This window comes from Olea europaea, chromosome 12 (assembly GCF_002742605.1).
Source record: "Olea europaea var. sylvestris chromosome 12, O_europaea_v1, whole genome shotgun sequence".
Classification (NCBI taxonomy): Eukaryota; Viridiplantae; Streptophyta; class Magnoliopsida; order Lamiales; family Oleaceae; genus Olea; species Olea europaea.
The window spans coordinates 28,577,541-28,641,976 of NC_036248.1; the positions used below are offsets into that span (position 1 = coordinate 28,577,541).

The following is a 64,436-nucleotide window of genomic DNA, read 5'->3' on the forward strand; positions in this document are numbered from 1 at the left end:
CAAGGAAGACTCTCTCTTCTCTAGTTCTTCTCCTATGTCTTGAGTGAGGTCATCATTTCCCAAGTATTCTCTTTAACGAAAAATGTCTTTCTTTTTCTCACTAGTTGCATGAGTTTGGACGAGTCTAGGGTCCATTCTTAGGGTGACCACCAAGAAGAGTCAGTGCCTTCTACTCCCACCTCTTCGTTAAGTTTGCGTTGTTAAAGCATCCTCGCCCCAATTCCAATTTCTATAGTTAACCTAGGGGATTTAGGTCATTTGGGAGGTATGGATCCAAACCCGAGGGATAATGAGAGTGAAGAAATAGTGTCCCAAGCTGACGGTAGAGGAAATAGCCATGGAAAATGGAGAGTTGACTTGTATAGGTCAGTTGTAACGGGAGATATGCTAGTGACCTGGAGGGCTAAGTATAGTATTCATAGTTTAGTAGAGATAGTAGTGCTTGACCCTAGGGACAGAGCTAGTACGCAATTTTAAATACCAACCTTAGGCTCCCATTTCCCAAGGGCATTCATAAATTCCTCTCTCACTCTCTCTAGAGAATAGCTCCTACCCACTTAAGTCCTAATGGGTGGCGAGCGTCAGTTGCCACTCTTATCTTGTGGCATAAATTAGGAAATCTCGAGCTTACTATTGAGTAATTCAATTCCCTGTTCAATTTTAAGGAGGATAGAAGGAGCTTGGGCTAGTGATACGCCAGTGTTAGACCTAGGATAGGAGGTTCTTTAGTGCTCGACACTCCATCACCGATTAAAAAATGGAAAGAATAGTTTTTCTATGTACTGGGGGACTGGCAATTTCACCATGCTGAGATGAATAGGGACAATGTAGTCCTTACTTTTTATCATGCACTATGTAAGTGGAGGTCATTCTTATGTTTATCAAACTTGCAAATAACTTTCCTCTAACCCTTCAACTATTGCTATTACAATTTATAAGAAGGTGACTTTGACTCTAACAACTCAAAGAAAGGCTAGGGCGATTAGAGTTTTGGCTAAAAGAGAAAGATCCTGCAAGTCTATTATTTCCGACTCCAACCTCCACGAGCTTCCTCCTCTCTAACCACTTTTAGTGAGGATTAATTCTTCCTGGTCCATTTATAACTACCATTTTGACATTAACACTAGGAACACTTCTCTACCAATCTTCGCAGATCATGATCTAAACATGCTAGGCTACAAGGCAACTGCTACTAACAAAGGAAAGAAAAGGGCAACAGCTCTAATTAAGGTCGTAAGCTGCCTCTATCAAGGTCGAGGTTGATGAGGAGGTCGTCCCACTAAAGTGAAATCGTTCCGAGAAACCTCCAGCCAAGACACCTATTGTAGCCCTATCTTCGGAAAGCTCGTCCCTGGAAGTTTTCCTGCAGAGGCCATTGTCTGCATCCTCTTCATTCCCTACTGCTCCAGCGGCCAGTTTTTTTGAGGTCACAAGAAAGATGCCCAAATGTTTTAGTGGCCTAGTGTATACGTTTTAGCAGGTTCCCGTGCTAACTTCTTCTTGGACTTCCTTCCTGCATTTTTTCCTTTAAGGGAGACCACTTTAGCACTCTCTCCTCCACTTCGAGACTCAATAAATCTCATCTTTAGGAGTTGGAATGAGAGGGAACAACATTTCCTGGCTAAGATGCTAGTTGGGGAGGCCATTGTCTTAGCTCAACTCCATAGATACCGTTCAATCTTGTACATGTCATCGATGGCTGATAAGGTAACTTTTCGAACTCGAACTTGAACTTGAACTTGCATGCTTTCTAATATTTTGGGCCTCTTCCAGTGCATGACTTTGGGTATCGTTTGTGCTACACCAAGTAAAGGCCGATCTAGATAAGATGCTCAAAGCTAAGAATCGAGCATTGAGTCTCTATGAGAGTATGGAGGTGGAGATGGCAAAGTTTGCCGAGAAGGAAAAAGAATATGAAGATCGCCTAAGTAATAGAGGTGTCGAATTAGAGGCGAAGTCGGCCTAAGTACTAAGCTTGGTAGACAATAGTAAAGCATTGCAGATATGGAGGAAAAGGCCAATCAACGAGCTATGGTGGAAAGGAAGAAAGCCAAAGACGAGAGAGCCTGGGTTGATGAAGAGTGGACTCGAGCTGATGAAGTAGAGAAGAGGCTGAGGGGACAATTAAGAGGGTAAAGGAGGTTGAGGCAAAAGCGGTCAAGGCTGTTGACCTTTAAAGACCTTTCTTCGAGTTCGACACTCTAGCTAAGGATGCATATGTTGTAGCACTGGAAGAGTTTGTTAAGGACATTGGCAGGGAAAGGCCAGATTTTGATGTTGCCTTCTTGTTTGAGTCTTTGGAAAAACAGAAGAAAGAACTGCAAAGGCTGTCGAAGGCAACGGGAGTTTGTATCTTCCCTACTGATGAAGATGTGGAAGACAACACCCCTATCCCCCAAGACCCCTAAGCCCCTTAACTTTACCTTCTTTATGAATATTGCACTCAAAACCTCATATTTTGATATTCTGCTAACCTGTGAACTTTTGTTGAATGAACTCACCTTTTGAGTATTATTTTAGTTTTTGTACTAGTGTAAATTGATGGGTTTATGCCTTGCTAGTGGGTTATGCCTTAATAATTTGAGGGAGAGTGATCTAAGTGTTGCAGGATTTGTAACCTTAGATCAGCCTGCTGTTAGAGCAGGGCTTCGAAGGTTCCCTTGATAGGAAAGTCATCAAAGTATTGCAATACATACAACCTTAGATTGCCCTGCTGTTAGAGCAGGGCTTTGAAGGTTTCCTTGATTGGAAGTCATCAAAATGTTGCAGCACATGCAACCTTTGATAGCCCTACTGCTAGAATAGAGCTTCAAAATTTCCCTTGATAGGAAAGTCGTCTAAGTGTTGCAGCACATGCAACCTTAGATCGACCTGCTATTAGAGTAGGGCTTCAAAGACTCCTTTGATAGAAAAGTCATCTAATCGTTGCCGCACGTGCAATCTTAGATTGACCTGCTGTTAGAGCATGGCTTCAAAGGTTCCCTTGATAGGAAAGTCATCAAAGTGTTGTAGCTCATGCAACTTTAGATCAGCTTGCTATAAGAGCAGGCTTCGAATGTTCACTTGATAGAAAAGTTGTCAAAGTGTTGCGGTACATGCAACTTTAGATCAGCCTGTTGTAGCACATCAACCTTAGATTGGCATGCTATTAGAGCAGGGCTTCGAAGGTTCCCTTGATAGGAAAGTCATCTAAGTGTTGCAGAATATGTAACCTTAGAGTAGGGCTTCGAAGACTCATTTGATAGGAAAGTCATCTAAGTGTTGCGGCACATGCAACCTTAGACCCTGCTTCGAAGGTTCCCTTGATAGAAAATTCGTCTAAGTGTTGTAACGCATGCAACCTTAGATTGGTCCCCTGTTAGAACGGGATAATCATAAAGAGCCCTTTGTTATTAATAATGTGGTTGGCATAGAAGGGTTTGCATAGTACAGTGAGCCTTCTTTTTACAAATAATATTGCCTAAGATGCTCCGCATTCCAAGGACGGAGCATGGGTCTTCCTTCCTTCCATATCTTCCAGTTCATAGGCTCCCCTGGGTAGGATTTTGGTCACCTTATGGGATCTCTCTCAATTGGAAATTAGGGATCCTGATTCGATCTCCTTGGTGGCAAGATAAACTCTTCGTAGAACAAAGGATCCTAACTTGAACGCTCATCTCCACACTTTTAAGTATAATACTTGGTGTTGCATTGTTTATACACTGCGTTTCTAAGCTCGACCTCATTTCTTCTTTCCTCCACTAGATCCAATTCTACTCGAGCGGCCCTTTCATTTCTAGTTTCATTACAAGTTTCTGTGCAGAATGATGGAATCCCAATCTCTAGTGGGATCACAGCCTCTACACTGAAGGCTAAAGAAAATGGGGTTTTTCCCATGCTTGTTCTTGATGTAGTGCAGTAAGACCACAACACGATGAGAAGCTCTTCAACCCACTCTCCCTTAAGAATGTCAAGTTTTACGTTCAACATGTGTTTGATGATCTTGTTATGGCCTCGACTTGGCCATTTGCTTGTGGGTGGTTTGGTGTAAAGAAATTTTTCTAGTGCTGAATTCTTCACAAAAGTTTGTGAGACAGGCATTGTCGAACTATTTTCCGTTATCAATAACGATGGAATGGGGTATATCAAACCTGCATATGATGAATTTCCATATGAAATTAATGGTTTTCTATTCGGTAATCTTGACAAGTGGTTCTACTCAGCCCACTTAGTGAAGTAGTCAATTGCAATGATGACAAACTTATGTTAGACGAAATCACCTTTCCCTATAGGCATGGGACCAATTAGGTCCACCCCCATTTCACAAAGGGCCAGGGAGTGACCACAAACTTAAGCTCTTGCAAGGGAGCTTTGATAATGGGAGCGAGGCGTTGGCACTTGTCGCACTTTTTCACAAATATAAGTACTTCTCATCTCATTGTGGGCTAGAAGTACCCTTGACATATGATTTTGTGGGCTAAGGTTTGCTCGCCAGAGTGGTTTCCACACATGCCTTCGTGTATCTCTTATAGAGCGTATGATGCTTCTTCTTCATTCAAACATCTTAGCAAAGGGGTCGAATACCCTCATTTGTAAAGAGTGTCATAGATTAAGATGTACCTTGCTACAGGGTCCTCAAGGCATACCCCTATGTTTAGATAGGAGGTGATTTTGTCTAACCAAGTGGGTTTTGGGTATATTACAATTGACGTGGTTTCTGTCCTTTCGATGGCAAGGTGTGCAATCCTTCCTACAGGGATTATAACGACCCAAATTTTGAAGATATGATTCATTACCAAAATTTTCATTTAAATTATATATATTCAAAGCATAATTGAATAGTACAACGACACGTGTAAAGTTAAGTGTAATTTAATTTTTCCCCTATTCTATGCAAAGACACAAGGCATATCATGGGTCCCCTATAATTAATTCAGTTCTGTACCAAATCATGTCACCAGCAATCTCAAGATTCTAAGACAATATATTCTCTCTTCCTTCAGCGTGTAGGATACATCCCCAAAAGTCAGAATACAAGTAATTTAACATCACTAAGGTAGGTGTCATTAATTAGACATGCATGTAAACTAAAAATCATTATCCAAAGTTGCTCTATGTTCCAAAATCCGATTAACGTAATTATTTGTGCTAAAACTTGAATAGCAAGGAAAACACAATATACCCAAACCAAGTTAAAATTCCATGTCATCATTTAAAATTACATGTCCGAACAAATTTGTCCTAGATTTCAAATTAAATGAACAAATTCAATAATTTAATAAACTAAGATTACAGCTAAAATTTAGAATTTAAGGCACATTACACTGAATTATTTTATTTAGTCCCATAAATTTTGGCCCAACGATTAAATCTCATTGCATGTCAACAAACAATCTGATCTAACCTGTAAAGTGTATGAAAAATGATGAGTACATAGGAATACTAAGTAGGATATAAAAATTAATGATTTGATCCCGAATAAAAAATTTTAATATATGTAGCAGAATATCATACTGTCAACATATTATTAGAAACCAGTAAGAACTTATATCATATCATATCATATCATTTGTACCGGAATGGCCATATCATTAATATCATATCATTTACTTTCATGAGTATAATAATTCATCAACATAAGAAAAATAAGTAAACATGATGGAATAAACTGCACCTCATTATCCTACTTTGTTAACTTACTTTAATCTAGTAAGACAAAACAAAAATTCACGTTCCAATAATTTATCTTTCTGCCTCTGCTTATGTGTCGTGCATGTATATTTTTGTGTCCTCTCTATGATGTCATGCATCTATATGCATAGGCTATAATAACCTAATCCTCAATAGTTGGCATGTAGTGGGAAACGTGGAGAGCTTTGCTAGTGTAGTAATTGGATAAACGTAGAGAAAATCTAAATTGAAACAATTTTTAAACTAAGTCTTATCAATATAGGATTTCTACACGTGTCGTCTAATCTTATCACTCAAAATCAACTCACTTTCCGTGCACGTCGCGACAATCCATTTACTTTCCAGTTTCTAATTTAATTGAAATAATTAGTTTTTACCAATTTCTTCAAACTACAATATCTTGGAGCTGACTAATGCAAATCAACTTTTTCTCGAGTCTAAATTAGGTAATTAATTACGATCTACCCAACGAGCCAATATTCATATACTTATTATTGCTCCGTCATTATCTAGATTTTAACCTAAATAAAATTGAAATTTACTTTATATATACTCTTCAATCCCTAACCTTTCAAAACATTAAAATATAGCATACAAAAATTAAAATATATTCTACGAAAATTTTTGGGACATTACAGGGATACTGTCAAACTCTTCCACTCATTCGCTTGTGGCCAATCGGGCTAAAGCATTGGCATAGCCATTTTGGGATTGTAGAATCTGCTTGACTTAAATGGTCTGGAAGTTTTCGAATTCTTGCCTGATAATTTGAAGGTATTTGTTCATCATATCTTCCTTAGCTCAATAGGTTTCATTGATCTGGTTGACCACTAACTGTGAGTCGCTATACACCATGAGGTAGGTTATTACTAATTCCTTGGGCATTCTTACTTTAGCGATTAGTACTTCATACTCAGCTTCATTATTGGAAGTCTTGAAGTCGAAAAGTGGGGCCTCACAAAACAAATGTCGATCGGGGTTGATGAACTACCCCAGCTCCAGATCGATGTTTAGTGGAGGAGCTGTGCATGTAGAGTTCCCAAGAAGTGTTGTGTAGCAACTCTTCCACTGGTTTGGTGCTAAATTTCGCCACAAAGTCGATAAGAGCTTGTCCTTTTATGGAGGTTCGTGATCGATACCTTATGTTAAACTGTCCAAGCTCCACTGCCCATTTCACCATCCGAACTGAGGTGTCGATTTCCTGTAAGACTTATCTTAATGGTTAATTAGTCAAAACCTCAATAGGATGCTCCAAAAAGTAAGGCCGTAACTTCCTAGCTGCCATGAATAAGGCATACGCTAACTTCTCCAGTAAAGAATATCAGAGCTTGGCTTCATGGAGAGCTTTGCTGGTATAGTATATGGGATGTTGTATTCTTTCTTCTTCACTGGTCAGGACAGTGCTGATTACATGTTTTGACATTGCAAGATATAATATTAAGGTTTCCCCTATCTTAGGTTTGGATAGGACAAGTGGCTGAGCTAATTGTTTATGTAGCTCGTCAAACACGGTTTGAGATTCGATGGCCTATGCGAACTTCTTCTCCCATAACACATCAAAGAACAGTTTGCACCAATTCGTGAATTTCGATACGAAGCGACTAATGGCAGCTATTCTTCCAATTAGGCTTTAGACCTTTTTTGGTTTTGTTGGAGCCTTCATTTCGATGATGGCTTGTGTCTTTTTGGGATTTGCTTTGATCCCCCCAATAATTCACTATGTAGCCCCAAGAATTTTCCAAACTCACGTCAAATGCACACCTCTTCGTGTTCAGCTTCATCCTATATATTCTCTAGATTTCAAACATCTCATTGAGGAGTTGTCGATGGTCCTTGGCATCTGTGCTTTTAACCAACATGTCATCGACATATAATTCCATAGTCTTGCCAATTTGTTGGGCAAACATAGAGTTTACAAGGCATTGGTACGTAGTTCCGACATTCTTTAGCCCAAAGGGTATCATTTTGTAACAATAAAGATCTTAGTCAGTGATAAACGAGGTATGTTCCCAATCTAGTTTATACATGGGTATTTGATTGTATCCCCGAGTATTCATCTATGAAGCTGAGTAACTCATGTCTGACCGCGGCGTCGACCATCTGATCTATCCTTGGCACAGGAAACCTGTCTTTCGAACACGCCTTGTTGAGTTCTATGAAGTCTATGCACACTCTCCAGTCCCCATTATTTTTTTTTCACAAGAACAAGGTTAGTAATCCACTGGGATATTTAGCTTCCTAGATGAACCTATTGCGGAGCAACTTTTGCATCTCTCTGTTCAAGGCCTCGTACCTTTCTAGATTTAAAGGACAGTGTCTTTGCTGCTTCGGTTGAATTGAGAGATTGATGTTTAGTTTGTGACAAGCAATTCTAGGATCGATTCCTTTCATATCTTTGTAACTCCAGGTGAAGACATCAAGATTCTGTCAGAGTAACTCTATTATCTGACCTCAGATCCACTTTGAGTTCCTTTGTTAGGTCTTCTTCATAAATTGGCACACTATACAGTTCTTTCACAGGCTTTCCACCTTTAATTATCGAGAGTGGGTCCAACAGGCTGAGCTTGGATTCGAGCGAGTACACCATATACACATACCTGGGAAAATATGGGTATTTTAGCTGATGGGATGAATTTTCATCTACCATCTTTTAGCAAATTTCTTATTTCCCTTGATTCACCTACTCCATTAGACGTAGGAAATTTCAGTGAGTAATGGTACAGAGACACAGTGGCCCTGAGGCTAAGCAGTAGGGATGGTCTCATGATAGCATCGTAAGGTGAGATTGAATCAAACACCACAAACTCGACGTTTAACTTAGTCCGTCGTGGTGCTTTACCAGCTTCAACTGTGAATTTGATCAATCCTTTTGCCCTAGTCAAGGTTCAATTTAGTTTGAGAACCATGTTCGGATAAGATTGTAGGAAGTGACTAGGAATACCCATTCATTGAAACGTGCTGGCATAGAGTATAATAAGGGCGCTTCCGATGTCGACCAATAACTTGGGCATGGTGACTCTGGCTATAGATAGTGAGATATCCAAGACCTTGGGATAAGGATTCAGATCTGCTTCCTTATCATCGAAGGACACATAATCATCCATGAGCTTCCAGCGATGTTTCTAGGATATGTTGATCTCGGTTAGGTAGGCTACGATGAGCCACTCTAGTCTCGCTTCTCTGGCCCGCACATTCTGTTCACTTCCCAATATGTGGATTTGAAGTTTGGTTAGATCAATGTTGCATGCCCCTGGTTTCTGATTGATCTTCGCGTATAACTTTGAACCCATAAAGGAAGGAAAACATCATATAGTACAGGTAGATTAACGTGGGCGCTTTAAGCTCTTGTAGTATGGGCCTTCCAAGTATGGTGTTATAATTGAAGGGCAATTTGACTATTATAAAGTTGTTCAAGATTCTTCGTTGGTAGGGGAACTCGCCTAGTTCCAAAAGCAAAACGATTTGACCTCAAGCTTCAATAGGGTCCTAGAAAACCCCTGTGATTTCCTATGATATGGTTGGAGATAGCGTTTTGAGATTTCCATCTGTCTCGAAGTCCGTGAGTGCGGTATGTTGACTGAACTTCTATTGTCCATGAGTGTTCGATGTACTTATATTCCTACAATCGACATGGTCACTACCAGGGCATTACACTGGTCTTGTAGGATCCCTTGAGAATCTTTTTTGGAGAACCAGAAGCGCTCAAGGTCTGGTACTGTATCAGGGTTGAATGTTGGATACCCTACGTCGGAGTTCTACCATATGTAGGCATTGCGGGCTAGTCTTCATCTTTTCCTTCTAGACCTTTCAATATACTGGTTTCCATCCATCATTCTGATCTCAGCTCAGGAAGTAAGATTATGATCTGGAACAACTGGCTGAGCTCACTGGCCTAGTCCTTGTTAATGAGGTGGTTGAGGATGGTGTTGGTCCATCTCTCCAGGTTTGGCTACAAATTCTTGTAGATGGCCTCATCGAATCAAAGATTCGACTTCTTCTTTTACGTCTCTGCAATCATCCGTATTATATCCTACTGACCTACGATATCGACAGTATTTACCATGGTTTTTTCCTGTCAGATCTTTTTCAGGATCGTGGGTCGACGAAACATTTTCTTGTCTCCTATCTGTAGAAAGACTTTTTCGAAAGTGGTGTTTAGTGGGTGATACTTATGGAATTTGTATGGGTAAGGATTAGAGCGATCTCTATCCCCTTTGTCCTTCATTTTTTTGGACGCGAGACCTTTGTCTGATTTCTTATCCTTGGCCTGGCTTGTAGGATGAGGTTCAGTCCTGGCTTTGTCTTGATCCGATGTCACCTCCTCCGTGCTTATATTTTTTTAGCTCGGCTAAGGAATTCACGGTACGTTTGAGGTCCATCTTCGTAGACGGACCAACAGAATCTCGTCCTAAGCCTTAATCCAGAAAGGACCGCCATGACGGTGGTGTCATTGAAGATCTTTTCGACCTCCATGGACTATTTGTTGAATTTGCTGAGATAGCTTTTAAGGGATTCACTTCTCCATAGCTTGATGCTTACCAGTAGCTCTTTGGGCATGGTTCTAGCTTTGGAGCCCATGAATTGGGCCAGAAATGCTGTAGCTAAGTCATTCCAATTTTTTACAGACCTTTGGTGCAATCTTCTGAACTATCGTTGAGCCTTGTCTCCCAAGGTTAAGGAGAAAGCACAGCACATGATGGCATCACTTGTTCCATGCAGCTCCATCCATGTGGTATATTTGTCTATATGGCTAAGGGGATCTCATTTATCTTCATACGCGATCAACTGTAGTATCTTCAACTTTTTGGGTAAGCTTCGGCAAGAATGTCTTTCGTGAAGGGGGAGTGATACTTGGCGAGTTATTCCTCCACCATTCCTTTACTTCTGGCTTCCAAATCGACAATACGTCTTTTGAAAGTGCCTACTTTTGGCTTTGCTTGTACAAGTGAACATTTCAGGTTAGGTTTAACATGCGTTCTTTGGGGGCGTTAGAGAGAGCTGAGAGCCTAATCTGTTGAACACACTGCCAGCCTTTCTGGTGACCAGCTCCATTGCTGGAGAAAGGCTTCTGACCTCGTCAGTTCGACTTTTGGAGAATTCTCCCTTTGAAAAGTGGAGAGATCTCCTCATGGGAAGTCTCTTGGCCCTCCCCTAGTTGGGGATTCCACCTCGATATCAGGTAGGGAAACGTGAGTCTAATTTTGTTTCTGCCTACTAACTGCATTTGTTAACCTCTCAATGGCTTTCCTCATAGCAGTTATTTGAGGTTGCATGTTTCAATTTGGTCTGGCTTTTTTCGGAAACTGTGTGGGGTGCTAGTTTCATTGGGATGGATGTGAGACTTGTTCCCCAAGGTGGAACCGAGACTCATGACTTTTTTGTTGTTGTCATTTTTAGGAAAAATGAAGTTGTTTTTGCACAATGAGGACCCTTCCTCCAAACTATTGACACATAAAATTGTTGAGTGTGGTTTTGAGCCAACTTTAAAAGAAAGTGTGCATTTTTATTAATAATGAACGTTACAAGTACATTTTCTTGTAGTTGAGGGAGAAAATCGTCCTCCGAGACCTGTCCCTTGGAGGGGACCGTCCTTTTCCTTTTATAGATGAGGAGAGGCTGTATTTTCCTAGAATTATGTCTTGTCAATCTAATCAACCACAGTGCCTAACTTGATTTTTGTGCCGCTGATCTTTTCCTTGATTGGTTAACGAGGTCAGCTCCCATCAAATCATAATAATGGCCCCTTTTATTAGGAATTTTTGATCTGTTTTAGGATAAATAGTTATAGTAGATAATTGGTAGGTTTGGACGATATTGACGTCACTTCTTTCAAGTCTGTTAAGGAATTTGCAATCATTATGCCTATTGATATCATGACGGTCACAAGACCAAGCCGATCTCACATACCCGGCCTTTCATGTAGACAAGATAGGCCCTAAATATATTTAAGTGAGATTGGAGATCGGTCGTCAACATTTGTAATTTGATAGTTTAATATTTTAATATATTTAGAGTAAATCTATATTCATTATTTGATTCATTTATGAAATTAATTAAAAAACATTTGATTTACTAATGTTTATTACATCTTTCCCTTTCAATATAAGATAATGATTGCGACAAATTTGCATTAAAAAATATGCATATTAAACTTCTTGCATATGTATTAATTACTTTATAAGATAAAATAATAATTGGGATCTATTTGCATAAAAAAATATTTTTAATTCTGATTAGGACACTTTGGGAATTTCGACATATAAAATATCATATTTCGTCCCTCTAAATACATAGTGAATGTTTGGCGAAGTTAAAATTATAATTTAAATTGGAAAAATATATTTTTATCCACGTATTTCCCAAAACCCATAATTACTATCTATTTATATAATATCACAACTTATAATCACTTAAATTTTAATCTAAACAATCCCAAATCTTATTTAAGTGTTTAAGCATTCGCTTTTTGAGAATTACTTCTCAAATGTCATCTTATTAAGCCCTTGTTTGAAAGTTATTATTTGAAAATAACTTTTCTTTTATACTCATTTTTAATCACATACTTCAAAAGAATCATTTTCACTTTTTTATATATTTTTTTTCTACTTTTTAATCACATTTATTTTTTTTAAATCACTTTTCAAAAAATAACTTCTACATAAGCGCTAATGCTTGAGGTTCCACATAAAAGATTAACCTTAAGTTCAGGTGTAAAAGGTTAACCTATAAGTTATTTATGCATTTTATATTTATTCGACATGAAATTTATCCGTTATGAAACTTATATTCTTATATTTATATAAAACCACTAAGTAAAAATTTAAAAAATAAAAAAAGTAAAATTAATTTAAAAACTAGTCTATTCACCCATAAAATTGGCAAAAAAAAAAAAAATTCATTTCATTTAATTATTTTTCTATTGTTAAAAATTATTAGTTAGACGAAATGCTTTTAGAATCATGATATATGTACAATATTGACAATGTTGGTTGACAACATCCTACTTTGTATAATCATATTCATCTATTTAAAAATAATAATAAATAAATAAATATATANATAAATATATATATATATATATATATATATATATATATATATCAAAGAATTGAATTATGACAACACCATTATGAACCATTATTATCAATCATATTTGTATATTTAGTTTTATTCATGCTTTTGAGGAATACTTGCTCCCAATAATTATTTGTCCTTTTCATTATTCTCAATTGTCCAAGATTACTTGACTCATTCTGGGCCATGTTGGTCCCACCGTAACATGCAGTGACTCCCACATGGTCCCACTTGGACATGCTTATTTCCATTTGTGGGTCCCACTTGGACATGTTATTTCCATTTGTGGGTCCAAAAGTTTGCATATCCATACCTATAATAGTTCACCTCTTTTTCCTTCTGTTTCGTTTCATTTAAAATTTGTGTCGTTACTCTTCTTGAGTAAAAAAATTAAATATTTCATGAAATTCATAATTTTTATCAATTTTTTAATCATAGCCCCCGTTTGAGCCCAATTATTTCTCATTACATTAAATTAAATTTTTCTTTCTCCTACTTTTAACCACACAATCTTCAATAAAATAATATTACACGTAAATCAAAAATTTTTCAACCACTCATTTTTCAAAAAAATACTATTCATCTCCTTATAATCTACAAATAATGGGGCTCAAACGGGGGGCATAGTTTTTATCAACTTTAATCAAATTAAAAAAAAAAAAAAAAAAAAAAAATTAATTTTTCGAAAAACCAAACGAGCGCTAAAACGAAGCAAGTAGTCTTCCCATTTTATAGTAATTGTACGATTATGTCCAAATTGTGAAGCAAAATTCAACTTCACAAAATAATAAACATTCAAACGTCACAGTTTAAAGGCTTGTTTGGAAGGGATTTTGAAAATTGATTTTTTGACCGTTAAAAGAAAAGTGGGGTCCATATGTTAGAGTAGAAGTCAAAAATTACGATTGGAATAGTGAAATAACGGTCAAAAAATCAATTTTTTGGGATAAAAAATCCTTCCCAAACATGCTGTAAAAGTTGAAAATCGACAACACAATCTTTTCATTGAGCATGTCGAATCCACTTTTTCTAAATGTTCCTTGGTTCATTTAACATTGATAATGGCACCAAAATTTTAAAATTTCATTTTAAATTGAGAATTGAGATTTCACAAGATTATTCTCATCATGACTCGCTCAAGTGCTTCCACTCATCAATGTGGCCTTTTTTTTTTTTTAGGGAGTTTGCATTGAAAATTTCAAATCTTTCAAAACAATACAGATAACACTCAAACCTTTAAATTGTAAAAGATAACCTTTGAATTTCTCAAAAATTGTACTGTAGAAGAGCTTTTGGATGGTTTCTGTTCAAAAATTCATTGTTTGACAAAAAAATCCAACGATAGGTTACCCTCAAAAGTTCTTTATTTCCCGATTTCGAGCTCGAAATTAAGGAATCGTCATTCTTTTCATGATATTATATTTTTGCCCCTTCTTTTTTACTAATCCCTCGTCCACACATTATATTAAATTCAATTAAAAGCACTGCCACCCTAATGGGACAACAATAGAGAAAAAAAAAAAAATTCTGCCAATAAAATTAAGGTAACAGAATAGAGTTAGACAACCTAATTGGAGGCCAATGCTTTCAAATTTCAGGTAGAATTTTATTTTTATTTTTTTGAAATACTTTTGACGTGTAAAAATGTTGGTAGGTGGAATGTCCACAAGTGTGACTTTAAGAAGCGTGTGAAACGTATATGATTAAGAATTTTATTATTTGAGAAGGAATATGTGACACATGGCATTAGATTTTTAACCTAAAAATGTTTAGTATGCTCAAAGAAATTTTTGAAAAAGTTACCTTAGGTCGATTTCTTCTAAGAATTATTATTGTAAAAATACTTTTAAATTTTATTTAAACACATTTAAAAGTAATTTATTGATTTCAAAATCAGCTTTCAACTTTTCAAAAGCTTTTCAAACAAGTCTTTAAACTCTTACGATAAAGTCTTCCTCTCTTAGTTGTCATTTGCTCTACAGCTTGTTTAGAAGTGATTTTTTTACCGTTATTTTCACTATTTCAACCGTCATATTTGACTTCTTCTCTTATAAGTGGACTCCACTTTTTTTCCTAACGATCAAAAAATCAATTATTAAAATCACTTCTAAACAGGTATGTTTGATGTAGATTTTTTTTTTTAAATAAATGTTTTGAAAAGTGATTTTTTTTTGGGAGAATGTGTAGTTAAAAAAATTTAAAAAAAATTATTTGTTCATATATAAAATTATTTTATTGAAAGAATGTACGATTAAAAATGAATTTTGAGTATTTTTTTTTTAAGAATTTATATCAAACATAGACATGATTTCAACAACGATAAAATTGTAATACACATATTCATTGTAATAAAAATTAAACAAATATTATTTTACATGTCGATACCATCACCAACAAGGTTATTTATATTGAGAAGAAGGGCTAAAACATCATTGCATTCCCCCATTATTGTTTTCGTACAAAAAAATTGATCAACCAATGAGAAAAGGCCACACCATTCTATTATGATTTGAACAGTTAAATACAACGAAATACAAAGAAAAGATTGAATGAGTGACAATTACGTTCGTTCTCTAGTATGATAACATATCACGTTATGTTTATTGTATCGTTTAATTTTGTCTATATCATATAAAACGATCACTAAAAATTTAAGCCAATAATAGAAGAAAAAATCATTAATATTTAATATAGTGAATAGGGAAAACATGGGCCAAGAAATCCGACAACATTGGCAAAGAGACCTACAAATATTTTCAGTAAAAATGATACAACATAATCATGTGACTTTTAGTATCTAATAATTATTCATTTACTTAACAATTTATGTCTCTATTCACGAAAATATATTTTGATTTAAAATCATCACAAATGTATTGCTCATTAACAAGTAAAAAAAAGTGAATTCGAGTACAACTGCCGCCCCACTAAAATTGATTTAATTCGATTTTAATTATTGTGACTTTTTAATCGAAACAATAATAAAGCGATGTGTTTGTTTGTGACTAAATTATAACTAAAATAATTTACTTATGTAATTATGAGTGAATTAACTAAGTTAAATATAAATTATCCTAAAAGCAAATTCCCATGCAATAATCCTTTTTAATTTTAGTACTATACTTTGACAACACTGTTGAATTTTGAAGAATCAATGTTCCCATTTTATTCAACAACCTTTTTCAAGTAATGTCAAACATACTCTCATATATGATCGATTATATTACTATGACAAATGCGAATATATAACAATGCATGAACTTTTACAAATACTTAAAAATTTCCATAGAATATAGCGGTATATTTCTATTCACTGTCGAACCCTATGGTAATTTACACCATGTCGAGCCTATTTTCCTTCTTTTGAATTCATAAAATAAGTCACCAAATTCATACAAATACCGTGCAAAATAATTGTAGAGAAAAGATAATCATGTACACCATTCAAAATTCAAAAACATATTTCAATGTCAAATATGTAAAACTGGGGATGGGATTAAAACTAATAAAATAATCAAAAGTTTTCATGGTGGCAACCCAACCTAATTGACTAGAGATCCCAAGATCTAGGTTCAATGGGACAACCGAACTGTGAAAAACTTAGTATGCACTGGGAAGATTTTACTTCTACCCATTCCTATGATGAGCCAGTGCCCAGCTGCCGCGAAATAGGTTAAGATACGCTTTTAATGATTTCTATATCTTAATTTGTTCAAGTGGAGTATAGCAGAATACTCTTTATGGAAATCACCTATGTGAGTGAGAAGGGGCCGCTTCTAAGAGAATTAGGTGAAGATGAATTCTCTAAAAACCACTCATGAACCAGGAGGTGTCCAAGGCCAAAATGGACACAAACGTGAGAACCAACTGTATTTGAAGAAAAACTGTGTGACTTCTATTGTCTAGGTTTCCATAAACGACTGACTGTTCAAAGCAACTTCTACTGATTGGCTAAGGAATTCCGATAGATTTTACTAGGAAAAGTTCAAAGTCATTGACTACTTATCCCGATGCAGTCTTCTTCAATTTTTTCTTTGAAAAACATATCAGATATTATCATTTGGAATAAAAGCCAACATATTTCATTCATGTGGGGGATTGTTGGAAAAAATGGTTAATGGGTCAACTTTGAGCCCAAATTTCAGTGGGACCCACCTTTTAAATAATACGGGACCTAGTATATTCACGTTCTACTCCGCGAGATGATTAACGTGATATATTTATTTATCGAAAACCATTTAAAATTGAATGAAATATTAAGTGTTAAAGTAACCCACATAAACTAAGGATTATGGAAGATCCTGTTGATTAATCATTACATTCAGGTGCGCGCGTGTGGGTTTATGACCGAACCCAATAGGATATAGGTCTTCCCCCTTCCAAATACTATTGGTTCCCCTTGGGGCCCAAACCCAATTCCAAACTTCTACCTTATAAACCAAACCAAAGTTTCCTAACTTTCCTATGTGGGATAAGTGTTTGGCAAATCAAATTCTTCCATAATCCTTAGTTTATGTGGGTTACTTTAACACTTAATATTTCATTCAATTTTAAATGGTTTTCGATAAATAAATATATCACGTTAATCATCTCGCGGAGTAGAACGTGAATATGCTAGGTCCCGTATTATTTAAAAGGTGGGTCCCACTGAAATTTGGGCTCAAAGTTGACCTATTAACCATTTTGCAAGTGTCAAACCTAAGCCTAAGTGTGATGTGCCTTTAAAGCACCCAAGTAACCACTTCATTGCTTTCCAACATTCAAGTCTTGGATTGGCCATAAATCTGCATAGTATACTTATAGCATGGGATACATTTGCTACACTCCATGGTGTATATTCATGAAAATATCTTTTGAATTAAAACCATCGCAAGTATACAATTTGTTAACAAGTAATAAAGTAGAATTGAGTTCAAATATCGTCCCACAAAGATTAATTTAGTTCGATTTTAATTATGATGACCTTAACCGAAACAAGAATAATAAGTTACGTTTGTTTGTAATGAAAGTATAACTAAAATAAACTAGTTATACAATTATGAGTGAATAAACTAAATTAAATGCAAATTAATGTGTTTTGATGAATGACCAGTGCACTAAGATCCCGAGTTGTTATGCAATAATTCTTTTTAACCTTAGTTCTTAACTTTGACAATGCGATTGAATTTTGAAGAATCAATGTTCATATTTTATTCAATAATATCTGTCGAATAATGTAAAATCTACTCTTATATATGACTCGACTATATTGCTATGACCAATGTGAACACACAAGAGTGTGAATTTTTATGAACACTTAAAGATTCACATATAATATTACGGTATATTCTTATTCCCTATCGGATGCTATGACATTTTACACCATATTGAGCCTATTTTCCCTTTTTTCGAATACGTAAAATAAGCAATCAAATTCATACAACTACCATGCATTATAATTGTGGAGAAAAAATGATCATGTAAGCCATTCAAAATTTAAAAGCATGTTTTCAATGTCAAATATGTAAAACTAAAGATTAAAAACTCATATTACAAAGTTCTTCGTTCTCCGAGCACAAAGAAATCTAGTTTAGCATGTTGTGAAGAAAGCATTAGATATAAAAGTTGTTCATCACCCGAAAATTCTTGAATTCAATATTGATGTTCTTGATCCGTGATGCGTTCTTTGCCTCCTTTTGCAATTAAGTCTCCCCCAACGCTGTATCTATAGTACTCTTCAAAAAGTCCCAAAAATCCATAGAATTCGTGCAAAATCGGTCCAAGAAGAAGCTTCCTTGTTGGATTGAAATTATAAAAAAAACTAACTTTTCCACCCGATCTGCCTAGGCATTCTTTTCAGCCTCTGTTATTGGTTTTCATGGCTCAGCCAATATAACTGGACAGTCACTCAGTTATGTCGACTTTCAAATCTTACATTTTAATCCCTAAATTCAATTCTTGATTCTTTTAAATCCCTTTTCTTGAAATTTCAACCCTTGGACTTCTATTTGCATCCAATTGAACCCGTAACATCTTTAATCTTCATTCCGTGGTCCCAATCAACTATTGAAATGTTGTAATTTAGCCCTCAAACTTTGGATTTCACTATTTTTCTATAAACAAGTCCGTCAATGAAATAAACAAAATTTAAATCAAATTAAGTAAAAATCAACACTTTTATGATATAATGACTTAGTTACATAGTCTGAATAATTGCACAAAATGCAATTATCAGTCCCTTGTAGGGAAGCGTGTTTATAGTAGGACTCGGCCACGGTTCAACTCTTCTTTAACATGAGTCGTGTGTATGGATAATTTGGGCTCATATTTTTGGGCCTTGTCGGGTGTTTATAAGATTTAATTTGTACCTCTTATAAATAGTTAGCTGCTCGTAGATTTTTATTTTTTTACAACCAAAAAAAGGTGCTAATAAGAAAGAAAATGAAATTACGTTATGAGTTTAACGTTTCATGTTTATTCTTTTTCAAGCTGGTCTGTCTAATTTCATCCAAGACTCAGCCCAGATACAAGTGGACTGAACAATACAATATTGGGTTTCTAACACCCCAGTTTCAATTGAAAACTCCTGCAGAAATTTCAGTTATATTTTTATTTTTGGCTCATAAAATAAAAATAAAGAAGCTGTTTGACAAAGTTTTTAAAATAAAAGTTGATAAGTTGTGAGTCTCGTGAATCTATGGTTAAAATTGATATTTGACTGGCTGAAAAGTTGACAAATTTTTTGCGAAGTTTTATCACACAAGCTTAGAAAATAGTTTTCTTTCGATTATTCATTGCTTTGATCAATTATGTTTTAGGTTTTCGTACTTCCTTTTGTTTAATATTAGTACTAAGCCATGATTGAGCCCCTTTTTTTAATAATAGATTTTTGTTAAAATAATAAATTTTTTGATTCTTTTGAAAAGTTTATGGTTAAAAATTAAGAGGGTGTATTCAATTGAAACTTTTGAAAATTTTGATGGATTTTTTTTAAGTGATGACTTTTGTGGATTTCGTGGATTCTTTTATGTATTTATATAGAATTAGTAGAAGTTTTCATAGATTTCTATGGATTTTCATTTTAAAAATTTTATACACTTTTGTGGAATTCAAAAGACTTTTGAAAACTTTCATTTGAAATAGAATTCATATGGATTTGGTGTAAAATTCTCATATACGAGGTTTTAGTCCCCACAATTTCCCTTTTCCTTCCTCTTCTTCTTTCCATATAATAAAAAAAAAAAATTTGAAACAATAAAAAATTTAAGATCTTAATTAAATAAATAATAATAAAAATTATACATATATACGATTCTATATTATTAGTATATTATACTTTTAAAAATAAATAAAAATCATTATATTTAAAATTTAATTATATATTTTTCACAAAAAAAAATGAATGAAAAAAAAAGTTACAAGAATCCAATTTAATTTTTTCATGAAAAATAGAGATAAATGATAAAAGAGAAAAATAAAGATAAATGGAATATAATCAATAAAAAATAAATTTTAATCATACATGTCCATAGAAAATTAAAGAAAAGAAAGATTGAAAAAAAAATTATGTGTAAATCTTCCAAAATCTCGTGATTAATATGAGTACTTTCTGCTTAAAAGTTAGTACTTTAGAAACTTCTATAAAAATCTCTAGAAGTCATTAAATTTGAATACCTCAAGATTTATAGAGATTTCTAAAAAATTTTAATTGAATACACCGTAACTTTTAGAGAGTATCAAAAAGTCTTAATTGAATACCCCTAAAACTTTTTAAATTTCAAAAAGTCATTAAAAATCTCAATTGAATACACCCTGTTCACGAAATATTTCTTTTAACTTAAAATTATCACAACTGTACAATTCGTTAACAAGTAATAAAGTGGAATGTTAAGTTTTGAGTATCGTTCCACAGAGACTGAGTGTTCGATTCTAACTATCTTAGCCTTAATCGAAACAAATTTTTCAAAACAGGAATTTATTCTCAGAAAAATCCTAATTTGGTAAAACCCTAATTATTCAAACTTGATGATTGGAATGAACTCAATATGCAAAATAATGTTTTTAAAGAATTAAAATGCAAATTATATGTTTAGAACGCAAATTGGTTGTATTCAATGAAAATTAAAAGGACTAGGATCGCAAATTCCCATGCAATGATCACTCTTAACCCTAATTTCACAAAATGACAACACGATTGAATTATTGACGAATCAATGCTCATAATTCTATTTAACTCTCTCTCGAGATGTATTGAATCTGTTTTTATACACCACCGCCCTATATCTCTATGACAAATGCATATATAAGAATGCATGTGGTTTTATGAACATCTAAAGATTCATGCAAGGTATAGTGGTATATTTCTATCCCCTATCGGACCCTACGACGCTTTATACCTTGTCAAATTTATTTCTCTTCTCTTGAAGAGATGAAATAAACCACCAAACATCACATAATTACGTGCACTTAATTATGGAAGAACATTATAGTTTATAAATCATTCAAATACGTCTTTATTGTCAAATTGCAAACTAGAAATTAGAGAAATCACATCATATAATACATCGATCTCCTAGTACACGAAAACCTAGCCTATCATGGAGAAAATTACAGAATACACGATAAATTGTAGAAAAGCATCACCGGGTTATGAATTTGCTTGAAATCTTGATGATGATCTTCGTGTAAATCATTGTTGCTTTGGCTCAAAATCCTCTCCAAGATGTGTTTTCTTCCTCCCAATACGTTCTGCCTCGAAATATGATGGCTCTAGGATTTTATATTGCGTCCAAATCATGTTCCAATAGAATTATAACGCAAAACAGAAACTGCAGAATCGTCCCGAATTTTTACACCATGCAATTGCATGGTTATCAACCATGCGGCTGCATGGTTGAACCTATTTTAGGGTTTTAATTCTCGGGTGGGGGTTGTGCGGCCACATGGTGAAATGATCTTCCAATTTGTGCAATTTTAGTCCCCAAACTCAATCTTCTTGTTTATTGATCTCTTTTCTTCGACTATTTTGTTCCATCATTTCATATTGACCTCCAATTGGTACTTGGCACTATCAATTCTTTGACTGCTCCTTTGGCTCATCTTTTGGATATTTGCACTTTGGTCCTCGAACTATCACTTTGATTCATTTTGATCCTTTTTGCTTCCTTTTCTCGTGAATTCCATCAACTCCATCAGAAAACCCTATAATCCAAGACTCAAGCGAATTTAGGTCACATTTCATACATTTTGCTCGTATTTTAGTCATATTTGTGAGTTATATAAGTGTATAAAAATGCACTTATCAACTCCTCCAAACTTGAACTGTTGTTTGTCCTTAAACAAGATAGTGACTTAAATCTCAACAATCATGGCTCAATAACTTCCTGTATCTCAAGATTGGAATTCAGTGATTAACACAATAAACAATTTCAATAGTGCTAGAATAGAATTTACCTTTACTTGTCGGATGCAAGACTCATCGTGTGTGTGTGATCTCATACCAACATAGCAGGCTCATGATTGGTTCAATCCCGACCCCAAAATGGTCAAATATATTCTCACTTCCCTCGAGAGATACGCAACCCCTACAAACTTATTCTTTTCACTCAATTATTCCGGGTTGTATTTTTTAAGTTAAGGATTTAGGTAACTGTAGTCCTTACCCTTTCTTTGTCTGGATAGATCTCACCATCACAGGATCGCATGTCAACAAATGAAAGCTCTCCTAGATTTGATTGCTTTAACACCTAAGATTAAACTAAGTTACTTATCTCGCCTTAAAGGTGTATTTTTATCAACCAAATGTCCAAGGGCTTCTTCCATACTATCATACTCTGTATTTTTCATTATTATTATTTTTTATGTCATTTTCTCATTTGTTTTCTATATAACCCATGTAGTGAGTTTTAGGCCTGTGACTCCCAAACCAGTTGTCTTTAAGGCACCAAGTTTTAAACCCTTGTGGGCTTATTTACTCGAGTTATAAAGGTTCGATCAGATGAATTTTTATTAACATTTTTCCCTCTTGCTTTCTTTATGACCCCTGTAATGACCTTTAGGCCGACGTCTCCCAAACCAGTTAGTTTTAGAGCACTAGATTTCGAGATATCCTTAAAGGCTACTTGCTCGAGTCATAAAGGCTTGGAAATGTGTCATATTTTCGTAACCTAAAATTATGCCCTTTTTTATTTTTCTAGACATTTGGTCTCTAGAATCAACGCCCCTCCCCAATTGAAGACTTTCGCCTAGTTTTCATCTCACTTGTCTAGGCAATCCACACAGCGTAATTTAAGCACGGAGCCCCCACTTATCTCAATGTTTCCCTATAATTGTTAAACCATCTCCAATTTATTCAACAATTTTTGGTTTATGGATCTACATTGCTTTATGGCTTAATCTAATCGAGGTTTTCTGGTTTCTCCTACTTTATTCAAACCCAATCACTCACGTGATATGTATGGCATGAGTGGCGTGTATATGGAAGTCAAGTACTACCTCAACAAGTATCAGTTAATCAAATTCTACACTATATTCACAGTTCCTAACACATACCTATTCCAATAATCACATCATTGCCGGCAAGGCTATCAAACCCATATAAGCATGCAATGAATTTAATACAACATATTGATCCAATAATCACTCATCAAGCACACAATATGCAACTAGTAACAAAGTATTGATGGACTGTGATTGTTTCAAAAAGGATTACATTACACGCTGATAATTTAATTTCCAAAACCTGTCACCATTCAAAATACGCCACCACCCCCAAACTTATACAGTATATTGTCCTCAATGTGAAAAATAAAAGTGTCAAAAAGGCATAATTTGAAGGACAAGTGCAAATTAGAGTTAGCAAATAAGTTAAATAAAACTCTCCTAATCACTGTGGTGGTGGTGACTGATAGTTGGGTCCTGCGGTGTTGTTGCCAGGTGGATGTGAGAAATGAGCTATGATCTGCATCAGTAGATCCGACTGCTGGACTTGCTCTGCTTGCATGTCTCTCATCATGCTACTATGTGCTCTAACTTTGCCCTCCATGCTACTCATTCGGTCCCAAGTGTCGTTTACTCTTATCTGTATTCCATCATCTCTACCCACATATATGCTCATCCACTCGTTCATAGTTTCTATCTCCCGTCTAGCTAATCACCTCCTGATATGTAATCTGCGCCATGGTTTGAGTGGTACTGATATCACGTCGGGCTGTCTGCATGTCGGTCGTCAAAGCCCCTAGAGCTTGCTGGATCCCTTCTATATCGCGTCTAGTTCTTGTGAGAGTCGTAAACATCTGACATAGTAACTGTGTATCAGCTCCCATAGGTGGTGGTGGTGGTGTCTGGGCATCTCATCATCGTCGGGTCCCTGGTCCTGTGCAACCTGCTGCTGTCTTCGTCACTCTCTCTCTTGTTCGTCTCAATATCTTATTCGAGCTCACTCCCGAGCCTTAAATGTAGTACACTTTATTAGAGGGCTGGGTTTTTTAGGCACCTCCTATGGTAAAATTGTAACACCTGCAGCCCGACATATGCCGCTGATGAGGCTAGGGAAGACCAAAGTGGTATGTCGATCTTGACAAGTGCCCAAGGTTTGGATTTGATTGTAGATAAGGGCGGCGATGTCTATTTTGCAACCCCAAATAGGATGATAAATGAAGCCTGCTGTTTGATCAAGAAATGTGGTTTTGTGTGATGTGGGCTCGATGTTGTGGCACATGAAGAGCCATAGAATGGCTATGGATAGTGTGAGCTCTATCTGATGCCATTCAACAATCGCTAGGGGCCATGCATTATCTTGTCCTAGCAAAACCTCAGCTATTTCATTCCAGTTTAATTCGGTGGGGATGGGAACCACATTTTCCATGTTTAGTTGATAATAATCGTGGATAACATCCAGGGAGAACATAATCCATTTTCCTCACACCCATGCCTGTTGTATATGCTCTGAACCTAGAGTGTCAATTTCACTGTTGAAATTTGCAAAGAACTCTCGGACTAGATTCTCATAAACTGGGTGAGGTCTCTCTACCACTTTATACCAACCACAAATCTGGACCACATTCACCAATTCAAATTTCGGGAAATCTTCAAGTTTAACTGGTCTTTCAGGGTTCATTGTCTAGTGGCGTATTATGTTCTCATAACGGGCAATGGTTTCAGCACTGAAGAACCTCTGTAATTTCCCTTCGAGTTCCCTAGTTCTCATAGTTCTGGAATATGAGCCAACTTTTTCCTTGCCCTTTGAAGTTCTTTTCAGCGGCATCCTACAAAAAATAAGATTTTCAATGTCAAAACCATAGAATGCAATGAAAAAGTATGTCGAAAACATGAAAGTCGACTTTAGATGCACGAATTCCCCAAACTTACTCCTAGATGCATGTGTAACACATTAATGTGCAATATTAAAGACATGATGTTCAAGACAGTGGAAATATTGTACCAATAGGAAAAATAAAAAAATTAGGCCCAAACATGTGCATTATGAAAATTTGACCCATGACCGAGTGCGCATTTTGGATCCCGGGCATCATCGAAAAATATCAAAATTTTCCAGGCCATCTCCATGCATATGAAAGTATTCAATGTAGTCTATCACATACTCAAATTTTAAATTGATTGGATGTCATTTGGTGAGATAAATGAATGGGCCAAGTAAGTGACGTAGGGTGCCGTGACTTGGCCATGTAGTGCCTACATTATGCAAGTTGGGGTTTTATGTTTTTCATGGCCTTTCATGTGATATCTCATTATCCAATTGCTATTCACATCAATTGTATAACATTACAAAAGAAAAGTTTACAAAATTGCATAAAGCTCGTCACTTAGGCATTTCATTGAACACGTTGTGTGCACTATCTTAAATTCCATTCTATGAATGATTGGCAAAGTGTAATCACCCACAATGCATAAACACAAATCAATGTCATAATCCAAGCCTACTTACACCCTTTCAGCTCTATTTCCAATTGTAAATTGTAAGTACCTACAAATCGAAATCTAAAGGAGGAGAAGAGATAAAGTTCATACCTTGATTTTGAGATGAATGTGTGGATGTATGAAGGAATGAAGGATGATTGATGATTTTTTTTTTTGGGATGTGTATGTGTAATTTGGGGATTTCGCGCCTAGGGTTTGAGAGATGAGTGAAAGGAGAATGGGGAATAATTACCAAGTTATAGGTTAAAAACCCGTAACTGGCTTTGCCATACGGCCGCAATAATCCATGCAGTTGCATGGTATAGAGATTACCCAAAAAAAAAAATTCGGTAGGTGTCCATGCGGTTGCATGGACACTTTGTCTATGCGACCGCATAGACAAATATATATTTTTTAACTAATGATTATGAAAATGTACCACATACCTAATTCTCAAAAACATGACTAAAATCACTTTTTCCCAAATTCTTTGATTTTCAACTGGTAAATTTGATCTAGCATCTTCTATGCCTGAAAAGTTTTGAAAATATATTACGCAATGTGGGATATGTGCCGGCCTATGGACTTAGTACCAAAACCAATTTTTGAATTGAATTCAAACCACACCCTGGACAATTTTATGAAAAATGACTATGTGCCTCAAAATGCGTGAGTGTCATACCCAATCACCCAACAACAACTTCAATTTGTCTTAACTCGTGCTTAATGCCTAGGGACTTGTGTGAACGAGGCTTAGACTCTATTGGCATGCAAGGATGATCGATGACCTAACTAAAAATGCAAGCATGAAATTAAAATTTCTTAAGCTAATGCAAACAAAGATAAAATAAATCAAAGGATACAGTGGGTTGCTTCCCACTCAGTGCTGGTTTAGAGTCGATAGCTCGACTCTCCCACTTCTGCTTCAATTAGGCATTTCAAGTTGAACGGTGGACTTTTGTTTGGAGAAGTCTCTGCCCCAGTAGTGTTTTAGCCTTTACCCATTAACTGTGAATGTTCCCTTTATTTCATGGTTGACCTGTATAGCTCCATATGGCGGAACTTTAGTGATAGTGTAAGGGCTCGACTACATTGATCTTAATTTTCCAGGGAAGAGTTTGAGTCTCGAGTTATATAACAGGACTTTCTACCCCACTTCGAACTCTCGTCTCTAAATATGTAGATCATGCCACTTTTTTGTACATTCTTTGATAAGCTTTGAGTTTTCATATGCTTCCATTCTGAATTCATCTAACTCATTGGGCTGCAATAAACACTTTCAACCAATGGCCTTCAAATCCATGTTCAACTGTTTCATAGCCCAATATACTCGATGTTCTATTTTCAGTGGGAGGTGGCGCACTTTTCCAAAAATTAGGCGAAATGGAGACATGCCTATAGGTGTCTTAAGTGATGTCCTATATGCCCATAATGCATCGTTCAACTTTTTGTACCAGTCTTTTCGAGAGGAATTCACTATGACCTCTAATATTCTCTTCAGCTGCCGATTGGACACTTCGACTTGCCCCCAGGTTTGTAGATGATATGGGGTTGCTACACGGTGTTTAACCCCATATTTACTCAATAATTGCTCGAATTGGCGATTGCAAAAGTGTTTGCCCCCCGTCACTGATTATTGCCCACGGTGTGCCATATCTAGTAAAAATGTATTTCTTCAAGAACCCAATTACCATTTTTACATCGTTCATTGGCAATGCAACTGCTTCCACCCATTTTAACACATAATCAACTGCTACCAGGATGTACTGATTTGAAAACAATGAGTGAAACGGTCCTATAAAATCGATTTTCCAGACGTCAAATATCTCGACCTCCAATATGCTGTTTAATGACATCTCATTCCTTCTTGAGATGTTAACAGTGCGTTGACATCTATCACATCTCTTAACAAACTTAAAGGCGTCTCTAAACAATGTAGGTCAATAGAATCAAGATCTTAGCAGCAGTCTTTGAAGCTCTTAGGTGCCCCGCATAGGCAGATGAATGACAATACTCAAGAATTTCAGGTACTTCATCTTCAAGTATACACCTTCTCACAATTTGATCAGCCCCTCGCCTATAAAGAATAGGATGTTCCCAAAAATTATATTTCAGTTCGGCAAAGAACTTCTTCTTCTGGTGACTCGAGTAATCTAGCGGTGGGATTGACTTAGCCAAATAATTGACGATATCTACATACCATGGGAATTTTTCTGCACTGAACATCTGCTCATCTGAAAAAATTTCGTTGATTTCCACTAAAACTTTTGGTTCTTCTTGTTCTAATCTCGATAGGTGATCTGCCACCACATTTTCACTACCCTTCTTGATCTTAATTCAATGTCGAATTGCAGCAGTAATATCCAATGGATTAATCTCTGCTTTGCATCATTCTTTGTCATTAGATACTTCAATGCAGCATGATCTGTGTAGACTATGACCTTAGACCCCACGAGACATGATCTGAAGTTGTTGCGTAGTTGATCTGGGCATCATTTAGTTTTCGATTTGCGTAATAGATCACATGGAAGATCTTGTTCTTTCGCCGTCCTAATATTGCACCTACGGCATGATCACTGACATCATACATTAACTTAAAAGGCAATTCCTAATTAGGTGCTACAATTACCGGTGCTAACGTGAGTTTCTCCTTCAAAGTGTTGAAAGTTGTCAGACATTCCTCATTAAATTCAAAGGGTACGTCTTTCATTAATAGGTTATAGAAGGACTTGGTGATTTTTGAAAAATCATTTATGAATCTTCTGTAAAATCCAGTATGTCCTAAGAAGCTACGAATCCCTTTAACTGATGTTGGTGGCGGTAACTTTTCAATAACCTGAATCTTTGCTTTGTCCACCTAAATCCCTTTTGCTGAGACCCGATGCCCAAGTAGGATCCTTTCTTGCACCATGAAGTGGTATTTTTTCCAGTTTAATACTAAATTGGTTTTCCTGCATCTTTGTAATACCAGATTCAAGTGTTCCAAACATTCATCAAATGCAGACTTGAAGACCGAGAAGTCGTCCATAAATATCTCTATAAATTTCTCTACCATGTTTGAGAAAATCACCATCATACAATGTTGAAAAGTGGCAGGGGCATTGCAAAAGTCGAAAGGCATCATGCGCTATGCGAAAGTTCCCTGAGGGCACGTGAATGTGGTTTTCTCTTAATCGTCTAGTGCCACTGGTATTTGATTGTAACCTGAATACTCGTCGAGAAAGCAGTAATGTGAGTGGCCTGCCAATCTCTCCAGCATTTGATCTATAAACGAAAGGGGAAAGTGATCTTTCCTTTTTGTTGCATTGAGTTTGCGGTAATCGATGCAAACTGTCCATCGTGTGACTGTTTTGGTCGGTATCAACTCATTCTTCTCATTGGTTACTACCATTATTCCTCCTTTCTTTAGCACCACCTGAACTGGACTAGTCCATGTACTATCTGATATCGAATAGATGATTCCAGTATCTAGAAGTTTGATTACCTCTGCTCTGACCACTTCTTTCATATTTGTGTTCAACCTTTGCTGACTTTCTATGGTTGGCCAAAAATTCTCTTCCATGAGAATCTTATGCATGCACAGTGAAGGCTGATCCCTTTGATATCTACTATGGTCCATCCAATTACTGTCTTATTCTCCCGGAGTACTCTAAGCAGTTTATCCTCTTCCAATTCGCTGACTGTATTCGAAATGATCACTGGAAGTGTACACGACTTCCCCAAGTATGCATATATGAGATGAGGCAGTAACTGCTTGAATTATAATTTCGATGGCTGCTGAATGGACGGTAGTGGTTTTGTGGATCCTATCCCAAGCTCTTCAAAATATCTTTTGCGTGTGTACGATGGGTTAGTGTCCAAAAATCTTGCACATGTTTTCATCTCCACTTAATCGAATTGCGTTGACTGCGAATGTGTAATGCAAGCTTCATATGCATCTGATGAGTTATGTAGCAAGAATGAAACTTGGACCACCTTGTCAATCACATCGATCTGGAAACAGCTATCTGTCTCTGTAGGTAGTTTCATTTCCTTGAAGACATTAAAAGAGATCTACTCTTCTCCCAGTCTCAAAATCAACTGTCCGTTCTGAACGTCGATTAAGGCTCTTCCTTTGCCAAAAATGGTCTGCCCAGTATCAATGGAATGTCTTTGTCCTCTTCCATGTCAAAAATTAGGAAATCCGCAGGGAATTGAATTTTTCTACCTTGACAAGCACATTTTCAATTATTCCCCTGGGATGTTTTAATGACCTGTCAATAAGCTGCATCGTTACAGTAGTCACCTTAGCCTCTCCCAAGCTAAGCTTCTTGAAAATAGATAAGGCATTAAATTTATACTTGCACCAAGATCACACAAAGCTTTATCAAAATAAACTTCACCAATCGTGCAAGGAACAGTAAAACTCCCTAGATCTTTCAATTTTAGTGGGAGCTTTTTTTGAATTCTGGCGCTGCATTCCTCTGTTAGCATTACTATCTCGTGATTCCCTAGCTTGTGTTTATTTGATAGTATGTCCTTCAGGAACTTTGCGTAGCTAGGCTTCTGGAACAGTGCATCGGTGAGTAGGATATTGATATGGAGTTTCTTGAATACTTCGAGAAATTTCTTGTATTGTTGCTCCAACTTCTGCTTCTTTAGCCTTTGTGGAAATAGTATGGGAGGCTCATGAGGGTTAACGGTAGCTTTACCCTGCGTTTTGCTTGGTTTTTCAATTGGGGTGGATTCCTCTATCAGCTCATCATGCTATATTGGTTCTTCTATTGTTCAAAATTATGTTTCTTGATGTATACCTAACCTTTTTACATGGATTTTCGATAGCTGCTTTCCACTTCGAGTTGTAATTGCCTTAGCATGCTCATTCGAGTTTATTTTCGTGTTACTTGGTAGACTGTCTGGTGCTCTACCAGTCAAAGCAACTGTTATCTATCCCATTTTAATCTCTAAATTTTTTATTGTTGCATTTTGTTCTTGAAGAGTGGCTTTGATTTTCCTCATGAATTGATTGTTACCTTCCATATACTGATTAGTCTTCTCCATGAATTTACCAAACATCTCTTTCAATTGAGGCTTTTTCTCTGGCTACTGATATTGACCCTGCGGTTTATTCTGGTTTTGATTACTGCAAGAGAATTTTGGGTGCCTTTTCCAACTTGAATTGTATGTTTTCCCCATATGTATTGTTTTGCTGCCGCTGTCCCTATTGAGCAAAATCTGTCTACTCTACTCCTTGTACCAAGATTAGACATCCTGTTGTTACATGTTCAGCCCCACGTTCTTCACAACTGACCTTCTTCGACTGTGTTGCGGTGGCTGATTGTGTTATGTTCTCTACCTTGTGAAATAATGAATCAATTTTTTCTAACAAGGCAGAGTAAACGTCCACTTCATAAACCCCCAGTGTTTTCTTCTGCACTGCTTGTTCTGATATCCACATAGCTGAAGTGGTAGCCATAGTCTCAAAAAGTTTCAGTACCTCATCAATTGTCTTTGTGGACAGCGATCCATTCGAAGACGAATGAACCATGCTTTTGAAGGTTGGGAGTAATCCCACATAGAAGTATTGGATTTGAAGTCCCTTGCTAATTCCATGGAGTGGACACTTTCGTAGCATATTCTTGAACCTATTCCAGGCTTCATCAAAATTCTCCGAGTCGCCTTGGTGAAAAACAGAGATGTCGTGCCTGAGCTTTGCAATCTTAGCAGGTGCGAAGAACTTAGTGCAGAATTTCTGGGCTAGATCGTTCCATGTAGTGATGCTTGCGATTGGTTGCAAATCTAGCTATTCAATTGCCTTGTCGCGTAGTGTATGTGGGAACAACCTTAATCTTATTGCATCGTCTGAGATTCCTTGATATCTAAAGTGTTGCCACATCTCCAGAAAACAAGAAACATGCGTATATGTGGATTCTCTTCAGTCCTTCTATAGAATTGATGGCCGTTTTGAAATAATTGTATCACATTAGTCTTCAGTTGGAAGTTTGGCTGTCCAAATGGTGGATATACGATACTTGATTGGTTTTGAATTATCTGAGGGATCATGAAATCTCCCATGAGCATATTTCTTTCATCCGCTGCTCCTTCTTCTTTGCCCCAAAAAATTGGATTATTCTGTACGTTAGCCATTTGTTGTTGTGCCTCTTTGTTTTCTCGCTGCCTTCGATGTAGAGTTCATTCGATTTCTAGATCAGCTGGGATCAATTCTCCTTCAGCAGACCTTAACATGCAAATCTACAAGAAAGAGTCAAAAGAAGTGCTTAGATGTTAAAATGAAATATTAAATAGAACAAATCAAAATGAAATTGAATAAAATGAAATAAAACACAACAAAATAATAGAAAATGCAAAGATGAATGTTCAAATTAGTGCTAATATAAATAAAATTAAACGAATACTCAATCCCCGACAACGGCGCCACAAACTTGTTCACGAAATATTTCTTTCGACTTAAAATTATCGCAAGTGTACCGTTAACAAGTAATAAAGTGGAATGGTAAGTTTCGAGTATTGTCCCACATAGACTGAGTATTTCAATTCTAACTATCTTAGCCTTAACCGAAACAAATTTTTTAAAACAGGAATTTATTCTCAGAAAAACCCTAATTTAGTAAAACCCTAATTATTCAAACTTGATGATTGAAATGAACTCAATATGCAAAACAATATTTTAAAGAATTAAAATGCAAATTATATGTTTAGAAAGCAAAAAAATTGGTTGTATTTCGTGAAAATTAAAAGCACTAGGATCACGAATTCTCATGCAATGATCACTCTTAACCCTAATTTCACAAAATGACAACACAATTGAATTATTGACGAATCAATGCTCCTAATTCTATTCAACACTCTCTCTCGAGATGTATTGAACTTATTCTTGTACACCACCGGCCTATATCTCTATGACAAATGCATATATAAGAATATATTGTGGTTTTATGAACATCTAAAGATTCATGCAAAGCATAGGGGTATATCTCTATCCCCTATCGGACCCTACGATGATTTATACATTGTCAAATTGATTTCTCTTCTCTCGAACAGATGAAATAAACCACCAAACATCACATAATTACGTGCACTTAATTATGGAAGAAAATTATTGTTTATAAATCATTCAAATACGTGTTTATCGTCAAATTGTAAACTAGAAATTAAAGAAATCACATCATATGGTACATCGATCTCCTAGTACATGAAAATCTAGCCTATCATGGAGAAAATTATAGAATACGCGATAAATTGTAGAAAAAGTATCACCGGGTTATGAATTTGCTTGATATCTTGATGATCTTTGTGTAAATCTTTGTTACTTTGGCTCAAAATCCTCTCCAAGATGTGTTTTCTTCCTCCCAATACATTCTGCCTTGAAAAATGACGGCTCTAGGTTTTTATATTGCATCCAAATCGTGTTCTAATAGAGTTATAACACAAAACGAAAACTGCAGAATCGTCCCGAATTTTTACACCATGCGGCCGCATGGTTGAACGTATTTTAGGTTTTTAATTCTCGGGTGGGGGTTGTGTGGCCGCATGGTTATAACACCATGCGGTCGCATTGTGAAATGACCTTCCAATTTGTGTCGTTTTAGTCCCCAAACTCGATCTTCTTGTTTATTGACTTCAACTATTTTGTTTCATCATCTCATATTGACCTCCAATTGGTACTTAGCACTATCAATTCTTCGATTGCTCCTTTGGCTCATCTTTTGGATATTTGCACTTTGGTCCCTGAACTATCACTTTGATTCGTGTTGGTCCTTTTTGTTTCTTTTTCTCGTGAATTTCATCAACTCGATCAGAAAACCCTAAAATCTAAGACTCAAGCGAATTTAGGTCACATTTCAAACATTTTGCTCGTATTTTAGTCTTGTTTGTGAGTTATATAAATGCATAAAAACGCACTTATCACACCCCCATAATTTTTTTTTTATTTATGTGCAAATGATTTTATTGAAAAAATGTATAGTTGAAAATGAGTTTGATGAAAAATTGGATGTACTAAATATTGTCAATATAATTGACATGATTGAAAAGAACTAGACATGATTAAGCCCTTGTTTGGTCTCCATTATTTTCAAAATATATTTTTCTCTATCTTTTTTTCAATCACACATTTTTCAATAAAATAATATTACACGTTAATCTAAAATTTTTCTCATTTTTTAACTACACATTTTCCATCAAAATACTATTCCAAAATGCATTTTGACGAATAATGGAGCTCAACAATGCTCTAAAGAAGAGTCGTGCGACACGGTTATTTGTTGTCCAATATAATGTATTGGAGTATAACAATTAACTTTTAGGGTAAACTAAAATTTAAAGTTAGAAAATTCAAAAAATAAAAAGATAAAAAATTACAATTGTATTACACATTGGTTTTTGTGGTGGCTTTAATCTTTTCAGGATCAGTTGTATAAAAAAATTACTTTGGACCAATTTTATAAAAAATAATAATAATAAAATAAAACAAAAAATAAAAATAAAAAAATATGCCCCGGTTGAAATAAGTAAGTAGTATTAAAAATCCATATATTACTTGAATGACCTTTAAAAAATTGTCATATGTCAAACTTTTGATGAATATTTGAATTCGACCGGCATGTGATAGATGTGTTGGAGATAACACTCTAGTATATAATCACGTCCTCTCAGTATTTGGTTACTAGTTATGATCATCCAAAGCATGCAATGGAAGAAGAAGACAGTTTGAATACTTCTAGGGTCTCTCTCTTTGTTCAAGAATTTTTATTTTGTCAAGGAAAATTTGAATGCATTCATATTTTTGCAAGTGGATAATAGGATACAATGGCCTTCAAAAAACACAATCACCACTCATTCTAATCAATCAAAGCAAGAATACAAAATCAAAAATCCAAACTCCCTTTCACAAATTCAATCAAATGAATGAAAAAATGAAAACCAAGAAAATGGGATTCTGTCTTCTCATCCTCTACATTCCAATGCAAAGAATCCACATGAATAATTCTCAAGATATTCTCTTCTCTCTCTTCTCTCTCACTCTAAACTCACCTTTTTGTATTAAGTCATGAATTTTTGCTGTTTATCTTCCACAAGAAACACTAGTCTTTATCTCCTAAAGCATAGGTCTTCTGTGTTTTGCAATGAAAGCCGGTTTCCCAAAAAAGAGTTACTTATTTTGAAGCCTCAACAGCCACCGATTTCGCTTGTGAGATTAGAGAAGGATGGATTTATGCGCCCTTTTGCAGTCTTATCGTCTTTTGCTGAAGCCGAAGGCGAAGAAGGCAAAAGGGTTCTTGAAGTGAAGGAGCATCAAGAAAATGCAAAACCTGATGATGATGAATTGCCAGGAATGGCCAAGGCTTTTGACATTTCTTCTAATACGGCTTCTGCTATAAGTATATGCATAGCATTTGCTGCTCTCACTTTCCCACTTTTTATGAACTCTTTAGGACAAGGATTGCTCTTTAAGACTAAACTCTTGTCGTATGCTACCCTTTTGTTCGGCTTCTACATGGCCTGGAATATTGGAGCTAATGATGTTGCAAATGCAATGGGAACATCAGTTGGTTCGGGGGCTCTGTCGCTTAGGCAGGCTGTTCTGATAGCTGCAATACTTGAGTTCTCGGGGGCCTTGTTAATGGGAACAAATGTCACCAGTACAATGCAGAAGGGCATTCTTGTTGCTAATGTTTTTCAAGGAAAGGATACTCTGCTTTTTGCTGGATTGCTCTCTTCTTTAGCTGCTGCTGGTACTTGGTTACAGGTTCACTTTAAATTACTTCTGTTTCTTGAAAACGCTGTTGAGAAATAAATCCCACATTAAATAAAGATAGAAATATAACCAACAAATAAGGGCTTGTGTTACTCCTTTTAACGAGGTTTATATTTTTATATGGGAGTGCATTAAACTCCAAAGAGCAATTAGTTCTGATTTAGACTGAAACGAGCATACGGATTTCAAGATTGGTGCCTCAAACGAGCCACTATCTTGTAGGGACACGTTAAGATGGAGTCCCAAGTCTTAGTAAACACAACATTCTTCACAATCATGTTCACAGAATTGCACCAAAGAAAACAGCTCAATTTGGAAAACTTTAAGCACCAGGGAAACGACTAGGAAATTCTTAGCCATATCATTGCATAATGTGTCTAATTGGTCGAACTGTGAAGGTATTCTTACCTTCACAGCCACTATATTGTAGGGACACGTTAAGATGGAGTCCCAAGTCTTAGTAAACACAACATTCCTCACAATCATGTTCACAGAATTGCACCAAAGAAAACAGCTCAATTTGGAAAACTTTAAGCACCATGGAAACGATTAGGAAATTCTTAGCCATATCATTGCATAATGTGTCTAATTGGTCGAACTGTGAAGGTATTCTTACCCATGCATACGTTTCAATCATATATTTGGTTATGTCAGAATCATGAACTTATTTCATTGATCAGAGAATCTCTGTTCAATACCAAGTCTGCATCAGCAACTATGATCACTTGCAAATTTCACATACTATTTTTCACCGAATGGTAAGTCCTCATTTTGTCTATCAGGTTGCGTCATACTTTGGTTGGCCTGTTTCGACTACACATTGTATTGTTGGATCCATGGTGGGATTCGGACTTGTCTATGGAGGACCTGGTGCTGTCTTTTGGAGTTCATTGGCAAGGGTAACTTCATCATGGGTAGTCTCACCTTTGATTGGAGCAATGGTGTCATTTCTTGTCTACAAGTGCATTCGTAGGGTGTGTTCTTATGCTTACTCTGAAACCTTAAATCATATCAATTGATTTGATGATGTCAGTCCTAAAGTCTGACCTTCTTCGCTACTTCTAGTTCGTGTACAGTGCTCCTAACCCGGGACAAGCAGCTGCTGCAGCCGCACCAATTGCCGTATTTCTAGGTGTCACTGGAATCTCTTTTTCCGCGTTCCCTCCCAGCAAGATCGTCCCTATAGCTCTCGCCCAGGCATTAGCCTTCGGCACGGCCGGTGCTATTCTAGTCAGCAGAATCATCCGAAAGCAACTAGGTCACTTGCTAGTTAAGGCTAATTCAAGCGAAGAACCCGAGCCCCTAGTAAAGTTGCCACATTCGAAAAGTATCGGGCTTCTGTCCGATGTATCTGGGCCAAAAGGTACCCAACTGGAAATAGTTTACGGAGTATTCGGCTACATGCAAGTCCTTTCGGCCTGCTTCATGGCATTTGCACATGGGGGAAACGACGTGTCCAATGCAATAGGCCCTTTAGCCGCAGCTTTATCAATCCTTCAAGGCGGAATGAGTGGGGCCGATATTGTTATTCCTCACGACGTCCTAGCTTGGGGAGGATTCGGGATTGTCGCCGGGCTTTTGACGTGGGGATACAGAGTTATTGCAACAATTGGAAAGAAGATCACAGAATTGACACCAACAAGAGGATTTGCAGCAGAATTTGCTGCTGCATCTGTGGTACTCTATGCTTCAAAACTCGGACTTCCCATCTCGGCCACACACACGTTAGTCGGGGCCGTAATGGGGGTCGGGTTTGCTCGGGGACTAAACAGCGTAAGAGCAGAAACAGTACGAGAGATCGTCACTTCTTGGGTTGTGACAATTCCAGCTGGTGCTATCTTTGCTGTTATTTACACATGGATCTTAACCAAGATCTTATCATACATACTGTGAATGTACATTGAAGATCATACTGCAAACTTCTGGACATCTTCGATTAGTCGGGTCGCTAATGTTTTATAAACTATAGTGATTCTGTAAGTATCAGAATTAATCACAAATTTGTGACTCATTGAATTTTCAAGTTCTGTGCTTCTTGTCTATTTGGCCTGTATTATCGTAACTAAACTATTAGAAACATTAGCAACTCCAAATGTCGTATCGACAGTTAGAAGCACCAAAACATGGTACTAATATTTAACCACAAACTCAAGAAATTTTCAAATACGAAGGCATATGCGAAATCAAAATTTCATTCGACAGATCCGGGAACATTCAGAATCTGCAAAAGATAAAACGAAAGTCTTGAATAAACAAAAGATGTTCGCTCGACCACACGATGAACATGTTTTAAGCGAACTATATGTTGTGCACTAAATTAGAACACGAGCATGGTCACAATAATTGTATGTTCAACATAAATACTGAAAATTGGATCAGAATTGGAGATCATCTATCTCAATGTATATTTTTATCAAAATTGTACTCTTGGTCCATTAACTCCAAATAAATTATTAAATGATACCTAACTAAAATAAATAATAAACTTAATCAAGCCTTGCATGTGCTTTATACGTAGGACGGCATCAGATTTCAAATAGATAGAGATATGATTCTACACTACATACGATATTCTACTTCAATTCTCATTATCCCTTAGCTTGCTTGGACAAGGAGCATGCCCGAGGGGGGCATCTATGCTCACTGCACACTTGTACGTGATCTGTGTTGAAGAAGTTAAAAGTTTACGTAGTTGACTTTAAATTGAGATGGAATAAGCAAGTTATATTACAGTTGGAGAATAAATGAAAAGTAAAATAGGTCAAAAGAAACAAGCTAAGCAAGGTATCAAAAGTTTTCTTCAGAATTTCTTCCACAGTACACAGATACTTCAACTAGAGTGGTATTCGACACGTGTCAAATACTGACACTCATCAAGCACTTTACCATATGTTTATTTTTCTTTCTTTATCAGAAGTATTATATATTTAATATTTTTAACTTGAAAAATTATATTAAACTAAATTTATATTATATAAATGAAGAATTTTAAGGAATTTGATCAACATATTGTGTCAATATTTTTCTGAAAATTTGCATATAGGTGTGTCTAACACGTTTTTGTGTCCGTGCATCATAGTACATGATAAAACCGATTGTCCTTTCAAGGCTAAACATGTCATTCAGGGATCACCTCCATCAATAAAATCACAAATAAAATGCCTAGGATTCTTGATCTGGTCTTTAAGAGAGACCAATGTCAATAAAATCCACATAACCAAACTAAGAGAAACTCACTTTGCAATGCCTGAAAATAATAAAAACTTCTCACAAGTTACAACTACAGTAATAAACCCCGTGGTTGAGGATTAAGCTTCCGTTAGGTCAAATTGGAGTTTAAATATAAACGAGAATACCCTCAAAACAATCATTGTGTTAATCCCACTGCAACAGAAAAAGTGTTGGCAGTATACTCAAATTTTGAATCGATATATAAAAAGTTTGAAGTATGATTGAGCACTAACAACTGTGTACAAATATAGTGGGACCCTAATTGTTCTTAGTTCTCACATTGAATCATGATTGAATAAATCAAAATCTTGTATGACCAAAGATTCTGACAGTGAAAGGTTCGATCCTGCAAATTTTTTGCAATTTGGTAATTTTTGGGCAAAATCTAAGAGCACAAGGAAAATATATTTGGAGGAGAAATATTTGGGGAAAATCAAGATCAAGCTATCAAGAATCCAAATCCAAAAGGGTTTTATCTTCACGCTTGTATTTTCTTTATTATTGTTTCCTATTTGCAATATATTGTATGAAATATTATCCTTTTTATTACTTGTATAAAATGGGGTCGTTATTTATATTGGAATTTTTTGTTCAATTTTAATCTAGCTTTAATTAATTTTAATGTTTGCTAGTTAATATTAAAATGCTTGTTTCCTTATGTTTCTACTATTATACTTATTGCATTTTTATTTATGTAGCTAATGAATGATTATGTTTAGTGATTTGTATATCGTTCAAGAAAAAATTATGTATTTTAAACCAAATAATAGAAACCTGAGGTTTGTGGAGTGGATAAAGATATACCCCAAACCCTTGGTGTCCGAATGAGCTATTTTCATAAAGATTTAATGTGGTTGTTTGATTTTAATCGACATAGAAATATAGTAGGTTAAACCAATTAATTAAGGTTATTTTCGCTCGAGAGAGGTAATTAACTAAAATTGAAAGATCAGGTCTAACATAGTAAATGAGTAATTTGTTAATTGGTTTGCGAATAAATTAATTAGGCGACGATTAAAAGAAACCATGAATCACAACCACATTTTTATATTTTCTTATTTTGCAGATTTTAGTTATTTACCAAAATCAAACATTTATTGTGTGTGTGTTTTTTTTTTATTGTTAGAATTAAATTGATTAGAGTTGGATAATCGAAAGTATACATTTCTCGAGGGATTGACAACCCAGATTCAAAATGTCCACTTTATTACTTGAACGTGACCCATGCACTTGCGTCATGCACTTTTAGCGAACAAGTTCCTGACGCTATTGCCGGGGAATATTTTTACGTTCATTACCACTTTTGTTAATTTTAATTTTAACAATTTTTTTATTTATTTTTAATTGTTCTTATTTTTGTATACTTTGGCCGACCCTCATATTTTTAATCTATCTTGTGTTGTTATTCTCTCCTTGTACTTTCAATTATATTTGCGTTATTCCGATCTTGGTAAATTAAAAAGATTTGCAATGTCTAATCTCTACATTGACTATGAATTTATTTTTGGAGGCCCAAGATGTAAAATTTTTCAAACGATGCATTGTACAGGACAAAGCTTGTTTTTGTGCACCGATATCTTAATGTCAAAACTTCTTTGGTTTAGACAATATTTGAAATGCCGAAAACAAGCACCGGACAATTTCGATGAAAGTTACATGCTCGCGGGAGACTATGTACCTAATGATTACGACGAGGACAACAAATTTTCGAGAGATGGTCCTTCATCTTTGAATGAGAAAGTACTTGCGAAGTATTACAATGAACTTGCCAAGTTGGATGAAGAGGATATGCTTGTAGGAGATTACAAATATTAGGATGGATTTCAAAAGTGGGAGTATAATCCACTCGACGGAGTTAATAGGAAAGACTTGTTATTGCCCGTGGAGCCAGATGACGGACTGGTCATTCAATCCAAAAATGAGTCAATTATTGAAGAAGAACTTGAAGAAAATGAAAAATCAATCACAGTGGAGCTAAACAAAGATGTGGCAATCAATGAGGAGAAAAACGACTTACATTCTTTTGACTTGGTTGATTGACAAGTTGATTTTGTGTTTAAACTCGATGAGGAGGTAAAAATCTTCATAGTTGATTTGAGTTGGATAAAAGAGGCAAGTCCTATTATATGAAAAAGAGCCATGTTGAGTTTTGGAGATCCAATGAAGAGTGGATCAAAGCCAAATGAAGGAAAATGGACAAGGCATCTAAAGCCTTCTTTTGGTGCCCGTAATTCAATTGCCACTCCAGCTAAAGACTATAAAAAAGCGCTTGTTGGGAGGTAACCCAACTTTTTAGCTTTTAAGCTTTTTATTTACTTTTATGCATTTTCATAGTTTTATTTGATTAGTCATCTTTTTTATAGGTACTTTTTGAAGTCCGATATATTCATGGTTCCTCACAAGTTTTGGGGTAAATTGGTGTACAAGAAGGTCATTAGCCCAAGTTCATCAAGAGCATCAAAAATCTAATTTGAGCATTGGTACCTCTTCACAAATATACAACCGAGGAAGTTTCGTTATTCCTTCTTTTTATCTTGTTCTTTACATATTGAAGACAATGTGTGATTTAAGTTTGGGTGTGATTGTGTTTAAATTGGTGATGTTGTATTGACATATTTGATAGCCTTATCGGTTTAGGATTGCTTGATGTTTGGAATTGTTATTGATTCATGAGCTATGCATGACCAAATAAGCTATTTGTGCCTAATTTTTTTCAATAGCTTATCCATTTTAAGATTTTGAATTATTTTGAGTACAATAGTCATGATTAATTGTTATCTAGATGTGGACATTTTTTGATTAACGGAGAGATTTTTGAATTTGTTGAACAAGGTTGTGAGTTATTTGAAAATTTATATCAACATATGCTCTCTTCTTGTTCACTTTACCAAATTGTGAGATAAGTTTGGGGGTTCGAGCCGATGAAGGATATTATTTAGAAGTATGTTGATTTCATGCATGTTGAAAATATTTGTGTGGAGTGTCTTTTGCCAAGTATGAGCTAGGTAATTACCATATGCTAGGGATCTAAGCCCCATTAATTTTGTTGTGCTTAAAAGAATGATATTGCACTTGTTGAATCTTAGGCCTCACTTTATAGCCTTTTTTACTCGAGTTATTAAGTTCATAGGAATACCTCGAAACCCGATACCCTTCGGCTTAAACAACCGGGAGTTATCGACCTAAAACTTGCTACAAGAGTAAAAAAGAAAGTTTAATGGAGTGAGGTAAAACATGAGATTTGGCTTTAAGGGGGGGGGGAATTGTTGTTGTGCAATTGTATTTGATATTAGGGTTTAGATAATCAGTGGATTTGAATTACTTAGTATAAGCTTGAATGTGGAAGCACTCATTAGTGAAGAATCATCATATGACTAGATGTTGAGATTGTTGGTTAGACCCAACCAAACTAGAGCGAAAAAAAAATGTTTTTGCACACTTATTTAATATCTAAATATGCTAATTATAGATTAAACGAATGAAATTCTACTCACAATTAGGTAATATTTATTTTTGTAGGCCAAAAAATCATCTATTGAATGAGAATAAGGCCAAAAAAAAAAAGGAAAAGGAACCAAAAACATACAAATTTGTGAAGTTGGGGACCAAAGTGCGCAAGTGTCAAAAGTTAAGGACGTTGGGGTTGCAATTTATGGAGGGTAAAATTGATATAAAAGTCAAAATCCGAGGAAGAAAATGTACAAGATGAAAGTTGAGCACAAATATTTGAAGAAATGTAACTGCAAAAAATGGAAAACAGAAAGTGGCGCTGTGGCGCCACTGTAGCATCACCGCGATGCCACAGCACTAGCTCAATTACAAAGCTGTGGGGCTACAGATCCACAGTTTCGAGAAAGGGCCTGTTTGGCTATTTTGTATCAATTTTAGACCATTTGAGCATTTTAAAAGGTAAATTCAACCATTTTCTCCTCATTCTCATCTTGAAAAAAATTAATAAATAAATAAAACAACCCTAGCCTTATTCTCTTTCTTTTTCACTTTCCTTTTCCTTTTTCTTTCTTCTTCTTTTTTTGGTAAATTTTGGACAAAATCTAAGAGCACAAGGAGAATACATTTGGAGGAGAAATATTTGGAGAAAATCAAGATCAGGCTATCAAGAATCCAAATCCAAAAGGGTTTTATCTTCACTCTTGTATTTTCTTCATGACTGGTTCCTATTTGCAATGTATTGTATGGAATATTCTGATTTTTATCATTTGTATAAAATGATCTAGTTATTTATGTTGGGATTTATGGATCAAGTTCAATCTAGCTTTAGTTAATTTCAATATTTGCTATTTAATATTAAAATGGTTGTTTCCTTGTGCTTCTACTATTGTACTTATTGCATTTTCATTTAAGTAGCCAATGAATGATTATGTTTAGTAATTTGTACATCATTCGAAAGAAGATTGTGCATTCTAGACCAAGTAGTAAAAATCCTAGATTTGTGTATGGAATAGAGATATACCCCTAACTCTTGATGACCCATGAACTATTTTCACAAAGATTTTATGTAGTTATTTGGTTTCAATCGACATAAAGATATAGTATTCTAAATCATTCAATTAGGATTAATTTTGTTCAAGAGAGGTAATTAACTAAAATTGGAAGATCGGATTTAATATCGTAAATCAGTAATTTGTTAATTGGCTTGCAGAGAATTAATTAGTCGACGGTCAAATGAAACCATGAATCTCAACTACGTTTGCTTCTGAAATTCTTCGAATTTTTATATTTTGTAGATTTTTAGTTATTTTCCAAAATCAAAAATTTATTGTGTGTTTCTTTTTATTGTTGGAATTAAATTAGTTACGGTTGTGTTATCGAAAATGTACATTTCTTGAGGGATCAACAACCCGGACTCAAAAAGTCCACTTTATTACTTGAACACGACTCTTGCACTTATGGTATGCACTTTTAGCTAACAGTAACTACCAAAAACAATCGCTTATTTGGTGGCAACTCATTTTTCTTACTGTTTATTTGTTTATTATGCTTTCTAAATGATAGAGTGTGTTATTTTTATTGCTTTTGTCCGTTAGGTAATAGCTTGGGTATCTTGATTCCCATATTGACCTATAGGCTGTGACGTATTTGAACTTAATATGAATTGTTCCGTATTATTAATGATTGATTTCTCTTTATTTGGTAAGAACATAACAACTCAAACACACACAAACCAAAAATGGAGAAGGAAAATGACGCACTCAAGTGGTTCATCTAGCTCCAATGACTTTGTTCCAAATCAGCCCACAATATTAGACATATATCTGGTGAGTACCTTATTCCCTTCTTTGCCATTTTATTATTTATTGATGATATTTTCAAATATTGATGAAAATGTCTAGTTTAAGTTTACGATGGGAAAAGTATTTGAGTTTTTATTGCTTTTATTTGATCGTGTGAAATTTTATTACTATAGTAGATATAAAAATAAAAATAAAAATAAAAAAAGGTATAAAAAATTGAAATTTTTTAAAAGTTTCAAAAAGATATTCTTCTAGTTTGCTTGCTTGTGTGAGTTAGTTAAAATTTTCAGCAATTATTACTATGTTTGAAGCTATGTGTTAGTTTATAAATTGCCAACAAGTTACATGCTTAAATTAATTGATACTTATCTATGTTGAATTTGATAATATTCATGCACGTTTATTAACTTTTGCATGTAAAGTAGTGAGTTTATTCATGTTTTGAATATGTTGAAATAGTGGTACTTAAATGCAAAGCCATTTAAACCATTATATTATACATCCTTGCTCATTTTGAGAATAATTTGGGATGATTGAATTATCGTAGGAAGATATTGAGATTGATGAGAATTTCGTGTGTGTGAATTCTTGTCTGAATTGCCTTAAATCATTAAAATGAAAATTGGGTGAGAATCTTAAGTTGAAGATCAGTTCTTAAGAATAAGTGTTTAATGAAAGACATTGCACTAATCATTGCACAAAAAAAAGGATAAAAGCTACCATGATTCATGAGTGAAAGCTACCCTATAAAAGTAACCAATGAGGGCACCTGTTGAAAATTTTAAAAAGAAACTCAAAAGGGGATCAAGCTATTGCATGAAACAGAATATGCACAATATATTTTAAAAAATGTTGGTGAATTAAACAGAAGAAGCACTACATGCATTGGTTAAACCTTAAATACTTATTTGAGAGACTTATACTTTTGGCAAGAATTATTAGTCTAGTTGATTCTTAGGGGTTGAAGCAATCAAAATATAGAAGGATTTTTGTTTATTAATATATTGAATTGCAATTAGTGAGATCTATTTAAAGTAGAGAGGATAAGAACTAGTATAAAAATTCAACCTTAGATTACACCTTGAGAAAGAGAATTAAAAGAATAAGTTTGGAGATGTGTATTTTACAAGTGAAGGAATGATAAATTTGATTATTAAGGATCGAAAATTGAATCAACTTGTAAATTTAAGATATTTTACTTAATTCTTCATTCACACACAACAATTTTATATTAAATTGGTGGAAATTGATTTATGAGGGAAATTGATTCATACACATACATTTAATGTGGAGTATTGCATGAAATGGAAAAAAAGCTACCATAATTCATGAGTAAAAGATACCCTATAAAGTAGCCAATGAGGGCACCTCTTGAAAATTTCAAAAAGAAACTCAAAAAGGGATCAAGTTATTGCATGAAACAAAATACGCACTGTAAACTTCAAAAACCAGATGTATTAAACAGAAGAGACTATACGGACACATACTTCGAGAAATGGTTCATGCGTGTTTGTTGCCTCGCGCTTTCACTACTATTTGTATGTTTTCCAAAAATACACATAGAAAGGGCACTACATGCATTGATTAAGCTTTAAATAATTTTTTGAGAGACATAGACTTTTAGCAAGAATTATTAGTCTAGTTGATTCTTAGAGATTGAAGCAATCAAAATATAGGAGAATTCTTGTCTATTAATATGTTGAGTTACAATTAGTGAGATCAATTTAAACTAGGGAGGGTAAGAATTAGTATAAAAATTAAACTTTAGATTATACTTTGAAAAAGATACTTAAAAGAATAAGTTTGGAGATGTACAAGTAAAGAAATGATATAATTGATCATTGAGGGTCAAGAATTGAATCAACTTGTAATTTTGTGATGTTTTACTTAATTCTTCATACAAACACGTCAATTTTACAGTGAAAAAGTGGAAACTGATTTATGTAATGTAATTTTGAAGTAGTTCACAGATTTATCGAAATGATTCCAATCATGAGACAAACAACAGGTTATCTAACAAAAAATTGTTCCATGTTTGCTTGTTAAGATATGCTATAGTTTTGTTTGAGGAGGACAATTTTCAAGTTTGAAAGTGTTTTATAGGTATATTTAATATATTTATTTAAGCCTTTAAATATAAAATTCACTTATCTAGAACTTTAAATATAGAAATTTAATAGTAATTTTGATTAGTTATAGCTTAATCTTGTATGTTTATTATTTTTTAGGTAAAATTGAATGATCGAAAGTGAAATTGGAATTAAAAAATGAAAAATCGTCAAAAAAGGATAATTTTCAACGTTCGGGGACCAAATTATAAGTTTTCAATAGTTAATTCAGACCACATATTGATAAATGAAAATTTTGAAGAGTCAATTAGATGAGAATAGTAGACAAACGAGTGAAATTGTTTATAACAAATGATCAATTCATACCCTGGAAGAAGTTCACAAATTGACCCCAAACTTGACTATGCCATACGCGCACTAGTGCATGCGCAAGGCACATTCCTGCATAACCCAAAGGCAAAGCAGCTAAACCATGCGCATGTTGGCTTAAAATTTGCTCAAACGTGCAGTTTCCTTCTACAACTTAAATGATTTTTGGCAACATCTTTGGATGCAATTTTTTACCTAAATTCAATGGCTATAAGTACATAATAGTAGGCTAAACATTGGGGGGATCTTTCTCACCTCTCATATCAATTCAAATCATAAAATTTTTCAAGAATGAGGGTCAATTCATTATAAGTTGGAGAGTATAACAAATCTAACAAGGATTGAATCAAGAAACATCAATAACTTGAAGATTCAAAACTTGGGATTGAAGACCAAGAACAAAAAATGGATTTCACACATCCTTCTTGTATTTATAAATTCTAGGTGATGATTTTTCAATTCCTTTGTTGTTTTATCTTTAGAAATGTATTGTGCTAAATTTCTTTTGGATTGGGACAAAAATAATTGGTTATTGAAATTCAAAAACAAAGTAGTTTAGTTAATTTATATATTTTATTGATCTTGTATGCTTTGTTGAATTATTCAATTATTTGATCATCAATTAGGTAAATAGTTGTTTGCTGTATTGTTGGGAGGTTCACAATATGTTTAAAACTTTGAAATTTCAACACACGCGGCAATAAATATTAGGAATAACATGTATCACATATATATTCATATAGATATTCGAGTAATTAAATGCGTTACTTTGCATATGAATTCGAAATATGATTATAATTGGATCGTGATTGGAATATGTTCAACTTAACGTGGAAGAGATAGTTACATAAAATTGGATAATTAATTGTCATGAATACATGAATCACACTAAATTACATTGGCTGAGAATTAGAAGTAAGATAATATATGGTAGATTTGAAATTTTAACACGTTCATTCATCTATTTATAAGTAAAAACACTTTTAGTTAATTAGTAGATTAATCTAGGAATAAACAACGAAATCATTTTTGTGTTACATACATTTGAATTTGAGAACTGATTAATACAATCTAATTTAAAATTTATTTCTCATGGGACAATACTCTTTCTAACTAAATTATTAATTTTCAACGATTTTGCATGAGTTTCGCACAAACAATGCATATATATTTTTCTCACAAAACCCCAAAGTTAGAATATTCTAATTTTATTTATTTATTTATTTTTATGCTTCTTGTGTAAGGGGCAACTCTTTTGGGGAAGTTTTCTGATAAGACTAAATTTTTAAAAACAACAAGTTGCCTTGGACAACTATTTGTTTTTAGAACTACCAAAATTGTGATGGTACACAATAAAATTAAAATAGTGTGGTACGTGCATTCAAGCCCTTGTTTGAGGCCCATTTTTTGTTAAAATATATTTTAGAATAGTGATTCTCTGGAATACTAGTCAAAGTGGAACGTGCATTGCACGCTATTCTAAAATATTTTATAAGTTATGTAAAAGTAATATTTAGTACCAATTTGTTAGAGAATTTGGTGAGTCTTGTTTTTAGAACTACCAAAATTGTGATGGTACACAATAAAATTAAAATAGTGTGGTACGTGCATTCAAGCCCTTGTTTGAGGCCCTTTTTTGTTAAAATATATTTTAGAATAGTGATTCTTTGGAATACTAGTCAAAGTGGAACGTGCATTGTACGCTATTCTAAAATATTTTATAAGTTATGTAAAAGTAATATTTAGTACCAATTTGTTAGAGAATTTGGTGAGTCTCGGACGAATTAAAGAAAATAAAATTTATCATAGAAATTTAAAAGAAGAAAATTGAACTCAAATTGTACCATCAAAACTCAATATCTAAGATTCAATTTTTTTTTTCTAATGATGAAATATAGAAAATAAAATTTATCAAAAGAAATTTAAGAGAAAAAAATTGTACTCAAACTGTACTCTCAAAACTCAATTTCTATGATTCAAATTTTTGTTAATGATGAATTACTATAAATGAGCAATCTTTTTATATCACATTTGATACATAAAAATTAATTTTTAATACATAAATTTAAACGCCTATTAAAATTTCTAAATACATGAATATAAATAAATTCATCTATAATAACTCTAGATTCATATAATTCAAGATTCATCAAGTGAAAATTCATAGAATCTAGATTAATGTGAATGTTAATTAATTGAGAATTAATAATACAAATTTCATAAATGACAATAATTTTGTAATATTTATTACATATCGAAAAAAAAGTAAGGTATTATTGAAATAATTGAATTATAGGAGGGTTAAAATCGTCCAAAAAATGATTCTCCATTGATGTGATATTTTAATGTAATTATAAATTATAGACTATAGATGCGTGGTTGAAAAATAAGAAAAAGTTTTAAATATACATGTAGTTATTTTATTGAAAAATGTGTAGTCGAAAAGAAGAAAGTAAAATGTATTTTGGTAAAAATTGTATTCAAACATTAGCCGGATTTGATAACATATTGATACAATTCAATTTAAAATTTATTTCTCGTGAGATGATATTCTTTCTTAGTAAATTATTAATTGTCAAAGATTCCATATACATTTCGCACGAACAATGCATATCCTTTTTTCTCATAAAACTCCAAAGCCAGAATATTCCAATTGCATTTTTTGCTTCTTGTTTAAGAGGCAACTCTTTTGTGACAGTTTTCTGATAAGACTAAATTTTCACACAATAAGTTGCCTTGGGCAAGTAGTCATTTTTAGGACTACCAAAATTGTGATGGTAAATAATAAAATTGAAATAGTGTTTTTCACAAAAGAAAATGTATATCTACTAATACGAGTTCGTTAATGTGTCATATGTAGGATCAATATGAAATAAGATGTTCTAAATATTTTTGCTTGTTACTTCCAATGTTTGTTTTTATGATCAAAATGCAGCTTTTTTATAACATTCCAAAATAATCTATAACCTCAAAAAACATTAATGAGCTATGTGGTGTGGTGATGACTATGAATAAAGAAACCAGTAGATTATTAGTAGATTAATCTAGAAATATTCGATCGAATATCTTTTGTAGTGTATACATTCCAATTTGGTAACGAATTAATACATTTCAGTTTAAAATTTATTTCTCACGGGATGATACTCTTTCTTACTAAATTATTAATTGTCAAAGATCCCATACGCATTTCGCACGAACAATGCACATCTAATTTTTCTCATGTAACCCCAAAATTAGAATATTCTAATTGCATTTTTTGCTTCTTGTTCAAGGGGCAACTCTTTTGGGACACTTTTCTGGTAAGTCAAAATTTTCACACAATAAGTTAAAACAGCGTTTTTCAAATTTTTTCGAAAAAGAAAATGTATATCTGGAAGTACGAGATCGATAATGTATTAAATGTCCAATCTATATGAGATAAGATGTTCTAAATATTTTCTTTTATTACTTTCAATAAATGTTTTATGATCAAAATGCAACTTTTTTTATAACATCCCAAAATAATCCATATCTTCAAAAAGTATTAATGAGCTCTGTGGTGATGACTGATGACTATGAATAAAGAAATCCCAATACACAGGCTCATATAAAGGGATGTTAAATCAAAACTAGAGCTCTTCTTTTACAATGTCCCCCTCTCCAGTTCGTTTCTCTACATCATTTGCCTGATCTGGCTCTCCTCCCCATTGTTTGATCCTCTTAGCTGCAACCGAGGCCTATATTGTACCCAATAACATAAAATTATGAAGCATACAGAAAATTGTGCTTAAAATTATAATACTCGACTATAAAAATATATACCTCTTTATTCCAGTTAGTTTTGTAAACTATCAAGATCAGGACGACTGTTTGTATTATTGTTCCTCCTACCATTCCGATCCAGATTCCCTGAAAATCAACACTCATTCAATCATGTTGAACATAATATGCATAAATAAACAAGTTCTTCATCCATCTAACGGATGAATTTTCTAGGCAGAACGATTAAGCATAACATAATTGACATAATATTAAGCGGGTTGGCTATATTAATTTTTTTGCTACTTAGTTGGATTTATTGCTAGAAAGAGTAATATGAATATTAATTTTGATCTACTTCTCTCTCTCTCTCATATCTCGCTCTACCGAGATCACGTCGTTTTTATAAAGTAAACATAAATATATAAAAATTCTAATTAGATTTGGCAGGCTTACTTGGACACCCATGTTGAGTTTATAGCCCAGTAGGAGACCTGCAGGAATACCAATCAAATAGTAGCAAGCAATATTCACATATGCAACAAGAGCCTGCCATCCTGCTCCAATGGCAACTCCTGCACCAACATAATAATACATAGGTTATTACAAATCTCATATTGCACAATTATTGCACAGTTATTGCACAATAGTAAATAGAGATACAGATATTCACAATTACCTGAAAGAGCGGGTTGAATATTGTTGATGACGATACAGAATGCAAGCAAAGGAGTGAGTTCATATACGACCCTCTTCACTGCCGTACTGTCCGAAAATAAGGAAGGATATTGTTGTCGGAAGATGATGAGAACTAGGGATATCAGGAGGCCAATCACAAACGAAGATATCACCACGACTAACACAGAAAATTTCGCAGTTCTTGGATGAGCAGCCCCAAGTTCGTTTGACACTCTCACGCTGTGTAACAGTATAAAATGGTCGAATCAAAATTTATTGAGAACAAAGCTTAGACGATTGTTCACCACGTGTGTGTTTCTTAATTGACTAACCTTATTGCAGCATTGCATCCAATGGCTACCATCATTGCCCATCCCAACAAGTTTGTGCTGCAAATTTGGACAATTATTACTATTATTAATAGTTTACATTATCAAAACTATGGGCATAGCTAAATTCTTCCATATAATTTTGTAATAATGACCAAAAAAAAAAATGAATGTGCAAACAAATTAATTAAAAAATTCATTCCAAATATGCAAGCCGTTTATTCTTGTGATTAATTTTGAAAAGATGTATGGAGCATTCATACTTTCTTCAATTTCAGGTAAATATGTTAGCAATTTATTCTATTTAGTATATTATAATTTATTAGTTACAAAATAAATATTTCAGTTTATAGTATTATGATAAAACTTCCTTTTGTTTTCTGTGATATTGAGACTATTGAGATTCTTATTATTACTTTTCTCAATAGCTTATATTTCGTTAAAATTTTAATTTAGTAATGATATTCAAACGTTTAAATATTTGAAATTAAATTTTTATACATAACGAGTTTTAAAATTGTTAAATTTAAAAGAATATTTGAGTTATTTTATTGGTTAAATTCTAAAATAAGCAAGTTAGCAATTTTGAGAAAATAAATTATATGATTCATCTACAGAATAATTTTTTTTTTTCCCTTATAAGCCCAAAAAAAAATGAAAATGTCACAAATAAATTTCAAGGAAACAAGGAAAATCTTTTTTAAATTGAATATAAAATCTGTCCATTTTTGTGATATGATGTCATTCAAAATCGCAGATTAAAATATTAACTTGCCATTTCATATTAGAATATTCAATTGGTATGCAATTATCAAATTGTCTAGTGCCAGCAAATTCTGGAATTAGACAACTTAAATTGCCTGACAAGATTCTTAACCTTATCAATATCAATTTTAATACAAATCAGACTCGTCCTACTTTAATTATTATAATATGTAAATTAGTCAATGGTCGTACAAATCAAACTCAGTAGCAAAATTGGCTACCAATCTAATGTGGAACACGACATTGAATAAATTATAATCAGTCTAATAATAATAAGTAGGTAAAGGAATCTTAAGATGTATAAATAAAAATATAATTTAATTGACTTACAATCAATTATATTTTTAATTCGATTGATTTCTAACTATGCATCAAGGGTCGAGTCGAAAGCATGCATTTTATGGAAAAGAATACTAACCATATCGATAAAGCATCGACAGCAACTTCTGCATTTTTCAAATAACCCGCAAAGAGGATTAAAGCCATAAAATACCATGTTTCCAAGCTGCAAATGAAAATTCATAGTAACAAAATTAATTAAAAATAATATCAAGAAATAAATTCAAACAAAATTAATTAAAAATTGTATCAAAGTCCTCACAAGTTCAGGTTGCAGTGGGTCCACTAGGAAACTAAAAAAATATTCAGTTGGATTATTGTTCTTGTCTTCTTGAGATGCGAAATTTTCATGATTTGATTATGGTCTGTATTAAATATGTCTAACGATTAAGATATGTTTTTTTTAAATGGGTTGAATAAAATAATTGATGGTGGGTCACATTTCAATGAATTAAATATCGCTAATGATTTGCCATTTTATTACATATTTTTATATTTTATTATTCTGAAAATGAAAAAATAAAAATAAAATTTACTTACCAAAGCATGACTGCTGAAGCCATTGACAATTTGACAAATCCCCACAAATTTTGAAAAGCCTTCAGCGAAAATCCGGACCAAGCCCTACCGCATGTCCCACTGAATATATAAACCAGCTGTGCCACAACCAAGAACCACCACGACGTGTTCAAAACCACGGCGGCGCCCACCAGACCCCACCCCAGTTTAAGCATAAACAACCAGCTTAATAAAGTGTGCAGAGCTAATCCAATGGCTGAAATCCACGCCATGACCATCATCTTACTCTGTGATTGTAGAAACTTGGCTATTGGAAAATTCAGAGCATAAGCATAGAGCTGAGGGATCATCCACACCGCCAGTTTTCCTGCCGCCGCTGATATCTCGTCGGTTTGGCCAATCAAATGCAAAAGTGGGGCGGCGAAAATGTAGAAAATCATTAGAATAAATGCGGTGACGATTAGTATAACCCATGATCTTTGCATGTAAACCCCAAGCATGTCTAAATGACCTGCACCATATGCTTGGCCACATAGCGTCTCAAGTGCACTCCCCATACCTAGCTGTCACACACAGAGAAAAAAATTGTTCAGATACATACATTACGGACTATGTGAAGTCTAATCAGAGTAATCTTTCGTAATCTCGACCTGTGAATTGACTAGTATTCAAGGATATATAAATTTATTACGGACTATGTGAAGTCTAATCGTAGTAATTTTTTGTACTCTTGACCCACTAATCGACTAGTTTTGAAGGGTATATTGGACAGTTCATAAATGTATCGTGTTATTCAGGCGGTTAGGAAAGGTAGAATTAAAGAAACAAAATTTGTTCCGGTATTTTGGACTATGTGAAACCTAATAATAATTTCTCTCAAACTTTTGATCCATAAATTGAGTTGATTTTAGGGGAATATTGAGCAGTTCACACACTTATCTTGTTATTCGAGTGATCAGTAGTGTAGAATTAATACCAGGATTCCGAAGGAGAAACCGGCAATGACTGAGTTTTCGATGGAGACGGCGGCAAGTTCGAGTGTACCAACGTGGCCTGCGAAGGTTTGCGTGATGGCTCCGAGCGAGTATTGGCAAAGAGAAGTGAAGATCGCCGGTCCGGCTAGGTACCATAACTTTCTCGATTCAATCATGAATTCTTTGAAGAAGTCCCGAACACCAGCGATGGGAGGAATGTCATCGCCATCGGCAACGAACGATGAAGCGTAAGACGGGATGAACGATGAAGCGAAAGACGGGTTCGAACGGCGAATGAATGATGAATCCGGTTGATGGTCATCTTCACTTGGAGAGAGAAGTGGCTGCTTGAAATGGTCATCCATTTTAGAGAAAGACAGAGAGTATTTGTGTGAGCTAGAGATTTGTAAATATATGGAGAAAGATTGAGAAAGTAATTGTGTGTGCTGGAGATTTGTAAATATATATAGACATACAAAGAGACACACAAAGAGGTAGATGATGGCTGATTCTTACGTGGGACCCACGTGGCTAATAATTAATGTAATTTGTTTTTATTTTCACGTGGTTTTTGAAAAATAACAATTTAATACGTCAATATTATTGTGCCTTTTTAATGTTTGAAAAAAGAAAAATTCACTTATTTTTATGTGAATTTTGGTTAATCCTTACTTGAGTCTAGATTTTGTTGTCGCTGCAAAGCTGTCTACTTAACTGTCCTTCCACGATAATTTTAAAAATAATTTCCAAAATTAATTATTCTAACAGTATAATGACTGACTGATATTAATTATTTTTGGGAGAATTTCACAATATCAATTAGTACTTCGTCGGTTCAGATTCCATGACAAAAAAGTTCAATGGGAAATGAGTTTTTCATCTTTATGTCACGGCTGACATATGACATATTCACATTGAATTCATCGAATTGTCAAAATTATGAATGTAAAGTTGTAGACCATAAAAAGATGAAAATTAAAGAGGAATAATCTATTCATTACCACTAGTTAGAGGTGGCTCGATTTTGGTTGACTTGATCTTTAGACACCAAAGTTTGACTCCTATTTACAAATAAGAATCGGTTTGACCCTTTGACTCATGCTAACCCATGTCGAATCTGAGTTGTCCATGAACTCAAGACCAGTTAGCTCCTAAGTAAATTAGGAGTAATAAATTTAAAATAAATGGTCTACCTAATTTAACGTTAATAGTATATACATACACGAGTCACGTGCAATCTTGATGATAGATAAATGAATTCCATTCACAACTATCCTCCTCTTGTCAAAAAACACATTCTAAAACAGAGTAATAAATTCTTTTAAGGGTGTGTTTGATTACATTTATTTTTCATGAAAAATATCAGTTTTCTACCCAAATTCCTACTTTGAATGTTAGATTACTATTTTTTTTTCATTGAAAATATTTTTCAACTTTTGAAAAAATGCCTAATTTTTCTTGTTTTTAAGAAAAATATTTTCTTTGTGTGGAGTAGGTTTTTGCTTTAAGCAAACACACTCTAAGAGATTCATGGCATGGTAAACTAATCTTTTCCTTGAGCTGAAAACGTCAACTATGTCAAGAATTGACTAAGGAGATATGTTATCTAACCATCTTCCTTAATTGACTAAGGCGTAATAGTTTCTAAACTTGTGACGAAAACAAAAACAAAACGCAAAAAAATTAAGGCCTTGCTCGGAATAAAGGTATTCATGAATGTTTTGAATTTGTTATAAATAAGAGAGAGAGAGAGAGAGAGAGAGAGAGAGTAAAGCAAAGAAATTAATGGACTTGTGTTCATTATATTGAGAATCAAAATCCTATATTTATGAGAAGAATTTGGGATATAATGACAATTAAAACTAGGAATGTCGAAGTATTATTGTCATTCACTAATAAAGATATTATTTACAACACTCTCCTTGAATGATACATTATAAAATATTTGCATCATTAAAACATTGTCAAGAAAATTTCAATGGTATGAAACTTGAGCTAAGAAAAAGAGTACAACTACTTCCACTAATTTCAATAAATAAAAATTCTTTTATCGAACCATCTGTGTTTTATACGTATCTTCAATATTACAATTTTGGGTGAAGGACGCCTAATGATGTCTTGTATAATTCTTAAATAACACCGTTTTCATAAGAGATATTTATCAACGTTTGATGACTATAACAACATGATGATTTAAAAAAAGCTCTTATTGATCTCTTCAGAATTTTCATAAATATTAGAGTATTATTTTGAGAATAAATGTCTTGTAGATTGTAGACATTCATTACACAAAGAATATCCCTAGGTAAAACCTTATTAGAAAAAATCCTAACGAAATAAAAATAGTACGTTATTATTTTGAGTACATTACAAAAGTTGTCGTATTAAAAATCTTGGTAGGAAAATCCAATGGAACAAAACCTTGGTAAAAGGAAAAATAGTACATCGCATGTTCTCTCCTTTATGATATATCACTTGAATTATATGTTTCAAGCATAAAATCCTCCAAGCATAGTATTAAAACCATTTAAGATAAGTTGGTTATTATCACATTTATTACATACATATAAAATTTTCAGGCATTATTAGGCTAACAAGATAGAAAGTTGTGATTACATTCACCGTATGATAAGTATACACATTCGAACGTTTGGACTATAGATTTAGAAACTTTAGGTTTTTCCAGTAATTCAGTTTGCTAGGATTGTATATATTTATTTGACCAATCATTTTTTTGATTGATATACATCACTAAATTTATTTCGATAGCCTCATTATTCATAATATGAAAATCGTATGTCATATATAAAAATATCGTTGACAACTTTTTTTGCTTCTATTTCTTTGAAATTAATGGACTTGTGTTCATTATATTGAGAATCAAAATCCTATATTTATGAGAAGAATTTGGGATATAATGACAATTAAAACTAGGAATGTCGAGGTATAATTGTCATTCACTAATAAATATATTATTTACAACACTCTCCTTGAATGATACATTATAAAATATTTGCATCATTAAAACATTGTCAAGAAAATTTCAATGGTATGAAACTTGAGCTAAGAAAAAGAGTACAACTACTTCCACTAATTTCAATAAATAAAAATTCTTTTATCGAACCATCTGTGTTTTATACGTATCTTCAATATTACAATTTTGGGTGAAGGATGCCTAATGATGTCTTGTATGATTCTTAAATAACACCGTTTTCATAAGAGATATTTATCAACGTTTGATGACTATAACAACATGATGATTTAAAAAAAGCTCTTATTGATCTCTTCAGAATTTTCATAAATATTAGAGTATTATTTTGAGAATAAATGTCTTGTAGATTGTAGACATTCATTACACAAAGAATATCCCTAGGTAAAACCTTATTAGAAAAAATCCTAACGAAATAAAAATAGTACGTTATTATTTTGAGTACATTACAAAAGTTGTCGTATTAAAAATCTTGGTAGGAAAATCCAATGGAACAAAACCTTGGTAAAAGGAAACATAGTACATCGCATGTTCTCTCCTTTATGATATATCACTTGAATTATATGTTTCAAGCATAAAATCCTCCAAGCATAGTATTAAAACCATTTAAGATAAGTTGGTTATTATCACATTTATTACATACATATAAAATTTTCAGGCATTATTAGGCTAACAAGATAGAAAGTTGTGATTACATTCACCGTATGATAAGTATACACATTCGAACGTTTGGACTATAGATTTAGAAACTTTAGGTTTTTCCAGTAATTCAGTTTGCTAGGATTGTATATATTTATTTGACCAATCATTTTTTTGATTGATATACATCACTAAATTTATTTCGATAGCCTCATTATTCATAATATGAAAATCGTATGTCATATATAAAAATATTGTTGACAACTTTTTTTGCTTCTATTTCTTTTGCATAACAACATAACCTATAGAGATATCTTGGAATTTTATAATTTGTTATGGCTAAATACTTATCAAGAATATATCCCTTTTCAATGAGACCAACTTTGTTAATTGCTACATTTCATTTGGAGATTTTTATTTTAGAATTTAATATAATTACTTTTCAGATGTGCCATAGATTTATCAAATATAACATTAACTAATTGTCATCTAAGACATTAATTCAAGTTGAAGCATTTAAAGCTGGTGTGTAAGATATTGCTGACTTCTTTAGTCTACAAGTATATCTAAATATATTATCTTTCAAACTTTTAGTTTGAATTATCTTTTGTCAAGATTTAGATAATGATGCATTAATGTTGAAAGAATTATTCAATCAAATTAATAATCAACAAATTGCTTTATAAAATTTGCCCATTTGGAATAAAGGTTCAAACTAAACTTGTACTCTCGGTATATAATATCAGTTTGTCAATTGATATAGTAAAAGAATTGATGTATATTATATTATAAACATATATTTAATAACTTGATTTGTTACTTGATTTATGAAAGTTTTTAAGGAGCTTATTAGTTGTGAAATATGACCCTAATGGTATAGCATTTATGTATTCTTCCCATCTTAGTTTTGAGATCACAATCGAATCATAGAAAGAAGACCTATCATTGAAGGTAGACTTTAAAACGAGTCAATGTAACAGTTTACCTAACTTACGGGTTGATTGAGCCCTTTTTCTCAAAAAAATGCATTTTGAATAGTGTTATGATGGAGAATATGCAGTTAAAAAATAATAAAAATATTTGAATTTGCGTGTAATATTATTTTATTGAAAAATATGAGGTTGAAATGATATCAAATTACTGTTGAAAAATGTATTTTGAAGGAAAAATAGGGTTCAAATAAGGGCTTAATAACTTATTTTAATGAGTATCTTTGCTTATATGAGCTTAGATTTGCAGTTTTCAAAGAGCTGCCTTCTAAATTGTTGGGAATTTATTTAATCATACAAAGTAAAAAATAATAATAATAATAATTCCCACAAAAAATCTGCTTTGTGTTTAGATAGAAACTATGACAAGAATTGTACCTTTTGAATCTGAAAACTCCCTTGCTAATCTTGTAACACGAAAAACCACGATCTCCAATCCACAGTTATATAATTATCCAGCCTCCAATAGAAATCTTTATAGGGAACAAGAACGAGATAACTATGATTTTCATTTCTTGTGATGACAAGAATAATAATGTTTTCTACAGATTTTTTCAAACCCTAGTAACCTATTAATATAAGTCCAAGTGGACTTGGCCCCGTCTCTTAAGTTAATCCGGTTAAATATTTAATTAATTTAATTAATTAATTTTGGCATATTAATAAGTAACCAAATTAATTAATTTTCCAACACTTGTTAATTAATTAATTGGTTAATCTCATTCTTCTAATTCTCTTTTTATATGTGACTTATTAGGTTCCCGATCACAATACTTTACGATATGAATTATTATTTTGATTTAATCAAAATCAATAAATTAAAATGCTCCTTCTAAATTTATCACCAACTCACATTGTTGTCCCAAATTGATATTTAGTAATATGTTAAGACAATACATATGATGAAAAATGTCACATGATATGACAAAACCAAACTTGTTCATTTATCATGAAACTATAATTTTTTTTATCGATATGATCTAATTAATTACGAGAATAGATATGTGTCACTCTCAATTATTGATCATATGTTTTCAATATGAGTATTCCTTAGTCAAAGATTTTGTATCAACTTAACTAAATGAAATGTAAATCGTAATCTCTTAGGGTATGTTTGGTTTGCGTTTGCGTTTTCTGTTTTGAGGCACTATTTTCGAATTATAGAAAATGTGTTTAGTTTGTCATTTTGAAAAACGGTTTCTTAAAACAGAAAACTAAAAAATGCGTTTGGTTTAAAATTTTTAGAAATTGTTTTATGACATTTATTAAATTAAAATGATTATTTAGTAAAACATCATAATTTTATGTTAATATATATATAAACTTGGTGAATTTACTATTTTTTCTTGCTATGAAAATAAAATAATAAATAATAAATGTTTAAAAATTGTTTTATGACATTTATTCAATTAATTTGATTATTTAGTGAAACATAATAATTTTATGCTAATATGTTACCAAATAATATATATTTTAAACTTGGCGAATTTACTATTTTTTCTTGCTACGAAAATAAGATAATAAATAATAAATGTTTAGAAATTGTTTTATAACATTTACTCAATTAATTTGATTATTTAGTAAAACATAATAATTTTATACTAATATATTACTAGATAATATATGTTTTAAACTTGATGAATTTACCATTTTTCCGGCTACAAAAATAAAATAATATATAATAAATATTTAGAAATTGTTTTATGACATTTATTCAATTAATTTTATTATTTAGTAAAGCATAATAATTTTACGCTAATATATTACCAGATTATATATATTTTAAACTTGGTGAATTTACTATTTTAAAAGAACTGTTGAGAATCCCTTAAAAAAAAAAAAAAAGCTTGTTTTTAGTGTTTTCCACATTTTGAGTTTTTAATAATAAATTTTTCCTTCTTTTCAAAAATGCATTTTCGGAAGTAAGTGATCAAACGCGTTTTGGGGGGGTGGGGGGTTGAAAATTAAAAACAGAAAACGACAAACCAAACGCCCCCTTAATATCTAAAAGTGACAAATCCTTTATTAATCATCCACAAGTTCATATAATTCTTGACATACCCGAATGATGTCGTATTAGTGGCCCTTGACAGCAACATCCAACATTACCAAAATATGATTGTCCTCATATAAGGCACTATGATGATCTCAAGTCAAAAGACCAATTTCACTATCAAACGTTAAAGATTAACCACTAACACTCAAATAATTATTCATATGAATTATCCTAGGTGGGGGTCTCCAGTGTATTGTTCTATAACAAAACATCCACTTGTTCATTTAAGTGTAACCACACTTTAACTTATAAGATCGATTACTTATTTCACAATTAAGAAATGTTACACGTGACGATCTATCCATTTTAACGGTATTCATGTATTGTAATTACTTACGACTACGGATGATTTAAGATTCAGTCATATGTAATTTTTATCCTACAATCACAACTCTTTGTGATTAATAAATTACTAGAATTTGAATATACGGACTCTATTGTTTAATTTAATTTATATTAATTAAATAATATATCTGCTATAAAATTGCATCAATTATATATTATATTGTTTGTATCTAAAATTGATTAGACATACGGCATAAAACTTGCATAAACTGTCTCTCCAATAAAATTTTTAAAATCACTACAAAATAAATTTGTTAAGTGGTTGATAGTTATTGATATTCTAGTAAAGTAATATTTATAAAGACACTTCACATGACAGGAAATCTATAATTCTCTTTACTTAGGACATGTTTGATGTATTTTTTTTTAAAAATAGATTTTGATAAATAAATTTCTGTAGAATGTATGATTAAAAAGTAAGAAAAAGATATGAGTTCATGTGTAAAATTATTTTATTTTAAAAAATGTGTCAATGAAAATATTTAAAAAAAATAAATTTTAAAGAATTTGTACTAAACATGGATTTATGTTCATTTTTTTCTCTCATTGTCATAGCAAGAGTGAATTATCAGACATTAAAATTTAATACTACGAGAAAAAAGCATATTATAGCCAAAACTAATTATTCTAATTTTATGCATTGATTTCTTTATTTGGGGGAATAATTATTTTGGAAAATTTTAAAGATATTAATTAGTAATTCATCAGCTTTGATTGCAAGACTAAAAATTGTTCCATCTATTGACAGGGAATGAGTGCTTATTTTTGGAGAAACTATAATGAAAATGAGTCCCACTATTTCTAAAATTGAAGTGCAGCTGGTAGAACAATCCGTTTAATAGGACACGTCAATATTGGCGTAAATGTAAAATATCATTGGGTCAAAGGACAAACCGAAATTGTTTACGACTCTCTAGTGTAATACGAAATTGAGTAGAAATCTTAGAAGTGAATGAAGCTTTTTGTTCTTACTAAAATTGTCTAGGCAAAAATTGGAATGGCTACGTTTGTGGTCTGCAATTTCATTTTTGCATCCCATATAAAGTTTTATTTACGTCTTTTTGTAGTAAGTTGAGACAAGCTGATAAAATCTTGTCTCGTGTGTTAACGATCATATTGAAAATTAGAAACCTTAATTCAATAATATCTAGAGTAATAAAGTTGTCTAAAGAAAATAGAGAAACAAGGACATGAAAAGTTTACAATGTGCGATTATATCCTCGTTCACAACTCAAGTTAGTTCACTATGAAAAAAAAAGAAATTTACAAGAGGAAAATTATACAACCTATTTTCTCTAATATATATATATATATATATATATTAATGATGATAATTTTAAAGAATAAATCTATTTGTACAATCTTTATTGACAACTTTGTCGAAAATCCATGTATTGACAGTGCAATTGATTTAAAAAATAATTTTTAAAATGGATAGTGTAGATTCTTGCCAACTAATAATTGCCAACTATGATTATACATGTAACATGTTTCTAATTTTAAACCCCAATGACGGCTCCTAATTTATATTAAAAAAATTAAAGCAAAATTGAAATTTGAACTTTAAAGTTTTTAAATTACTCTTAAATTTTGGTTGGTCCGCGTAAGACTTTACTTAACTGCACCACGACTTAAAATAATCTTGTTATGTTGTGAGTGAAAAAATCATTTATCAAGCAAATTACAAGAGATTTTGAAGGAAAAAAGAGTATATTTTCACTTTCAATTAAAAAAAAAAAAGAAAAGAAAAAGAAAAAGACTAATTAGCACATTAAATTGGATTTTAGGATATCCTTTGGGTTAGTGACTAAAATCGAGTCTCTGATTTAGTTGAAGTACTTTATTCCTCTCTGTAAGTAGTGATAGCAAAAAGAACTATCCCACCTCACCTCAACGGGCCTCGCCCCGAACGAGTAGGCTAGATGGGGCGAGGCTGGGTAGGGAAGGGGGATGCCCTACCCCGTGAAGAAAAAACTCATTTTGAATTATGCAGATAAAATGATAAATAATAAACTAAAAACTCTCCAGAGAATAAGTTTCTATATTTAAATTATGCATTCAACAACAACCAATAAAATTAACAAATAATATCACATCTTATCATTTCAGAACAAACCCAGAAAATAAACGAAGAATCTTGCCTCTTATCATTCATTTGAACCAACTTATATTTGAATAAAAAATACTTTTATTTCCAAACAATTCACCCGTTAAACACTCATTTTGAATTTGTATTTTATTTTCTAATAATAAAATAACTCGAAATTTTGAAAATTTATATAAAAAATAAAAATAAACGGGTTAACAAAAGGGGCAAAAAGCTGCCCCGCCTCACCCTGTCCCTCCCTGTCAAAGGCGGGGCGGGTTGCGGTGCCCCGCCCCGTTGCTATCCCTATCTGTAAGGCGTGATTTTTGCTCATAGTAGATTAGACTAATTCTTGAATTCCCCAAATTAGGCTATTTGTCTGAAATGGGTGAACAATTTTTGTTTCTCGTGTTCTTTATATTCTATACTTTGATTTTGTATGCTTCATCGATTCCATTGTATTAGGGCAAAATCCAAACAAACTACTATCAGAGCCTTAGGGTTTCTAGGTCATAGTTTGAGTCTTCTCTGAAATTGTTCTTCGTGAAATCAAAATCATTTTCTTGTAAAAACTATTGATTTGAACAGATCTTGAAAGGATCCGCTATTAACTTTTATGATCAAACGATTTCTTGAAAATATTAAGTGCTTCGTTAATTCTTTTTTGGTTCACTAATTTTATGGTGGACCTATAGCGTTGTTGGCTTCTTGATAAGGATTCAAAAGGGCAAAAATCGATTTTCAACGATTCTTGGTGAGATCGCTTTAAATTCTATAATTCATTTATAGTTTGGTGCATGATTATAATCTTTCAAGCATGCTATGATTGAGATATGTAACTGCTTTGACATTATAGCAGTTGATTGATATATAAATATCCTCAGTTGATCTTTCAATATAAGTTATACACATTTATTGCAATTGCCATTTATCTTGCATTGATAAATATTGTTAAAAATCTTTGGTAAGTTCAAGATTCTTCAATTTGTAATTCTTAAATTGTTTCTTGATTGAAAGCAAGTTTTTTCAAAACCTTTTGTGCTCATTTGGAAATCTTAGAATAAGATTATCTAATGACCTCAAACAGGGGGCAGACCTAAACTTTTTGTACTATGGGGTTAGAAATTAAAATGTATTTTTTAAAAACAACATAATATTGATAAAAATAAAGTCAATACACTATTACAATTATAGTCTACACATTTTGATACTTTGAAAATGTCATATAATTATATCATTACCAATATTGTCAAATGAATTTTGCCACTTGTATATTATTATTTACCACCTCGTTGACAAATGCTGAGCCGACGACGATTAAATTAAGTTGAATATAGGAAGTAAAAAAAAATTGAAATAAAATTCAAATTCAATTTACAACGTAAATGAAATTCAAATTTAATTAAACGTAATTTAAATTACATTCAATCTATAACGATCCTAAAATTTTTAACGCCATATTCCATTGAAAATTTTCTAATAAAATTATGTAAATTATATTGAAAAATTTGTTGTGCAAAAATAATAAAACGTTAATGAAATAGTTAAAAAAATTTAAAGGAAAGACGAGTTAGAAGTCTTCTTTAGAGATGTACATCTGATGCACGTTTAATTATTTTTCGATATCCGATTGGACCATTTGCTATAGCTATGATGTAGTTTTCGAAACAA

The 64,436-nt window shown here is 33.4% G+C and overlaps 2 protein-coding genes across 2 annotated transcripts; one reads left to right on the top strand and one right to left on the bottom strand.

Moving 5' to 3' along the window:
• The first annotated feature begins 34,533 nt into the window (after positions 1-34,533).
• Positions 34,534-37,440, top strand: LOC111406313 (inorganic phosphate transporter 2-1, chloroplastic-like). The gene is made up of 3 exons (XM_023035698.1): positions 34,534-35,389; positions 36,181-36,372; positions 36,464-37,440. The coding sequence occupies exons 1-3, from the start codon at positions 34,691-34,693 to the stop codon at positions 37,289-37,291; spliced, it is 1,719 nt and encodes a 572-aa protein (XP_022891466.1). The 5' UTR covers positions 34,534-34,690; the 3' UTR covers positions 37,292-37,440.
• Positions 37,441-49,732: 12,292 nt separating this feature from the next.
• On the bottom strand, positions 49,733-54,103 carry LOC111406315 (protein DETOXIFICATION 29-like). Its single transcript, XM_023035700.1, has 8 exons — positions 53,664-54,103; positions 52,709-53,250; positions 52,248-52,334; positions 51,068-51,124; positions 50,737-50,975; positions 50,514-50,632; positions 50,121-50,207; positions 49,733-50,035 (listed from the first exon to the last, which is right to left on the bottom strand). The coding sequence occupies exons 1-8, from the start codon at positions 54,024-54,026 to the stop codon at positions 49,928-49,930; spliced, it is 1,602 nt and encodes a 533-aa protein (XP_022891468.1). The 5' UTR covers positions 54,027-54,103; the 3' UTR covers positions 49,733-49,927.
• Between the last annotated feature and the right edge of the window lie 10,333 nt (positions 54,104-64,436).

Bases quoted from the DNA above. Each gene is read 5' to 3' on its own strand.
- LOC111406313 (XM_023035698.1), top strand. From the start codon at position 34,691: ATGAATTTTTGCTGTTTATCTTCCACAAGAAACACTAGTCTTTATCTC. The intron at 35,390-36,180 runs GTTCACTTTAAA...TTTGTCTATCAG, and splicing joins CTGCTGGTACTTGGTTACAG to GTTGCGTCATACTTTGGTTG. The intron at 36,373-36,463 runs GTGTGTTCTTAT...CGCTACTTCTAG, and splicing joins TCTACAAGTGCATTCGTAGG to TTCGTGTACAGTGCTCCTAA.
- LOC111406315 (XM_023035700.1), bottom strand. From the start codon at position 54,026: ATGGATGACCATTTCAAGCAGCCACTTCTCTCTCCAAGTGAAGATGAC. The intron at 51,125-52,247 runs GTTAGTATTCTT...CCAAATTTGCAG, and splicing joins GTCGATGCTTTATCGATATG to CACAAACTTGTTGGGATGGG. The intron at 50,976-51,067 runs GTTAGTCAATTA...ACTGTTACACAG, and splicing joins GGATGCAATGCTGCAATAAG to CGTGAGAGTGTCAAACGAAC.